This window comes from Carya illinoinensis, chromosome 5, assembly GCF_018687715.1.
Source record: "Carya illinoinensis cultivar Pawnee chromosome 5, C.illinoinensisPawnee_v1, whole genome shotgun sequence".
Lineage (NCBI taxonomy): Eukaryota > Viridiplantae > Streptophyta > Magnoliopsida > Fagales > Juglandaceae > Carya > Carya illinoinensis.
Genome location: NC_056756.1, coordinates 17,744,610 through 17,816,698, shown reverse-complemented (window position 1 = coordinate 17,816,698; position 72,089 = coordinate 17,744,610). Strand labels below are relative to the sequence as shown.

At 36.0% G+C, this 72,089-nt stretch overlaps 3 protein-coding genes and 1 long non-coding RNA gene across 5 annotated transcripts; all 4 read left to right on the top strand.

The window, feature by feature from the left end:
- The first annotated feature begins 10,404 nt into the window (after positions 1-10,404).
- On the top strand, positions 10,405-11,762 carry LOC122310145 (probable aquaporin PIP-type pTOM75). Its single transcript, XM_043124025.1, has 3 exons — positions 10,405-10,414; positions 11,183-11,449; positions 11,614-11,762. The coding sequence occupies exons 1-3, from the start codon at positions 10,405-10,407 to the stop codon at positions 11,745-11,747; spliced, it is 411 nt and encodes a 136-aa protein (XP_042979959.1). The 3' UTR covers positions 11,748-11,762.
- A 25,602-nt stretch (positions 11,763-37,364) lies between these two features.
- LOC122309084 lies at positions 37,365-37,871 on the top strand. Its single transcript, XR_006242330.1, has 3 exons — positions 37,365-37,425; positions 37,522-37,620; positions 37,711-37,871. It is a non-coding gene; the product is annotated as an uncharacterized LOC122309084 (long non-coding RNA).
- Positions 37,872-39,548: 1,677 nt separating this feature from the next.
- LOC122311882 (tetratricopeptide repeat protein 38) lies at positions 39,549-45,193 on the top strand. 2 transcript variants are annotated; one of them, XM_043126648.1, is made up of 14 exons: positions 39,549-39,988; positions 40,100-40,252; positions 40,327-40,425; positions 41,248-41,349; positions 41,563-41,706; positions 42,086-42,162; positions 42,253-42,382; positions 42,479-42,583; positions 43,593-43,699; positions 43,786-43,837; positions 44,341-44,430; positions 44,519-44,603; positions 44,677-44,741; positions 44,861-45,193. In XM_043126648.1, the coding sequence occupies exons 1-14, from the start codon at positions 39,899-39,901 to the stop codon at positions 44,945-44,947; spliced, it is 1,386 nt and encodes a 461-aa protein (XP_042982582.1). In that variant the 5' UTR covers positions 39,549-39,898; the 3' UTR covers positions 44,948-45,193. The 2 variants fall into 2 exon arrangements, with proteins under 2 accessions (XP_042982582.1, XP_042982581.1); XM_043126647.1 differs by having other exon boundaries at positions 39,551-39,988; positions 42,068-42,162.
- A 22,264-nt stretch (positions 45,194-67,457) lies between these two features.
- On the top strand, positions 67,458-68,972 carry LOC122310144. The gene has a single exon (XM_043124024.1). The coding sequence runs from the start codon at positions 67,458-67,460 to the stop codon at positions 68,970-68,972; it is 1,515 nt and encodes a 504-aa protein (XP_042979958.1).
- Positions 68,973-72,089: the final 3,117 nt, after the last annotated feature.

The window sequence follows — 72,089 nt, the reverse complement described above, 5'->3', positions numbered from 1 at the left end:
GACAAACCCTCAGGTGGACGTGGACTCTCGCCGTCAACCACCTCCTCTCGGTGAGCCATTCTCTCTTTCACTCTCTCTTCCTCTCTCTACCGTTTTTGTGATCAAATTGAACCCTATTTCTGATTTTGTGATTGTGCGATTTGAACCCTAGAACCATCTTGTTCATCTTGGTTGATCGAATCTCTGTAGTGTCGTCTCCAGTAGTTCTCTTCACGCTGGTAAGCTTTTTCTCAACCTTCCCACTCTCTGATCTCACCCTCCCTGTTCTGGTTTACTCAAGCGCACACAGACTCTACCCTCTCTGTTTTTACCTTTCCACACACATCTTTTAATCACCTTTTAATCTGTTGTTGGTGTTGAATGCTAAATAATTCTATTTTATTTTCAGCAAGATATGTTCGAGCTTGTAGGGGGTCTTGTTGAAAATTGTTTGGCTGGATTCAATAGTTTTGTATTTGTGTATGGACAGGTATTTTTCAGTTTTAGTTGTTTCTTTTCTGATTTTATTAATATTTTTCAAGTATAATGTTCTCCATGTATCTGAAAATTTGCTTATTTCTACATGTTCTGAATGAACTTGTTCTGCATTGTATCGTGTTTGGATGCATTTTATCTTATGGCCTCCTTCTGATAGCCCCGTGTTATACCCAAAGCCAATAATAGCTAATTATCTTGGTATTTGATTCCATTTTAATGGTATTTACCTATGCTTTATGCCTTTTTTTTTTTTTTTGGCTTGCTTGTGAATGCAAAAATCTGTTCTCAAAGTTAACATCCATTGTGATGGATGTAAGCAGAGAGTCATGAAGAAAATCTTGCAAAAAATTGATGGTACAAAATTCTGAATATAGTGGTACCAAAATTGGCAGGAATTTAATAGAACTTATTGCCTTTTTAGTGATTGATATTTATTTAACAGCCCCAAGACTAATGAATCCGTGTTGATAATAACAGAATGAAAACAAAGTCAGTTTTGAGAGAAACTTAAAAAAAGAAGAAGAAGAAGAAGAAGATAGAATCACACCTTAAATAAATGGAAACCAAGTTCAATATGAAACTCAAGGCTTGAGTAGCTGATGTTAATCTGATGTTATATGATTTAAAGAACAAAAGAGAGTTGTTTGTAAGTTTTGAGCTTCTTGTTGACCTTGAATCTTTGGTTGCTGCTTTATCTTGTTTGTGTGGATTTAAGACATTTTCTCTCATGCACCTTACAACACTAAATTTTTACATGTGCATCACATAATTAATTTATTCTTTTTAAACAAAGATAACATTCATCCATAACTCTGTAAAATCTGCTACGTTAACTCCCACTTCTGCAACTTACTACTTGCAATTGCCCAAATATTGATGACAGCTATACATGTCCATAGTACATGTATTACTATCTCTTCTTCTCAACTAGAGATTGGACAGTAAGGGTTTTTACTAACATTTTTCTTCAAATGTTACTTTAGTTGATAATGATTCATTATTTGCCCTCCATAGGAATGTTTTATGACATTTGGGTTACTTTAATCTACTTATCTTCCCCCACCTCTCTTCATTCTTTCCTTTGATTTTCTAGCATTCTTCCTTTGCTTCCTTTTCCTCTCTTTAGCCAATTAATAAGCACTCCCAATTTAGAACTCCCCAGTCTCACTGCAATTCCAGATTAACTTATCTCCTCCCCCACCTATGCTGATAGGTAAACTACATATCAATGAAGCCTCCTCATTACTGACATGCTCCTTCACTACATCTCCCTTCTTCCATACCCTTAAATCTTCTTCAATAAGCTCACTAACTCTTGCATCTGCTCCTAGTGACGTGACTGGAGATTGCACACTGGATATGAAGTTTACATATCCAGCATCCAGAAATAATAATTTGTTAATGAAATAATTAGACTCAAAAGGGTTTGATTTCTCTGGAGTTTTGGCTGTTTTTGTTTGTACCAGGGATGAATAATTTCTCTTAAAGGACTTGAGCTTGTTCAGAAATTCATTTTTTTGATTTAAAGATTTCTTTTATTTGGCACTTGATATATACTCTTTTTGATCACTTTCTTTCAAGGTTTTGGCACTTTCGTGTCACTTTGTTTCTCTATGTATATGTCATAACAAACCTTCAATCTTTACTTATATATCAACGATGTTTTATAGCTGTATATGTATGACATATGTATATAGCTACTAGAATTTAGTAGTTGAATGGTATTGATCCATGTTTGGAAGCTGTATGGAGAACCCATTTTATGCAGTAGGGTTATCTGGGCAAGATTTGTGAGTCTAGTTTCTATATTAGTTTCTATAATTTTCATTGCTTCTTTGTATTTTGATTCATCTTTCTTTCTACCACCCTAAATATGTTCAACAAAGCTTTACATTATTTTGCTTATTTCTATTGTGTTTATGGTGTTTACAACACCAATCTATCATCTTTAATGGAGTTGATAGTGGGGTATCATTCCAAAGGTTTGAACCTTGCTAGTGTGATAAAGTACAAAAAAATCTAGCCCATCTGGGCAATTGACATGTGATTATTTTTTATATGAATATCCTGCAACTGCTCACAAGGGAAGCACCACAAGTGTTGGTTCCAAATGGCTCCTTTTATCTGAACTCCTGATTTTTCACAAGCTGAAGAAGCACATAAGGCACATCCATTTATATATATTTGCAATTGGACACACACACACACACAGAGTGAAGGAATATTAAAGAAGTAGGGACAAAAGAAGGGGCTACAACAGACAAAAAAGGGGATATACCTCAATAATCTTTGTTTTTTTAATCAATATACTTCAATAATGTTCCTGGGAATAACCCAATGAACCCCAAACAACGTAAATATCTAGAGCATAACAGCCTTGCAATACAGAATAAAAAAAAGAGTATTGAAAGAATACGCTAAGTCGCTTTTGCCAGTGTTGCTATACTACATTTAGCCTCTGTTTTGATTTTTGGCCCCTCATCTTCTTCCTCATCATCCTCATTGAAAGAATACTCTACATCCTTCACAGCTTTGGAACTTGATAGAGTAACAATCTCTGGGACCTCTTCACCAACAATAACTGTATCAACTAGCAACACCTAGAATTTCTGAGTTTTTGGGTTGTTGGTCTCAGCCTGCAAGTTATGGAATAATAGTGACACGTTAACTACTATGCACTGGTTTTTAGTATTCGATCATTCTTAGCATTAAGACTAAGACCCGACTCATGAAACTCGAGGCGAATTCTAGTCACTGCAGTTTTAGTCATGCTTGCAGCCAATTTGAGGGCATCCTTCTCAACTACCGAGAGAGCAGCAAGATATGCACATATAATCACACCAATCTATCATAGTAAAGGTTCTCATGGTTGCTTGAAACACTCAGTTTCAGATTAAAATCTCCTCCGCTTTGAAAAATTGGAGGGTAACAAATATCAACATTCTCTGCATTCAGCTTGACCTTAATTCTTGCTGGTTCCAATATGGCCTTCTCTGTGTCATTCATTAATGAAGCATGTGAAACCTTCTTTTCCTCATCAATAATCTTTGAAGTTTTGGGACTACAAAACTCCTAATCACTGATGAAGTCAAGAATGTAGCTTTCTTTACATTTGATAACTCAACATTGTCTTTCAATTTATTTATTGATCATCATTGCATTTGTCAAAGTTTGCTAAAACTAAAAGTATTCAATGCAGGTGGTGAAAGATATGGAAATTCTACATATCATTATAAATGGTTTAATTATATATAGAGTTAGTGATGAAGGGTCAGGTTATTAGTCAAATCAATGTTGTCGTAACATTGATATGTAGATATTGTTCCTTGAACTACAAATATATGTGGCTTATATAGAGGACGGTTTAAGTTTGTTCAATGTTGTTATAACAGTGATTTGATACAGCCTATCTAAACCCCAAGAGTACTTTTTGATCTAAAGAGATACATATCATCTTAGTACTAGCAGTACTACTTGGATATAGATAATCAATATATGTTCTCCTATCATTTTACAGAGTTATAATAGTTAGTGCCTACACTTCACAATCCCCAAATCGACAATACTGTTGGATTTCAAGTGTCTATATATTACTGATTGCAGTTTTGGTTGTAGATATGCATGCATGTTCTTAAAGATTATCTTTGGGTTTATCATGATCAATATTCAGCAGCCTTACTAGAAATGGGGTAATTTTAGTAGTGACTGTTTTTGTTTTAGCATAGACAAAATGCAAGTGAAACTGTTTAAGTCAAATTGTTTTTTACTAGAGTTGATGATGCTCCCATTGTAACAGGAAGAGGCTACTGTTTAGACACTCTCTTTGCGCTTGTATCCTCAACCTCCTTTGTTAATTAGACGTTCTTTCAGATCGGATGTATTGCCAGGTATTTCTTCTTACCAATATAAAACTATTTGATGAAGAATATTCATTCCTGAGGATTATTAAAACATATTACCGTCTCTATGAACTTTGCATGTGATTTCTACTGTTGTTATATGAACATTGTTCTTTGAAATTGAATTGCTCTGTATAATTCTCGTTGATGTTCATTCATTCATGCATTAACAGTTATATCTGGTTGATAAATTGGACTGTCCTCAAACGATATGTTGCTCTTTTTCCTGCGCAAGTAATTTGACGAAAATTTATATGTAATATTTGATTAAGCTTAAAAATCCTGCCATCAAATTAGGGGTGTTGATCTATTTGATACCAGGAAATCATCAAAATTTGTAATAAAACTCTTTGTGTTCATGTCACGCTTTCTTAATTGATGCTAGAAATAAACTTTCTTCTGAAATAGGGTGGGAGCACAATAACAGATAACTAGATTCCTAAAATTTACTAGTTAGCATACCATTCTCTTCATGGCTCTATACAACTTTTAATACAACCTACATAATGGGGAATATCTTTCAAACTCTACTACCTCACCTTCCAAGCAAAAGAGAGAAAAATATGGGAAGCATTTTATATAAACTCGTTGCAACAAGGAACAAAGTTATTTTGTTGAAAGTAAGGACTGCATGCTGGGGAAGAATACTGGGCTGTATATGTTGTGGGATTCCTGAAAACTAATTTCTGTTAGCACCATAATGTATTTTTTGAAGCCCAAGAATCTGCTTCTTCCAAACATCTTCTTCTTGGAGTTAAGAATATTCATGAAGAAGTATTATCAGGTTATGGCTGTCACACAAACTAACATACATTGAGGGGTGCTCTATACTTTTTTTTTTTTTTTTTTTTAAGTTCTGTTTAGGTATAAAATAAAAATATATTTTTATTTTTAATTGGGCTTGGTTAAGTTTGTCTATGGTTCAGCCCTCTAGTTTATGTAGGAGTGAAGGCCTAAACTAATATTCTGAATGTGTTTTTTTTTTAATATTACCCAATGATAGAAATCTGCCTTAACTGATCCTTCTAGCTTCTCCGGCTCTGCATTTCCAAGAAACATACCCTTGGAGACAACACTTTAGACTTTTTGAGAGGGAGAGAGACAGAGAGAGCAAGTAATATCATTAATTATAGAGGCATTAATGTACACTACAAGAAATAGTGATTATATGTGATTGCCAGCTCTCCTTACAGTTTATCCTCTCTTTCTCACGTTCTTCTTGTGGATCTTTATGATAATTTGCTTAGCCAGTGGATGGGCAGTCTCCTCCGGATTTGGGGGGGCTGAATGTGGGTGATGATTACATGCCTGCTGGTTTGTATATGTTTGTATGCATATGTGTTTATGGCAAATACCTTTTATGCATTTTGTTGTTAATAGTTAAAAATATATATTATAACTGTAATTTCTTTGAGTATTCATTCAGTTGTGTGTATGACAGAAGATTATTTATCAAACTTGACAAATAAGTTAGAACTCTACAGACTCATACCGGATTATTCATATTTTAGAGACAACATTATCCTTCTTACTTAAACTGATAGCAGGCAGATTTAGTAATACGTTTATGGGCCCTTTTTTACATTTCTCTATTTTTTAAGTATATATTTTCTGTTTTAAACTCACACAAGCAAAAGCAATATCTTCAATGTTGAGAAATGGAGAATTTTGTTTTCATTTGTTGTTATGCACTTTTAGATGTAATAAGCTGTTTCTTTTCATATTTTTTATTAAGCTTAAGAGCTAGTTAAAGTTTTTGAGGATAGATATTATGGTGTGTAATATGGACTTAAGATTGCTACCACAACCTAAATTTTTTTTTGGGTGAAGAACCCTGATTATGATTTGGTTAGTATTGCCATATAGCCATCTTAGAACTTTTATACCGTACTTTCTGTGGTTGCTCTATGCTAATTAAATTTCATTAGCATGTTGATCATTTACACAACTGTGCAGGTTGACTGGTTAAACAAAATTATCTCTGACATGTGGCCTTACCTTGATAACATAAACAAAATAATTTACACAACAAATTTACAGTCTATTTATTTACAAGCAGCATTGCTAAAATTGCTATGGGCATTGTGAAGAGTGTTTTGCTTTTCATGACTGTAAGATATGACTGTTTTAATGCATACTTTAGGTTATTTTGGCATTTGGCGATGATGAAGGAACATTAAAGTTAGTTTACAAATTTGAGTATGATTTTCTTCTTTAAATAGAATGTTTGATCTATTAAATTAATTGGTTTACGTAACGGCTCTCTTCATTCATTGACAGATTGGAGTTAGAGAGAGATTGAAAGGCTCACAAATGATTTAGTATGAATCCTCCTCCACATGATTCAGACATGTTGAAGCTGTTCTACCCAAGCCACAATGCCCAGGTGCATATTGTTATAGATGACATGAACTAATTTTACTCCATAGAGGAGCAGGACAGTTGAACAAAATTGAATGAATGTGGACCTTTTTCAATTAATGTTTAGAAGCAAGAAATGGCAGCTATTTATTTAGTAGTTTGTAAGTTGTAGGAAGAAATTGGTCCACCCCAATGTATATAGCCCATAACTACATTAATGTGAATTTCACATTGGATTTAAATGGATGAATGTGTTTGATTTATAATGAAAGTGCCTAGAATTTATATTTATTTTTCCTATTTCTAAATTGAGTGTTGGATAAAATATAAGTGTTTTATAGCAATGAAATAGAATTGGTCATAGGTTTATGTGTGATCGTTTCATGTAGGATTTGAAAACTTGTGGTGATGCCAATGAATGATGAATTAACAACAATTAAATGATTTAAATTAAGTAAAGTTTAAGGTATATATAAAAAGTTAATTGATTATTTCAGGCTAGGTAATAAATTGATTAAATAATTATTTAGTGATTGACATGAACAGGATAAATAAAAACAGCATTTCAGCTCAAGTTCGAAAATGATGGTTATATATATAACCAACGTAACTGGCGAGATCGAAAAAAAAATACAACAAAAAGTCAATTCCAGCGCTTTTTAGAACAATTGCATCGATTGTAAATGCTGCAATTATACTTTAACAACGATTTTCCATGCTATTATGATTACAATTGCAACAGTTTATTAGTATTTGCAGCGCTTTTGGTTTTTTTTTTCAGCATTTATATTACGCTGCAAACGATTATTTGCAACAATTCTACAATAAATCGCTGGTATAGATGCATTAATTACAGCGATTTTCAATGCTGTAATTACACTTTAACAACGATTTCCATACTAGTATGATCACAATTGCAACAGTTTTTTCGTATTTGCAGCGTTTTTTATTCAATTTTCAGCATTTATATTACGCTGTTAATAATCATTTGCAACAATTACAAAATAAATCGTTGCTATTATAACATTAATTGCAGCGCTTTTTGTTATATTTCCAGCGTTAAAATTACGCTGGAAAATATTATTTCCAATAATTTTTTAAATTTTCGCTGGAAATAACGGATATCAATTGCAGCGATTTAGAGAGTATTTGCAAGGATTTTAGATGCTGCAATTGAGATTTCTCAGCGATATGTATTAATGGGCATGAGGGCAGTTGCATCTAAAAAAGACGCGATTATAGCGGCGACTATGCAAGGAATTTAAAAGCGCTGGAAATGAGTATATGCAGGATTTTAGATGGTTTTTTGCAACGATTTTAAACATTACAAATGACCTGATTTCTTGTAGTGGTAGTAGCGCACGTAATACTGACCGCCAACTAGCTTGTACGTACGCGCGAAGACGTTGGTTTCTACCATATTATAATAATTAGCAGAACTGCCGCAGAGAGGTCATTAATCTCCTTTCTTTTTCTTTTTTTTTTTTTCTTTTTCTTTTTTATTCGTTTCTTCCTTTCTTGTATATATATATATATATATATATATCCTACCTACCAATTACCAGAGGCTCCATGCAGCCCGATCTCTCGTACGTACGTACGTGTAAAGCCCCACTTACCTAGCTAGCTACCACTCAGCCTACATATTGATCATGAGATTCAGCTAGCTGATCTCTCTTGCAAATCTAAAATTATTCAATCCTAACCGTTCAATACAACACCATGCAGGGAGAGGTAGTTGGTCCTATATATTAATTGCATTATTTGGTCAAGATCAGGCCAGTCAATATTTTTGCCAGTAGATGACCCGCCGCATTGGCTTCTCTGAAATTGGAAGTCACTAATTTCCGGCAAGCCTTCCGTTCAACATACATCTAACATCTTACATTACCAGAGAAGAAATGATATTTGCAGTCGTAGTTATGTAAGCGGCGTGCAGTCACTTTAAAAAAAATGAATTAATATGGGACACATGAAAAAAAAAATTAACTTTTTAATTATGGATTTTACTCTTTTTTAAAATAATTGTACGGCATTTACAATTTCATGACTGTATATAACATTGCTATATATATATATATAGGCAACATTGTGATGATAAGAGTCGCGTATCTAGATCTGCATGGGTAGTACGTATAAGTAATATTCCAATTCAAACATACATACCCCCAGTGATCAATGCATGCAGTTGTCGACAAAATTAAATACATCGATCCTACCTAATCTCTCCTATCTACCATCTAATCGATCTCTCCTGAAAAATCCTACCTACCACTCTTCATGATCTTTTTCTTGATCTTACGATCAGATCATCTGCATCTTTTGCGATATATAGGATACATTGCGGATCAGGTTGAATTGGCCAGACAAATCCAAACCTACTTCATTTGAAATTAATCAAAAGCGGGATTCTAAAGTTTTAATATAGATATAATAATGATAATTAGAAATCCACACTAGGGGTGTTCATATTGGCCAGATTTCACCCAATCCAGTCCAGAATCCAGATAACCGGATTTTCGGTTATGATTTTCGGCCTGGATTTATCCGGACCGGAATCTGCATTTATAAAAACCAGATGCATCCGGTCCGGATCTGGGTATAAAACCGAGTTCCGTATTATACCCGGTTAACATCTGGATTTGTATAAAAACCCCAAAACACGGTTGTGAGTCCATGATTTTGGTTCTCTCTCTCTCTCTCTCTCTCTCTCTCTCTCTCTCTCTCTCTCTCTCTCTCTCTCTCTCGTTACGAACTTTAGCAAATAGAAACCCTAACCTCCCTCTGTAATCTTGCCGCCGTCGCTCTCTCGTCATCGCCGCTGGCTGGACTTCAATCAGTAACTCTCTCTCTCTCTCTCTCTCTCTCTCTCTCTCTCTCTCTCTCATCTCTCTCTCTCTCTCTCTCTCTCTCTCTCTCTCAGGTAACCATCTATCTCTCACTTTGATAACCCTCTTTCTCACATTTAGATAACTCGGTCTCTCATTTAGATAACTCTGTCTCTCTCGATCTCGATCTATGATCAATGCCTTTGAACAAATCTCTTGTGGGTATCGAGTAACGAGATCTGCTATATTTTGGATTGTGAAAAAATAGTTTTTTGCTAGATCTATTCGCTTTGTTTTTAAACGTGGGGGTTTTTTTTTTTTTTGTCTATTTTGTTCTATGATCAATGCCTTTGAACAAATCTGATGTGGGTATAAGGTATATGTTGTTATTTTTCTAGATCTACTCTTTTTTGTTAAAAATGGTTTTTTATTTTTATTTTTGTTTTAAGTTTTTGAGCGTTTTTGTTTTGATTATTCTGTTTCTAGTATTTTGTTTCTTCTATACTTTCTCTAAAGAAGATAGTATTTGTATGAGATTTTTATTTTTTCTGCTATATGTCAATGCTTTGCATCTTTTTTCATATAGTTTCTCTCTGTCGCTTTGTAAAGTGTAAATGCTATGCATTTAATCAATCATGTCTGTAATACAGCTTTTTGCTTGGTAGATAAAGATTCCTACTTGTTCTTGAGCTCTGCTTCCTTTTGTTCCTTTTCTGAATCGTCTTCTTTACCATTTGACTTATTCAGATTGCTTTGAAATATTTCACTCAGAGGGTGTAGGATATGGATTCTGTTTTCTATTTTTTTTTTCTATTTTATAACATTAGCAATCCACAAGGATGGCACCAGGTAAACCAGTTAAACAAAAGAAATTAAGAAGCTCCAAACGGAGGAGCATAGTTACTAAAAAACATTACAATGAAGTCTTAATAACTCCTAAAAAAGCATAAATTTTGCTGTCCTATAGTTGATGGAGGTTTGGGGATTCGTAATTTGTGTAGTTTTAATAAGGCATTGTTGGGGGAAGTGGGGTTGTGGAGATTTCATATGGAAGAGGGAGTGTTGTGGGGGGTGATTGTATGGAAGTATGGTAGTGATAGGGGGAGTTGGTGCACTAAGGAGAGCAGGGGGTCATATGGTGTAAGTTTATGGAAATTTATTAGAAAAATGATAGGATAATTTTGTAAAACAGGTCAGTTTTGTGGTAGGTGATGGGTCAAGAGTTCGATTCTGGTTTGATGTTTGGTGTGGTGATACTGCACCATTTAAAGCTTTTCCGGCAGTTTTTAGATTGGTTGTTAATAAGCAGGCCTTAATTTCTAAGTTATTGACTTACTATAATGAAGAGATGCATTGGGATGTCAGTTTTTACAGATCTGTTCAGGATTGGGAAATTGAGGAGGTTGCTGACTTTTTCAGGCTGTTGTGTTTAGTTTTATATGCTTTTTTTTTAGTTGGTTTTCAGCTATTGTACTTAATGGTGGGGCAGTACATGAGTTGCTAGTTCTCATAGCTTAAAGGAAGTTGAAAGATATAATTTTTCCATACTCTGGTTTCTAGTTCTCTTATATGTAAACAGTAGCAGGTTTTAAGACTTGACGATCTACTAGTTTTAAGACTTGGGCACAGCTGCTCAGACAGACAAAGACAACAAGGAGCCACCCCCAGCTCCTTTGTTTGAGCCAGGGGAGCTTTCCTCATGGTCCTTCTATAGGGCTGGAATTGCAGAGTTCGTGGCTACCTTCTTGTTCCTCTACATCACTATCTTGACTGTTATGGGTGTGGGCAAGTCTGAAAAGTGTAAAAGTGTGGGTATCCAAGGAATTGCTTGGGCTTTTGGTCGTATGATCTTTGCCCTTGTCTACTGCACGGCCGGTATCTCAGGTTAACTTTCCCAACTCTCCTTTTAATGGGTTTTTCCTGCTATGTGTAATGTGAGTCTGACTTTCTTCAAGCTGCTATGGACTTTTTCTTGGAGAAAGGCCATGGAGCTAAATGTTTTCAAGGAAGATGTTTAGTAACCAAATTTTGTGCTCGTTTTGTAACAGATGGACACATCAATCCTGTTGTGACCTTTGGACTCCTCTTGGCAAGGAAACTCTCTCTCACAAGAGCTCTATTCTACATCATCATGCAGTGTCTTGGAGCCATATGTGGGGAAATTAAATCACTGATTTTGTAATTCATATATTGTAATTTAGTATTTTGTAATGTAATGTATAAATAATATAATATGATTGTATTGTAATGCATGCATACTTGCATAGATGAATATTGAAATTTTTTTTTTGTTTTACATGCATTTTTATTGGAGGCAAATTAAGTGAAATTTTGATACAAGAGTTGATATTTTTCAACCTCTAAAGTGTATACTTAAATTTATTCTTTTGTTTTTTATAAAAAAAATTAGAACTACATGTGAAAATATTAGATATAAATTTAGGCTTTTATATGGGTTAAAAAAAAAAAAAAGACCCGGGTTCAATCCAGAACCCGGGATCCGGGTTTTGAAAATCCGGATCTATCCGGGTTCCGGCCCGTTTATGACCCGGGTTAACCTGGTCCAGGTTCCGGCCTGGATTTGAAATCCGGGTTCCGGTTTAGGTCTACCCGGATTCCCGGGTCGGAACCCGGATGAACAGGCGATTCCACACTATCAAGACATGGATGTTATCTATCTCTCTTGTTTGTTTATTTGTTTTTCGTTTGGTTATAAGCTAGCTGATTGTATGTTCACATGACATGCTTTCTAGTTTCCAGATGTATAGGGCATGCAAGAGCTTCGGTCCGGAGGCAATTAGCTTTCTGGAAGCAAAAAAGAGTTTCTATTTGGCAAGCTCCTTCTACAACTTTTTCCCCATGATGATCAATACAGCCGCATTATTCCCCCACCCTAGCCTGCCGCAGCTTCAAATTTGAACCTCGATAATCGCGCGTGTATACCAAGCATGCAGTACGTACGTACATAAGTACCAGATTGATTGATAATGGTCATTATAACTTACCTCATGATCTGGTGGCTAAAGATGCTGCCCGGAGATCATAGTCTCGATCTCATCCTCGAGAGGAAATAATTAGCTAGCTAGGAGGAGTGGGAGTCGGACCATGTTCCGTACGTCTGTGTGTTCTTTTAGTTCGAGAATAATGGGACTAAAAATGTACTATGTATTATATATATAAGGAAAAATACAGTTGCAAGCATAATTGTGTATTAATCTGTGCACTAATATGATGTGATTGGTCAAAAAGTAGATTTTATTGAAAACAGTATTAATTTAAATTTTAAATATGAATAAATCAGTATTGGTACACAGATTAGTGCGCGACTGTACTTGTATGTAGCAAAACTCTCTATATAATATTTCTTGGAGGACATGTGGTCATTAGGAATATATAAATAAAATCTTTATATATATATTTACTTTATAATAAAATAATTTAAAATTTTAATTAATCATATTAAGTTATATTAGTTGATAAATTTATATTTATGAGATCTTTTTAATATAATTTGCAAATGAAGTTCTTTTGGTTATAAATAAATATTAGGATTGTTCATCCGAGTTTCGGGCCGGGTATTCTAGAAAAACTAAATTTTAAACCCGGGTCAAGTTATGATCCAGGTATTGATGAGAATGCAAAATGTCATATTTTTCTTCCTTAATGTTTAGTTTTTTATACTTATTTGGTGCCTAAATGTACTCATTATTCTTATATTTTGATTTAAGATACAAATGGAGGTGTTAAATGCAAAATGAAGCTAATTGGGCGATTTTGGACAATTTAGACATCCTTCGTAATCTAGGTATAACTCTCTCATCCGAGCTCCTATTGAGATGACTCAATATGCTATGGAACACCAAGCAAAAGCTCTACAACTTTTATATTTTGAGTTTTAAGAGATACTGGCTACATCAAGGTTGAAATCGGGCTTGAAGTTGCTACACCTACATTGTTGACGTTTTAGAACGTTCCTTAGCATGCAATTCTAATACACGGATATGACGTGGTTTATTTGTAGAAGTCTTCAGATCTAGTGCACGAAAGTTTTAACTGAAAATACCACTTTCCTAGTTATATCATGACTTTATTTTAGTTTTAATATTTTCTTTAATTAGTCAAATTTGGATATTGTTATTTTAGGATAATACTTAGAATATTTTTAGGAGATTTTGTAGGCTTTAAAAAACTCAATTGAATGTGTTAAGAGGGGGGAGAAATCAGGAGACCCACACACGCCTCTCCCTCCCTTTTTCTCCAACTTCTCGTTCGAGTTTTCATCATGGCTTTGCGTGGCTAAATTTTTATAATTGGTTGAAGGAAACGGAAGCATTGGAATCAATAAAACTATGAGATCTAATTTGGTTTTATTGTTCAATTTATACTTTCAGTATTGGATGTTCTTCTGTGCCTATTTTCATGATTGTCTCATTTAATTACTAGGTGGCCTACTAGTTAATTATTCGTTGCAATCTACTGTTAGGTTAGATATCAAATCCGTAATTGTTTGATCCCTCTAATTTGTGAAGAAATTAAGATTTAATGATTTATTGCATAAAAAATTATTAGATCTTAGGAAGAACGCTTGACGAAATTAAATGTAATCATCTGTGCTTGTGTTGTTCAGTTTCATTGATCTCTCTAATTCTTAAGGTTGCTACTAGATTAAACCTTTAGCACTTGTCTTGGGTTGTTTAGTAGTTAAGGTTAATTAGATTGCTTGTTTTCTAATTAACTGGGACTAAGGAGAGATAGGAAAATAGTTCCAACAGTGAATATTCAAAATATGAATTGATATATACTTCCATCAATGATCAGTTGAAAAATTTTGATGTGGATGTTGACTTAGACCAAGGTTTGTTCTCTTATTGATTTCGATACTTTAATTTAAATTTTTCTTTAGTTGTTCTTCTTAAAATTGTTTTCGTTATACTCAAACCCCTTATCCTTGTTCACGTAGCATAAAATTAGGCTAAATACTTCCCGTAGGAATGATCCTTACTTGCACTACTATATGTATTTTTAGGAGTATACGTTTTATTTTTGATTGCCTACGACAGCACACCAGGTATATATCTAGGTTATGATCCGAGTCAGAACTTAGATAAATTTAGATAAAAGCCTATATCCTATGACAATTTTTTCAAGAAAAAATTTTGTAAAACATTTTTTTTTTATATAAAACAACTAATTATCTTTTTAACTAAATGCATCTAAAAAAAAAGAATTTCAATATTTATCATGTAAAATGCATGCAACGCATAATGAAACTCACAATATGTTACATTATAAAACACAAAATTACAAGCCATTGTCATGATTGATCATAATCTCATTAATCAGGAAGAGCTTTTGGAATACTTGGTGCTAGATCTCTTTCACTGCCCCATTTGAATCTTTGTAATAAAAGTATCACTTCATGACTTGATAAGCATAAACTAAATTTCAGATTTCTCAACTTAACTAGAAGTTTTCTTGCTAATAATTAAGCAGGTCATGACAAGACATGGCATAAACAAAAAAAATTTAGAAAATAAATAGTTGGTTGGGCACCCTAGTGATATGCCACGACATCCCCTTGCACATTAATATATATAAGGCAAAAGACATGAAAATTAGTTAAATAAATACTACATGTAACCCCACAACATCCCACAAACTCCATTTCAATCCATTCTGAAAAGACTCCCAGAGTAAAAAAAAAAAAAAGCAAAAGGCATAAGGAATATGAAATCTTCTACCTTCATCATGACAACCAACTGGTTTTCAATTAGTAGAAGTGATATTGACTGACTTTGTGAATGAAAAAAAAAAATGAACTTTTCAGTCAAAATCCTCATATTCCTAGATGAGTATGAATGTGTTATGAATGCCAACTTGCTGGAGGGGATCATCTATGTAGGCTGATGAATATGAATGATGCAAATATTTTTTCCTCCAAAGTTTTTTAATGCCCACAACAGGATTGCTCTGCTCTCTTTCACATTTTCTCCCACTGCAACATACAATGTATTTTCCATCTCTCCGATCCATAGTTATAAAATGAATAATGATAGACTCTACAACTCTCTTAAAATATTTTGCTTTAAAGAACTCAAGGTGACAGTCTTTGAGAAGATAATAGGAAAAACAAATTCCCAGGGGAAATGACAGATTTGAAAGCCTAAATTGAGGCAACTTTAGCTAAGAGATTTCTTTATAATTTATATATATACATATCTATAAGAGTGTCTATAAATCTGACACCTTATAATTTATAATTTACACGGGTTGCCTATAATTCATACAAATTTAAAACAAGTCATAGATTTATACAAGTTAAAAGTAAACCTAAAAAAAAACTTAAAGAGTCAAAAATCTATACAAGTTTGGTGGATAAGCAAATTATAGGATAAGTAATAGTCTCTCTCTCATCCTTTCACCACCATGCTTTTCTTAGATTTATGCATGTATTAGGTCATGACAAAAGAACTTTGCTTCTTAAAGAAAAAGAGTATAAATTGGACATATATATATAACTAATGTCTCAATACAAAAGTGCACATATTAATTTTAACTAAAAACAGCAAACCATAAAAGTAACCAACAGGAACAAAACACCATACAACTTATGTATAAAAAAATAAATAAATAATTCTGATCAAGTTATCGAAGTCTTTCGTAGAAACATGTTGTTATTATTGTTGTCATGAAATTGTTCCAGACAGCTTCTTCAAAGAAAAGAAGTGAGTATTGGCTTACATGGCGGTTTGAAGGGGAAGCACAGTTTTAGATTTGATGCAGAGAGTTCCCCTATAATCATGTCGGTACTTCTTCTCATCAGCCATTTCACATAGTATACGATGCCTCTATGTTACATCCACTATGCTTTTTTTTTTTGAAATCACATCCACTATGCTAAGTTTGAGAATTTACTCTCTCATCAGACAAACCCAAATGTTCAGGCATTTATCAAATCCGGTATTCTAGATTCCAAGCCCAGTAAAATCTGTTCTAGATTGACAGTTCTAATAAATATGATACATACAAGCAATGCATGTATTTTACATGTAGAATAGTATTTTTCATTTTGTTTCAATATTGTTTATAGAATTGAAAAGGATTTACATTTGTCAACGGCATGTGCGCTAATGACACAAGATCCACATTTTTAAAATAGAGATCATGGTTGGACACCCTTCTTTCAATATATATCTATACTAATATATAAAGTACGAATCGCTTATCTACAGTATTTTCGTCTAACATTTTTATTTTCAATTTTGCCCTTAGTTTTATTTGACAATTAAGGTGATTTGCATTTTACTTTTATTCTATCGACAGTTATTTTGGTCTTTCTCCATTCCCACCAACTGATTTAGCTTTTCCTATTTTATTTCCAGTTTTGTCCCTTAATTTTATTGTCCAGTTTGTTGTCCTTGGTGTCGTTTTGATTCGCCGACTTGATTTTAATATCTTTTTACAGTTAAAGCTTATCACTTTGTCTGATAAAATGCAATCAGATTGAAATTTAAATGTCAATATTTCTTTCATTCCGTATTTTCTGCTATCTATTCTTCGTATTCTAACCTTTTAAAAAAAATATCCTGGACGAAGTTAATCGTGAATCTCAGCAATTGTAGGTATGTTCTTGTTGTTTCTCTCAGTATTGTAAGGATGAATTGTATTGTATGAATGTTGTTATAGTATGTAATTAGATGATTTGTATATGAATATGTCGTGATTTCTTCGTATGTTCTTAGAACATTAAAAAAAAAAAAAACACAGTTAGAGTGAAAAAAGAAAACCCAGTTGTTCCGAAATTTTTGAAAAAAAAAACTATCGGATTGAAAAAAATTATTCTGTAGATGTGAAAAATAGAAATCTAATATACATCAATAGCAAAACAACAAGGAAAAATACAAACAAAAAATAAACGCAAACGAAATACACCCAAAAAAAATACACACAAACAAAATACAGCCAAACAGAGTGCCTCAATACACCAAAATAATACACAAAGGAAAAAAATCTCACCTTGAGATGCCATCAAGAAAAAAAATGAGGGAGAGGGCATGTGAGGTAGAGGGAGCTCGGCGTGGGCTAGGGAGGTGGGTACGGCCGAAGCGTGAATCTCACCTTGAGAGCCAATAAACAACAGATCCAGCCGAGAAACTGAAAAATAACCATAAGAAAAAAAAAAGTGCCTCCACCAAACAACAGATTCAATCGAGAAACCCAATAATATCCCATCAGAGAAAGAAAAAAAAAAACACCCAAACATAGTTCCTTAATACACACGAGATGGTGAAATAAACCCACCCAAACAACAGATGCAACCGAGAAAGCCAAAAAAAAAAAAAAAATCCTTTTCAACAAAAAAAAAAAAAAAAAAAAAAAAAAAAAAAAACTCCTTCAAAAATAAAGTTTCAAAAATAACCCTACACCCATCGATATAAAAGCATCCTTATGCATTCAGCACTCTTTTCAGCCACCCTCCTCTCTCTCTCTCTCTCTCTCTCTCTCTCTCTCTCTCTCTCTCTCTCTCTCTCTCTCTCTCTCTCTCTCTCTCTCTCTCTCTCTCTCTCTCTCTCTCTCTCTCTCTCTCACACCTTTCTTCTCCTCGTTCTTCCGTCTTCTTTCTTCTGTCATCTACACCATTTGTCTTCTCTCATCTACGCCATCTTTATTTCCTCCTCTATTTTTTTTAAACCTCCCAAATTTTAATTTCTATGTCTCAGATATGCGAATCTCTCCCTCTTTGTTTTCTGGTCTCTCCCACCACCGAGTGCTTCCTCCTCCCCAACTTCGAGGCCTGTAGCCCCTTTCTCTTCCCTCGTACGGATGGTCTCTCTCTTTACATCTCTTTCCTCTCATTTTCCCTCAGATCTGCCATCGACAGCAGCTCACAGTCATGCACGTGCACACCGGACCTGCTTTCATTGGACTTGCGAGATGTATGGGATGTCTCTGTCTTGCTAGAAATCTCATAGATATTATTATTATCATCATCTCACTCACTATGTTACTATTTTAGATAAAATATTATATAATATATATTATCATCATCTCACCCACTCCGGCGACTCTCACCTACTAACCCAACCACCCCACTGGGCCCTACACAACCTAACATGGTTGGTGAAACCCCATCTCTCTCTCTCTCTCTCTCTCCAAAACCACACCCAATCTTCTTCTTTTAAAGTCATCACCAAATCTCTCACTTATGTCTATAATAAATAAATAAATAGATAGATAGTGAATCCACCAACTCCGGCGACTCTCACCCACTAACCCAATGAAATCATTAGCAAATATATTAACATCATACTATTAATTGTAAGCAAATCTCTCTAATCATGTGGCCCGCATAGAACAAAATAACGTGATTTACGATAAATTATGCACATGATTTCGGGGTGAGAGTCGAGACAAAAGAGATGGTGACATTGGAGAGTGTGGAGACTTTTAGTGGGAGAGTAGTTAGATTTGGTGACAAAATGGGTGAGGCTATCGGGAAAGAATTCAAAACTGATTGTCGTGCTGTCTAACCACGATGCACCCAACCACACGGTGATGCCGTGTGACCTTGACATGGTGGCGGCAAGGGGGCCACAAGGTCATGACCCAACAAAAGAAACAGAACCTAGAGGCAAGCAACAGAGAAAACAAACACATACCCAACAAACAACAGAAACCCCAACTGCGATGCATCCCAATTAGACGCTTACATTGTTTAGCGTCGGCGTTCTCGTTGCATGTGGGGGTCAATACCCCTAGGTGGCCCAATCACAATGCAACCCAAGCACATGGCAACACCGTTTGGCCTCGACGTGCTTGCAGCATGGCAGATCCCAACGATCAGTTGCTGTAACAACTACAAAAAAAATTTAGAAATCCACTTGAATCCCATTGAGAGAAAGAGAGGGAGAGGGATGATTGTCCGCTAGAACCCACGGTGTGGCCGTGGGTTGGGGGAGAACCCATGGTGACTAAACCGACGGTGATTCTGTTGTGGGTGTGGCCGTGGTGAGAAAGAACCCACGGTGACTAAAAGAGAAGAGGGGAGGAAGAAAAATGGAGAAGGGTTGTGGCAGGTGCTATGGGCGACAATGGGAAGAGAGAGATGAGAGTCTGAGTTGAGAAAGCGAAGAAAGTTTGCTTTGCTTTGTTTTGCTTTGCTTCTCGTGCTAAAACAATCATCCAACTTTTCAAAAAGGAGTACTCATATATATCGTTCTCGAAAGTCCTTTTGTTGAAGTAAATTAAAATATATATTAGACACGCATAATGGTTGATTAATATAGAACAAAGAAGACGACTTGACGTGTGTCACAAACTATATATAATTGTAGTGTTATTTTGCGTGCATTAACGTCACAACACCAATGAAAACCAATTCCACAAGGTAGTCATGATCAAACCCACCTGAGTTGTATTGGAAGCGAGTCATCTCCATGTACCAATTGTTAAAAAGTTATCCATCCATGACTACTTTTCCAAACGAAACTAAGAAATTGAGAAATGCTGTTTTTTTTTTAAAAGCAATTTTCATCTCGAATCATATCAACTAATAATTGATCATGTATTGTATTCTAAGGGATATATAAATATTATAAGTTAATTACTTAACAATTGACAGGCTTCTAAAAATATATACAGCATATATATAAATCGGTATGTTTAAAGATGACATATATATATAATGGAAGATGGAACTTAATAAATAATTGGGCTTATATATATGTTTAATTATATGCCATTAATTATATTAGATTACCAAATTAGTTCTTTTCATTATTTATTAGTTCTTAATTATAATTCGTGATTGGGAGCAATCTATGGTAGGCACTTTGAGAAGGAACTATGATTTATATATTGATTTATTACTAGCTGATATTCTTGCTGTACTACATACTGTTAAATTCAATAAGGATTTGGGTTTAAAGTAGGTCATATTGGAAGATCAATTATGTTGCAAAAAATATGGCAATATGCGTTGGGGTTTGATATTTTATTTAATTATTGGTACCAAATTAATATGATGGTGCCCTGGTTCACGGATCTAGAATTTTCGATCTGTACACTGAGATCGATTAAGTATGATATATTAAAAAAATTAATGTTACAATACAGTTATAAAGTATATAAGTATTAGTCGTTTTAAAAAAATGAGATTTATTATTAAAGAAATTAATTTTTTATATAAAGCTTGTATTTTTTTTTAAGAAGTAGCAAGTTATTTATACATTCACGACTATAAATATTATTTTTTTAAAATAAATAAAATGGAAACTTTTTATAAATTATCTGTAAACGAAAAATGATAAACATTTTTTTAAATCAAGTAACAAAATAATGATCCAGACGGATTAACAAGAGATTTATATCAACAAACAACAATTATAAGAATGTTGATGATTTCTTATAATTAACTGTTTGTTAGGAATTAATAGTAAAACATCATTTTACTTACTAATCACTTCAAAGTTATGGTTATTGAGTTTTTATACATAAATATAGTATTTAGTCTTGTTATTTTCAAAATTTGTTTGAAAACTTTTAAAAATTTGATAAACATTAACTTATTAACACAAACATTATAATAAAAAAATAAAACAAAATAGCATTTCCATTTATTTGTGATTTTTTTATAGCCTTTTATTTGTTTTTATTTTGTTTTGTTTTATATATTTTATTAAAAATATGTTTGATAATAAATTCCATTCAATACATTAATTCTTTGCTTGTAAGTTTTTTTTTTTTAGTAAATAGTGAAATTATTTATATCATCTTTTTTGTTTATCATTAGAATAATTTTTTTTATGTATTTTTTTTTTTGTCATATTTGTTGCTTTTGCTTTTGCTTGGCTCTTCATCAATCTGGTTGGTATCAATTTGTTGTGTCCACTTTGTTTATCTGTTTATGCTCCACTTCCTGGTACGTTCTTTTCTATCTTATTTGAAAAAATATTATTCAATTTTTTTATGTTTATATAAGTGCGCTTATAATTAGGATAAATTGATCATATTATATCATTGTTATGTGAATATTTACTTTTTTCATTTTTTTATATTCAATTTTTTTTTAGATTACGCTCCAAAATCGACACAAAATTTACAATTTTTCATAACTTTATGCTGATTAGTAAGACAATATTATTAAATGTAAAAATATACTTAAACATTGTTAACACCATTTTATTTTATTTTATCTAACTTCTTTTATGAATAAATTCAGAAGAGAGTGAAAATAATCTACTAAGAAAAAATTGGTATAGTACCCAATCAAACCAAAAAAAAAAAAAAGATCCGTCGAAAAAAAAGAGAGAGATATACTAAGTTGAAAAATCTTCAACATAATGAAATGCGAAGGCAAAGACAGTCTCAGAATGTCCTATCTCTTTCTTCAAACAACAATGAAGGGATTTGTATAAGAGAAATTGGATCGTCTTCGAATATCAACTTTTCTGGAATTAACATCCATAATAATACCTCAACTTCAGTATTGACCAATCAGGTTTATTCATAACCATTTCTTACTAAAAGAAATATTTTCTTCAATTCTTTTCTCATTCTATTCAATAAATATAAAAAAAAATGCTTTTATAGGTTAATTATCTAAGTGAAGATGAATTCAATTTTGAAAGAACGTCAAATTTCAATTTAGGTAATGTACAAGCTAACACATTTTTTCGTTAATTTTTACATTAATATTTAATATCTTATCTTTAATAATTTTATTTTTTATTTTTTTAATATAGGAAAGTGACAAAGAAGATCTCCTTGTTTTAGACAAATACTACACACTATAATTCTTGAACCAAATTATTTACCATTAGTACCGCCATGTAAATATTGTGGAGCAAAAAAAATTTATCATGAACTAAATAGTTTTTGTTGTGTAGATGGAACAATATCGTTAGCTTTTAGTCAAATTCCTAATGAACTTTATCAGTTATTTATTTCTAATTCAAACGAATCTAAAAATTTTAATACATATGTGCGTACATATAATAATAAATTTGTCTTTACATCATTTGGAGTTAAATTTGATACAAATTTATGTAGAAGAAACAAAGGAATTTACACATTTAGAGTTCAAGGACAAATCTATCATTACATTAATGATTTAATTCTCAAAGATGGATATCCTTCGTACTTGCAACTATACTTCTATGATACTGAACATAAATTAGAAAATCGTGTTAATGATGCAGGAAGATTAGATGTTTCCATTATTAGTCAATTGATGGATATACTCAGAGTTAATCCATATAGTCATTTTCTTTCGAAACTTGAGTAACATTCCAAATCTCGAAAATCATGTAATTCACATAAGATCAAACGTTGGATTAGATCAACGATAATACCCCATCAGTATCGCAAGTTGCAGCTATTTGGACTCAATCTGACAATTATGCAGAAGAAATAAATCGAAATATTATCGTTTTTAGTCATACAGGTCAAAATTATATTGTTCAATATTATTTTGGTTATTACGATCCACTTCAATATCCATTATTATTTCTTCTTGGTGATTCTGGTCGGCATGAAGGAATCAAAAAAATAAAAAAATGAACAATATTGCTAAACAATCAAACATCAACACTAAATGATTTACACAAATCAAGTAATGCAGAGGAACTATTTTGAACTGAAGAAAAAGGTAATAATAATTGTAAGGGTTAGATAGACTTTATCCCCTCCAACTATTACTTAATTTACAATGTACCTCTAAAATTATTGATTGCATCAAAATATCCCCTCTTACTTTCAAAACGTCCCAATCGCCCTCTTCCATTTACAACAAGCATTAAATCAAACGAAAATGTCATTCATGTGCTTTTCACATGTATCTCCTTTAATGCAAAGACAAAATTACCCTTCACTTTATCAACAACATTGTCGTTTGCATTTCCCTCGAAAACAAAAGGGGTTGGTTGATCTGCTTTCCTACTTTTTTTATCCCCACGAAAATTGCTCTTTTCACATTGTCTTCAATTTTTTCTCATACATTTCGCAAGTTCAATGAAAGCAAGTCAGGTGTGCACGTGCATGACTGCGAGCTGCCGTCGATGGCAAATCTAAGGGACAATTAAGAGAAAAGAGATGTAAAGAGAGAGACCATTCGTGCAAGGGAAGAGAAAGGAACTACAGGCGTCGGGCTTGGGGAGGAGGAAGCACTTGGTGGTGGGAGAGATTAGAAAAGAAAGAGGGAGAGATCGGCATGAAGGAGAATTGCTCACGATGAAATTTCTCGAGTGCGAGGGGTGTGCAGGACAGTAAGGAGATCGTGGCCGCAACAAGGCTGTGACTGCCAAATTACGGTGGGCTTGTTGGCGACGGCAGATCAAGGAAGATGGAGAGAGAGAGAGGCTGAGATTAAATGTGGAAAAAGACCAAAAGGAACACTATAAGGATGGTTTTATATCCATGTCATCACCATCAGGAAACTTCAAGTCACAGTCCATGAAATGTCATGCACGATAACTTAATCAGTCCCACCTTCAGGACGCATCCTCACCGTTGTACATGATTTTCGGATATTAACGAAAGCAATGAATTAAGCAATATTTTTGTCTTTACATTGAAGGAAATGCATGTGAAAAGTACGTGGATGACATTTCCGTTCAATTTAATGCTTATTATAGACAAAATGCAAGGGAGATTGGGCTGTTTTGAAAATAAGAGAAGGCACTTTAATGCAATCAATAGTTTTGAAGACATATTGTGAATTAAATGATAGTCGGAGGAGGCAAATTATATTTAACTCTAATTTTAATTCTTCTAATTTCTTTATCTTAAACTTTTATATATTTATATTTCTAAATTTTTTTCCATAATTTTTGTAGTTTTGAAGAAGAAGAAGAAGAAACAACCAACAATTTCATGCCGTGAATATTATTGTTTCAAATTACAAATAAGACAACATAACAAATCAATTTTATTATTATCTGGTCGTTTATTACAACAATTTTTTGTTGACATGAAACATCAAGATTAAATTATTTTCGTTCAAAATAACAAGAAATTAGATCAGATATATATCAATGTATTGTTGATAATATTTCAATTAGAGAACTAATGCCTCCAAAATTGGAAGACGAATTATCTTACCTTCATCTTTTATTGGAGGTCCAAGAGATATGCGCATGAGATATATAGAAGAAATGGCATTAGTTCAACGTTTTGGCAAACCTGATATTTTCTTAACTATGATATGTAATCCAAGTTGGAAAGAAATTTTAGATGAATTAAAACCACATGAAGAAGTTCAAAATCATCCTGATTTAATTGCACGAATATTTAAAGCAAAATTAGAAGATTTAAAGAATGAATTATTTAAACGAGAAATTTTTGGTAAAATTGCAGCATATGGTTACACAATTGAACATAAAAAAAAAAAGGCTTACCACATGTTCATTTTTTAATAATACTACAAAAAGATTGGCGAATTTATGCACCTGAATCTTTCGATGAAATTGTTTCAGCAGAAATACCTAATAAAATAAAAAATGTACACTTATATAAAATTGTCGTTAAACATATGATACATGGTCCTTGCGGAATATTGAATCCAACTAATATATGTATGAAAAAAAATAGAATTTGCAAAAATCAATATCCCAAAAAATTTACATCTAAAACAACTGTTGGAATTGATTGTTTTCCATTATACAAACGTTCTAATGACGGAAGAAAGTTAGATGACAAAATTTAGATAATCGTTGGATTGTACCATATAATCCATATCTTCTTTCAAAATTTAGTTGTCATATAAATGTTGAAATTTGTTCTACAATTAAAGCTGTTAAATATTTGTATAAATATATTTACAAAGAACATGATCGTAGCGCTTTCAATTTAATCAACGATGAAAATAATTAACAAATTGATGAAATTGAACAATTTCAATCAGGTAGATGGATTACACCACCCGAAACTACATGGAGAATATATGGTTTTGAACTTAACGAAATGTATCCATCAGTTTATAGTTTACATCTGCACCTTGAAAATCAATATTTAGTAGCTTCTCATGCACATGAAAATTTAAACAATATTTTAAATTCAGATTTGTCAACAAAATCAATGTTAACTGAATTTTTTTTAACAAATCCAATTGATCAAAATGCACACAATTTATTGTACAGAGAATTTCCTGAAAAATTCGTTTGGAATCAACAATATAAAATTTGGACTCCAAGAAAGAAAGGAAATGTTATAGGGCGAATTGTTAGTACAAATCCAATTGAAGGTGAAAGATATTACTTGCAAATTTTATTGAACCACATTAGAGGGCTAAAATCATTTGAAGATTTAAAAATAATTAATAGTATTGTTGTGCCCACATTTCATGAAGCAGCTAATTTACATGGTCTATTGAACAAAGATAGTAGTTTAGAAGAATGTTTAGAAGAAACTTATTTATACCAAATGTCAAATAGTTTAAGACGTCTTTTTACAATAATTTTAGTATATTGTAATCCTATAAATCCAAAAGAACTGTGGGAACGATTTAAAAAAGAAAAATCTGCAGATTTTTATTCAACAAATACAACAGCAGAAAATATTAAAAAAATGGTACTACAAAACATCTCTTTTACGCTTGAATCAATGAGAAAGAATATAAATATGTATCATCTTGCTCCAATTGATATATTCTCTGACGATGAAGAATTTAGACATCAAGAAATTGATGATGAATTAACTGTTACAATTCCACAAGAAGATCTGCTTGCATCAAATCATTTAAATTCTGAACAAAAACACGCATATGAATTAATTCTCGAAACTTTACTTCTCAACAAACCTGCTGCATTTTTCATTGATGGTTCTGTTGGCACTGGAAAAACATTTCTATACAAAACACTTCTTGCTGAAATTAGATCAAAACATATGATAGTACTCGCAACTGCATCATCTGGTGTTGCTGCATCAATTTTACCCGGAGGTCGAACAGCACATTCACGCTTTAAAATTTTATTAAATATAGAAAAAAAATAGTACATGCAATGTTAGCAAACAAGGAAATCTTGCTAAATTATTGCGTCTTGCAAAATTAATTATATGGGACGAAGCACCTATGTCTGAAAAATATTCTATAGAGGCAGTGGATAAGATGTTACAAGATATAAATGATACAAACCTTCATTTCGGTGGAAAATTTATTATTTTTGGTGGAAATTTTCGTCAAGTATTATCTGTAATTCGAAAAAGTACAAAAGAATAACAAATTGATGCAAGCTTAGCCCGCTCTCATTTATGGTCTTCTTTAAACCAAATTAAATTAATAGAAAATATGAGATCTAGTTTGGATCCTGATTTTTGTCGTTATTTAATTGAAGTTGGTAATGGTAATAAACCAATTATTGTTAAAGATATGATCAAAATTCCAACAGAAATGCTTATTCAATATAACAATGATGCTGAATCTTTAAATTGTTTATTAGAAGCTATTTTTGAAGATATATCAAATTATTTAAACAATTTAATTGAAATGAAAAATCGAGCTATATTAACACCAAAAAATCACTCAGTTGATAAAATAAATGTCATAATCATTGAAAAGTTTCCTGGTGATATGGTGCGATATTATAGTTTCGATGAAACAATTGATACATCTGAACAAGGTGTAATCGAAGATTTTTTAAACACTTTAACACTAAATGGATTGCCACCACATGAATTATTGCTTAAAAAGAATTGTCCCATTATGTTACTTAAAAATATAAATCTTTCAGAAGGTTTATGCAATTGCATACGATTGATTTGTTGTAATTTTAATCATAATGTTATTGATGCAAAAATTTCAATTGGTTATCATAAAGGGAAAAGAGTTTTTATACCCAGAATTCCATTCTTACTAAATATAAATGAAAATAATGGTTTTCCATTTAAACGCACACAATTTTCCATCAAATTAAGTTTTGTAATGACAATAAATAAATCACAAGGACAAACATTAAATTCTGTCAGAATATATTTACCCGAATCAGTATTTTCTCATGGACAATTATATGTAGCATTATCAAGAGCCAAAACTGCCAATTCAGTAAAAATTCTTATAAGACTAACTACAATTGATAACTATGAAAGACATTATACAAACAATATTGTGTATAAATATGTTTTGAAAATAACAAACTCATTATAATGCTATATAAATAGTCATATTTAATATATTCTTTAGTCTGCTCAGTTAATATTTTTCAAATATTGTTATCATTTATACATTCTATTGTTTTTTTAATTATATTATATAGTTTATAATATATATAGTAATACTTCTCTATCTTCTAATTTGTAAAAATAGTAAATATGCGAACCGTTTATGCATCAATCAAAGACATTATTCCAGCTACCAAAAACTAGAAAATAAAAATACTCGTTGTAGAAAAATCTCCAGAAAGGATTGCACGAAACTCAATAACAAAATATCAGAACCTCACATTGATAGATCCTCAGGTATGAATCATTTTGTATTTATTATATTTTATACATTTCAATCTATAAACATATTTTCTTATTGTATTTATTATATTGTATTTAATATTGATATATAAATATTTATTTCTTTAAATCCAATTGATTAATTCTTTAATTTTTTTTATAAGGAAATCGTTTACAAGCAGTAATATTTGGTAAAGATATCGATCTGCACGATGTTACATTGCAGGTTTTTCAATCTTATTATATAGACAATGCATATGTCAAAGCAATAGATCCAAGACACAAAATCGAATCGCATGAATATCAATAGATCATCAATTCGAGGACAATTATTGAAAATGTTGAAGATGATGAACCAATGCTAAAGGCTCCAGAGTACAATATCATCTTTTTTAATGAGATTGATGCTTATAAGGATACAGATTCTAAAATAGGTAATAACTATATAAATAATTATTATATATATTTATATACTTTCGTTTAATTATGAACTAACAAAAAATATTTTGGTGAAATAGAGATTCTAGCTATTGCAATCCAAATGATGCCAACCAGAAAAGTCAATACTGTTAATGGAAAAACAACAGTTCAAGATATACAACTTATTGATGAGAGGTTTAAATACATCTCTAATTACATTTATAGCATTTTTTATTTAACACATTATAATATTTTTATTATTACAAACTTAATTCTATTTCTAATTTTTATAGCCTGAAGCCTTTAAATTTAACAATGTGGGCTCGATTTGTTCATGACGAATGTCAACAAATTTCAAACATCATTGCAACAAAACCAATAATTCTTGGAATGCGAATTAAAATTGGTTCTTATAATGGTACTTTTCATTCAAAATAATACTTTTGTTAATTATTTATCATGTATTTATATATTTGCTAACACATATTTATAATATAAGTCTATCTTTATCATCACAACTGACAAGTGTGTTTACCATCGATCATCTTTTAGCAGCTGCGGTTTCGTTACGTACATGGTAAATTATCTTTTTAAAAAAATTATTTCAATAATTAATTTTATAAAATCTAAATTATTTATTGTTTCATTCATTATAAAATAATATCGTATAATTTTAACATATATTATTTTTTTTATTACAACCATCGTTTTAATTATTAATGTACCTTTTTTTTACTACATACATTATTTTAATTATTAATATAATATTTTAGGGCAACCCAAAATGATGCATTACTAGAAGAAATCATTGCCAATGGTTTCAATACATCAACAGGATCGAGTTCAAGCAATGCCATGCAAATAATAACAAAAATTTCTGAAATTGCTGAAATTTTAGATTTTATAGAGGCAATGACGGTATAACTTTCTTTTTTAAAACTAAATTATTTCTTTCTATTTAAATTCACTTTATTGCTACATTCATATTAGAAATTTATTTTTTCATTTTTAATGCATAAATCGACATTCACAGTTAAAGCAAAATTTTTATTACTCGACTTACATCAGCCGTTCTACTATATGTCCTGTGTCAACTGCAATAAAGCGACTGGATATGATTATAATGAAAAGTTCTTGTGTTACAATTGTAAAAATATGAGTATCGGATAACCACGGTAAAAAATTTATTTCAACACTTTAAATTATCATTTTTTACATAATAAATATAAAATAATAATTATAAAAATTATGCAATAATGATATTCTCATTAATTATAGTTCTTAAGCATATTTGGAAATAGAAGATGACACAGGATGTATAGCAGTTATTGCCTTTGGATTGGTGGCAGAAGAAATTATGAATTTTACAGCAGTTCATCTATTAGAGCACACAGTCGAGCTAATAAATCTCTTTATAAATTTATTAAAAAAACATATTACATTATGTTTTATATTTTTTCATTATTACAGGAACACCTACCATATTTAGCAAACATTGCAAATGCAATTTTAGAAAAAGAATGGATTATACACTTGCGCGCAGAGATGAATCAATATGGACAATTACGACAGAACAAACTCAATGTTCTCTCTGTCGAATCTATAAATTAAGCTACGCTATAAATACTCTAAATATCTTTTTGTTAAACTTATCACTTTTATTATTATACCGTTAAATAGAACAGTGACATTTTTGTGTATAGTTCATATATGTATAATTATATACTTAAATGAGACACTATCTTGTATATAAACTTTAAGTTTGCTTCTTTACTTTTGAACTCTGTTATAATTATATACATAAATAGGATACTAACTTGTATGTAAAGGAATTTGTGGAATTGGACGTGTAATGACCCATGAATTTGTTGGCTTTTATTGTTAGGTTATTAATTTCAATATGGTAGTTACGTCTGGTTTTGGTATTATATTATTCTGGAGGTATTATATTGTTCTAGATATTTAGAAGTTTAGAATTGTTTACTCACAATGTGCTTTGTGTGGTTATTTTCTAACCTGTATTTTACTTTTCTAATGGTCTAACTTTGTTTTTACAAATATTTAAAATTTATTTTGAGATTTCTTTCTAATATGTCACATTTCTTTCTTTCTCATTTTGAGATTTATTTTAACTTTTCAAATGGTGATTTGTTGTGTTGTCTTTTGCCTTGTTTAAATCTTTTTTGGGAGATTGTTCATTGGTTTGGATGTTCACCTGGATTCAAAAATTGTGGATATGACTCTTAAAATGAGAGTCTCTATCTGACACGATCGTCTTAGACACTCCATGCAATCTGACAATCTCTGCTATATAAATTCTCGTCAATCTTTCTAGAGAATCTGTATTATTGATGGGTATGAAGTGAGCACTTCTCATCAGACAATCAACTATTACTCAGATAGTATTATTTCCAGCTGAGGTCCTTGGAAAGCCCACTATAAAATCCATCGAAATCGAAGTAAGTAAGATATAGCAAGTTAAGGAAGAGATGTTACTTACCAACCTGCTGTCTATCCCGTATATATTTACCTTTGAGATTATGTCATTCATTAACTTTCTTACTTTAATCAACAATTATATTATAATTCTTTCTGCAAGATTGACCAAGTTGTATCGACATACTTTCCAAACCTAAAACTTCAAGTAAATAATCTTCTGAAACTCTTCCTTAGAAAAACATAAGCGATATACTTTAAGTATTCTTGTAAATAACGTAGTTAGTAGAGAATTCATCAAAATTAAGTCGTTAACCTCTTTCTCTTTCTTTTTTTTTTAACAAAAACGGTGGCCCTCTATTTTAGACCAGACAACTCTGATCTGTAAGATTTTTACAGGTCTTCTGTAGCTGTCAGGCGCCGCAGCTATGATACTACATCACTCTTCTGTAACTGTCAGGCACCGCAGAGCTATGATGCTCTTGTAGAGAGATGCTTCACGAGAGATGCTGTGAAGCAATAGAGAAATGCTTTGTCATAATTTTTTCTATAAAAGAATTATTCAGCTCATTTTCCTTTGCATCTCATCTTCTTTAGTTTTCTGAATTTAGTCTGCATTCTTACTCTGTAATCTCTTTCTGCATTCTCACTCTGCAATGGCTCAGCAATCTTCTCATAACCAATATATGAGATATTTTGCACCTCGTTCACCAGTTGTTTTTTATTCTACCGTAGGTGCTACAATGCAATACAATAATAATCTGACTAATGAGTCAGATGATAAAATAATCTGACCATTGTCGCATTTTTTCAGTGACTACAATCCAAGATTTGTGGGGTTGACAAACTCAACGAGAATATTTTTATCCTTCAGCGGCTTCTTCTGGAGTCCAACATGAAGATAGAAGCAGTAAAGCAAAAGAACAGAAATTTAAAATCCTTGCTTAATTCTTCTTTTCGATTGCATACTCCTTTAAATAGGAAGGTCATGTAAATTTTTGAAGAGCAAGAGCGTTTAAAGAATAAGGCAAAGAGTTTCAAATTTTTGTAATTTTGCTTTGAGATAATAAAATAGTATTTCACAAATATTCATATTTTTGTTTATATCTTCTGGTAGATGTTCAATGTACTCCATTTTATTTCTCATTTAATAATATACACTTTTTACAAAACCGTAATATAAATCTGTAATACTAATTGTATTTAAGAGATGGTATTTTAGATCTAATAATTTCATTCATCTCCCCCTTGAAGCCGCAAGAGTTTCAGATTTATATTTCAGATATGTGCAATTTTCATGAGCTCTTCTGGAGCCTCAATGTATATCATGATCTAATAATCCATATAAATATGCAGTTAATCATGCATATCCAATCAATCTTAACTAAGCTTAACAGTATAGTGGTCTTAGAAATATACCAGGAATGACATTTGCTCTATATGTTCTTGGGGCATCAGTATTTGTCTTTCCAGCAGTAACTGCATACACTCGAGCTGACACTGGAGGTCGTGGCTTTGGTTTGAGATCTCTGTTGGTCAATACAAACAGGTAGGGTTATAATAAAGCATAAGGTTTTGAATTAGTGTTGTTGGGCGTTGTAATTTGAATAATGGGAAATAATTTTGAGATAGATCTGTGTGTATTTTATGTATAGTAATTTAGAGTTGTATATTTATGGTGTCAACATGCGTCGAACAAACTAAACTTTTTTTTTTTAAACTCATCAATAAAAAAGTTTGTTTTTACTATCTTAACATGTTTTTGTGGAATTTTTTTAGTGTAACTGGGTTTGAAGGACCTGGTTTATCATTGAAAGCCATATATAAAAGGTAGCTTCTATTTAATTGTTCTCAAATTATAGATATCCATTTGCCTTTTTTTTTTTTAACACGTAAAAGAAATTTTAAAAAACTCAACACTGGAAATATATATGTGATGCAATGGGTCACAGTTCAAACAGATCAATATTTACTCAATTAATTTGTAAATATATTTACTCAATTCAAACAGAACAATTATATACTAATATTATAGTAGTACTTGTTATACTCTACAAAAACGATATAACAGGTTGTCTAACCAAAATATTTTAAACTTCTATTGCATAGATCCATAGCATTTAACACTTATGGTTTTTTGGTCTAACAAAAATTCTTGGATTTCTTTTTATTAATATTTATTTTATGAACATTAGGGGTGTTCAAAATTCCGAGACTTCCGATTCCGACCGATTTCCGCTCCGATTCCGACACTAGCGGAGTCGGAATATTCGGAACTCGGAATCGGAATCGGAATATTCCGATTCCGAGTCGGTAGTCGGAATCGGAATCGGTGCCCAAGTTGGTTCCGATTCCGAATACCGAATTCTGGATTTTTTTTAAAAAAATTATGCAGTTGCAAAACGACGTTTTGCAGCTACATAATTTTTTAAAAAAACTGGAACGGCGTCGTTCCATTTAAAAGGGAACGACGCTGTTTTTCGTAACTCTCACGCCGAGTGCTCTCAAGTCTCACGGACAGGACCGGTCTCGACTCTCTCTGTCACAGACTCACATGACTCACATTTCTTGCCTCTCACTCTCTCAGACTTGAAGACTTCAGACTTCAGAGTTCAGTGCTGCCGCTCACGCCTCATGGTCTCGACTCAGACCGATTTAGTTTAGATCCCTCCACAGACCTCTCACGCCGCAGGCCCCCACCGATTAGCCGTCACCGCACTGCCGCAGTGCCGAATCCGAGCAGTTTTTTTAGTAAGGTAAATATAGGAATTATCATAAGATAAATTGTGTATTCCGAATTTTATTTAAACGGATTATTTAATGTATGGAATTTTTTTGTGAATGGTGAATGACGTTGTTATTCTGTGAAATGATTATGTATTGAGGAACCGTTTTGCATTTTCAGTATTTTTTTTGTTTGTGATTTTGGACATTGAAGGCAACCTGTTTGTATAAATGTCACAAAGAAAATGTTTGAATATTTTCAGCCGTGGTTTCACTGGTTTGGTGGATGTTGGGGTCCACTTTATATATCTACATTATCATATATATGTCCTAATTTTTATATATATATATATATATAATATCCGAATGGTTCAAGCAAAGCAAATAACAAATATATATGTTATTTGTGAAGTTACAAATATATATGCAAATAACATATATATATATATAACAAATATATATGGGAGTAGAAAGTTTGAAGTATCAATAACAAATATATATGTAAAGAAGACCATGTGAGGTCTACTCTTTGTGAGATATACATTACTGCTTAAGCCTTAAGGTCAATACCTCTTTGTGAGGTATACATTACTGCGCTGGGACCTACAGGCTATATAGCATGGACATGTTTGTGAGGAGTTAATAGCAGGTTGTGTGTAAGACATCAAGAGGCTTAGTAGCTAAGCCAACTGGCTGAAAATTATCATGAGATAAAGATATTGAAAACTATATATATATATATATATATAACTTGGCTGAAAATTATCATGAGATAAAGATATTGAAAACTAATGATATATATATATATTATAACTTGGCTGAAAACTATCATGAGATAAAGATATATATTATATATATATATATATATATATATATATATAACTTGGCTGAAAATTATCATATAAAGAATATTTTGTATTATTTGAGATACCCTACTCCAACACTTTTTGTACGTGAGTGTGGTGTCACTGGTGTGGAGGATAATGATATGGACCCAACAACTAACTCTTGCACCAAACATGCATTAAGTTCAAAATTAGTACAATTTACCTAAAGGGTACTGTTCTCTCTTCATATTTTAATTGGGAACATCCACGTAATATTGCAACTGCTCCATATTTTATGATCTTGAAAAGGTGTGCAGGTAATGCATGAATATTTATATTGATAATGTATTAAGCATAGATCTCAACTACATCTCTCATTATTTTAGTATTCAAAAAGAGGATATACCATCAACCATATCCTCCTCCTCCACTCTTTGCCAAAGTCTCTGTCTTGTGTCGTGAAATTACGTTTCCTTTTTGTTAACTTTAAAAAATAAACTTCATTGCAAAGGGAACAAAATCTTAAGGAATAAGTTTATCCAAATCTTGTATAGCTAGCGGTGTGTGGTGGGATCAATCTCATGGTATGATTGACACTGCTTGACCTGACATATCAACTTGTGAGCTGAGTTCCATTTTCTTCCTGTTCTGGGTTTCATTTATATTGGAGCCATGCAATGTTAATTTTCTTCCTAGATAGATGTTGATGCATTTTAAGTGACTATCACTCAAATAGTTTACGTCAATAAATGCAATAAAAAATATTAATTCAGTCCTTTTTTATATGTGTCAGATTTGAAGCTATGGAGGAAGAACCATATGGGACCCCAGAACAGGATCAAGATGCCACAATGCCGTCCCCAGCACCGAGATCGAGACCCTCTTCCAGAACACAAACTTCATGTGCAAGTAGTCGATTCCCACTCCCGGTAAATATAGAAGATGAAGATACATTTAATGAGGAGGCTGAGATGGGTATTGGGGATGAGCCGGATGTACCACCTCCATCCGCGAGTGCCAAGCCACCACGTCCACGATCAAATAAAAAAAGATCGTGGACGTGGGAACATTTCACCAAGGTTGACGGTGATCCCTCGGAACCGCACGTAGCTTGCAACCATTGTGGCCAAGAAGTTGGATGTCATTCAAAGAAACAAGGCACTACTAGATTGATATCACATCTAAATGGTTGCCAGAGGTATAAGATAGCGAAGGGATTGGCGGCCAAAGATCAGACAACGCTGAGTTATGAAACTTCTACTACGACTGATGATACGCAAGTTAAGAAAATGGTTATCCCTCAATACAGTGAGAAGTTGTTGAGAGATGGGCTTGCCGAGATGATCCTTGAAGATGAGATGCCTTTTATGACAGTTGAAAAAAGAGGGTTCTGCAAGTTTGTCAAGCTCATTGAGCCACGATTCCCAATGCCGTCACGGTATACAGTGATGCGGGATTGTATGAAAATGCATTTAAAAGAGAAGGCTGAGATGAGACAAATGTTTGTGAGGACTGGCCAGAGAGTCTCATTTACGACTGACACATGGACGTCTATACAGAATGTTTCCTACATGTGTATTACAGCACACTACATTGACAGTTCATGGATTTTAAAAAAACAGATTATTGGATTCAAAGAAATCAGTGATCACAAGGGTGCATCAATTGGGGCGGCAATGGATGATTGCTTGAAAGATTGGGGAATTCAGAAAGTTTTGTGCATTACAGTTGACAATGCTAGTGCCAATGATACTGCAATCGAATGGTTCAAGCGGAATACAAGAGTGAGAGATGATGTCATCCGGGACCATGAGTTTATCCATATTCGTTGTTGTGCTCACATAATCAACCTGATTGTGACTGAGGGCTTAAAAGAGGTTGATGATTCTATTACCAAAGTCCGCAACATTGTGTGGTATGTGAGGGCTTCTCCCCAACGGCTGAAAAAATTCAGGGCAATAGAAGAACAACTTGGGATAAAACATTCACGGACGCTGTGCTTGGACGTTCCCACTCGATGGAACTCTACATATATGATGTTGGATGTGGCACAGAGGTACCAGAAAGTATTTGAGCGGATGGAGGTGGAAGATGGGGGCCTTAAGTATGCTTTGCTGGAGCCTGCCGGAAAGGGGCTCGGTCCGCCGGACACACATGATTGGACGAGTGTAGGATTTTTTGTCACATTTTTGCAGATTTTTTATGATATTACAATGAAAATATCTGGATCCGCATACACGACTGCAAACTTGTGGTTCAGTCAGATCTCGACACTACACCACCACTTGGAAGATGGTTGTGATGACCCTAGCAGACTTCTATCTGGTATGGCTCAGAGGATGCTGTCCAAATATAATAAATATTGGGGGCAAGTTGAGAAGATAAATAGATTACTCTTTGTGGCTGTGATCCTTGACCCCCGAATCAAGTTGGCCGTGATAGAATATTGGGCAAATTCCGTCCTTGGGGCAATGAAGGCTGCATCGTTTATTACATGGCTGAAAACTGATCTCGATGACTTGTACTTCCATTACAAAAATAGTGGACAGCCTTCATCTTCAGCGGGTACCTCACACGTGACTCCGACACCTCCCTCTGATGACTTTAGCCCAGTAGGTGCATTGCCTCGACGCCGTAGGAATTACGACATCATGAATGAGTATCATCAGCTCGTTGCGTCGAGGAATATTATGGGGTGTACTTCAGAGGTTGAACGATATTTTATGGAAGAGGTCGAGGCACCTAGTCCTGCATTTGAGATATGCATTTGGTAGAAGGCTAATTCCGTAAAGTATCCAATCCTTTCTCGTATTGCCCTAGATGTGCTAGCCATTCCTATTACGACGGTTGCATCTGAGTCGGCGTTTAGCACTGGAGGTCGAGTGTTGGATGCTTTCCGGAGTTCTTTGTCACCGTCAACTGTGGAGGCCCTCGTTTGCACACAGAACTGGATCAGTGATACACCCCTTGGACTAGATAGCATTGGCATTGACGATGAGAGCTATAGGCTTGAAGATGGTAACCTTATTTTACTTGTATATTTATTATTTATTATTTTAATTGTTTTTATGATTATACTAATTTATTAATTTATATTTTTTTATCATTTCACAGATGTAATTGTGAACCCCAGTATAGTTGCTGATGACTGATGGAGTATGGATAAAGATAAGTTGATATCAGAATTAACTTATTCCGTCCTTGGTATTAATGGTAATTAAATTTTACTTTTACTTGGTTACATTTTCTGAATCAATATTTGGTTACATTTATTGATTGAATTTTTTTTAATCTTAATTTCAGGTACTTCAAATGACCAACTGGCAACTACGATGCTGCAAATGATGTTTCTTTTTTGGTTGAATCAAAATGTTTGTTCTTATGGACTGTTTAATCATACTTTGAACTCGGCTGTTATTTCTATTATTCATTGTTTATGATCTTCTGAATTATGTATAATTAGCTCCTAGCTAGCTATAAAGGAAATATATAGTCAGACTTTTAATGAAAATTATATCAATCTAAATTTTGAATATGAAGATTTTCAATATTAATACGTAGATCGGTATGCAAAATTTACTTTTTGATTAATCACATTAAACTAATACATATATTAGTATATAATTAAATTTAAAATAAGATAAAATCCTTCATACTAAATAAGTCGGAATTCGGAATTCGGAATTCCGACTGGAATCGGAATTCCGACCCATGTTCGGATTTCGGAATTCGGAATTTCGATCGGGAGTCGGAATTCCGACTTCTGAACAGAGTCGGACTCCGATTCCTTTCGGAATCGGAATCGGAGCTCGATTTCGATTCCGACAATAGTCGAAATCAGAAGTCGGAGTTCCGATTCCGACTTCGTCGGAATCGGAGCACACCCCTAATGAACATAATATCAAAGGTTATATAATTTTTTATTTTCATTATTATTTTTGATTAACAATCAAATTTATGCTCCCACTAGGTAAACATCCGAAGGACGTTACGTTTCCTAATATATATATATATATAAACAAAAGGCTTTACATTTAATGGCCATAACGCCCCCAACGTAAGTAGCCCAGAATATTTTAGCACATGATTCTAGCCCATAATTCTTTGATGTTTGCTCCTTCTTTGATTACGGAATGCAGGAGGCCTTTCCAAATGGACGGTTGCTTTGTTGACCAGTTGGATCTAACCCTAGAGTACAATCCTTCTTGGAAGGTCTCCTTCGGTCTGGATAGCAAGCATTTCATCTCATTTTAATATTTATAATAAATATAAATATTTTTAAATTTTTAATTTTAATTTTTTTAATTTAATTATTACAATTTTTTCAAACTTCTAAATAAAATAAAAAATAATTTAACTTTTTTAAATCTAAAAAAATAATATTATTACAATATTTTAACTTCAATTTATTCTCTCTCATTTTTTAAAAAATTATAAAACATTTTAACTCAAACTATTTCACTATTATTTACAAATTATCTCATTTTATCTTACTATCCAAATGAAAACTAAGAGACGCCTCACTTTATTAAAAGCGGAGCAGTTGATCACCTTTGCTCCAAATAAGTTGCTTCTTCCACAATTCAAACTCGAAGCATGATCCTACTTTGTTACCGATGCTCGAACGAAAAGCCCTATAACTATTTGATACTAATTTTATTAAATTTTTAAGATCATAACACAATTATTTTAAGGTAACAATCCCAGTTTGACATTTTAAGTACTTAAGATTTGAAAATTATTAATCATCACTCATCAGATCCTAACCAAATGGACAAGGTTAAAAAATAATTAACAATTTACCAATGTCAATATAATTTATACTTAATTCTATTTACAATAATTGGCATGAAAAAATGCGTCCTCTATATCCCAAAACAGCTCCAATCGTAATCGGCTATCGCATCAACAATTTAGGAATAGACACCTTTGGTTGGCCACTTTTAGTTGTTATCGTAAAGGTCGGTTTTAGCCCCAATGTATCATCAAGAAGCATTTCGGACGTATGGCATGATTATTTTAAGGAAAATTCTATATGCTATAATATTATTTCATTTATATTTTATTAAATAATAATAAATATATCACATTTTATATATAATAAGATATAGTGTAGAGAATATCATTTCTGTTTAATTTACAAAATTGATTCCGGCTCGTCAGGATCATAGGAGACTGTTTAGATTGTGAGTGTATTACTCGAAAAGGAGTCGCGACAGGGGAGTATCGATGCCTGTACCTTTTGACACGCTACGCCAAGGCAGAATATGACTTATTCATAGCAAGCTGCAGGCCAGGGTGCGGTGTGTTGGGGTGCTTTCTACGACTCAAATCCAAGCAGACGGCGACAAGTAACACCTCGCCATCTACCTGACTTGGGTTTCTCTTTTTTGTTTTTCCCAGCAAAACTGAATACTTCCCTTTGGTGTCCACGAAACACTTGAAACACGTTCTGTTTTACACAACCTAGGCCACTAATTTAGAGAGAGAGATGGATGGAGTGAAACTGGATAGGTGGGGGTACGAGGTCAGGACCTCTTCGGATTCTTGTATCTCTGCCATCAACGCCTTCTATCAACAGGTCTGTCTCTCGCTCTCTCTCTTTTGCTTCGGACTCAGTTATATATGTTGTAAATCTGAAATTCTGAAATGGGTTTTGGGTTTCTGGACGTTTATATGAAATTATACGAAGGTGCTTATTTATGGGAGAGGAAGGTCGGTGATTCTGGAAGCGCCGTTCCATGACAAGGACTGCGTATTGGCCAACATTTTGGCCGCTCACTTCCTCTGCTCCTCCGATCCTTCCCGAGCTCCTTCCCATCTCCAAGCCGCTAAGTCCTGTCTTGTAAGTCTCTTCGTTTTGTTCAGAAATGTACCTTTGTTCTTTGCTTCTAACCGAAATTTTATTATTATGCACAGGCGCAAGCCACCGCGTACGAGAAAGCAGTTTTCGATGCCGTCAGTTATTTGATGTCTGAAGATAGAGACGACGATGTCGCTGTCGAGTTACACTCTAAGGTATGTGAGCCTCTTTACTAATTATTGAGACAAAAAAGTTAATTTATTCACTTTCCTTGATTCTTTTTTTCTTTTTCATTAATGAATTGCGTCTTGTATCCAAATCTGTTCTTCTTCTCCTTTGGTCCTCATCTTTTAGAACCAATTTCTTTTCTAAGTAAATGATCTAATGGTTTCTTGATGATAAATGGACAGATTTAAAGTGCATTAACAGAAATACTTGTTGGTCTTAATATCCATTTTGTGACAAGAGAAGCAATCAAATTCCTGATAGCATTTTAAAGACCTCCAAGTGTATTCAATGGTCGCACTTTGGTCATTTATTAGAATCGCTAGTTCTTGTTAATGAAATCCGAAGTTCATGTAGGGAACACTTGATTATGCCAAAAGAGTGTGGCCAAACATTCTACTACATACTTATCATTGCCAAAATGATAAGTAACTCAAGAGGGATCGAGTGCAACTGTCACAACATTAATAAACTGAGTTACGCATTTGAAACAATCTAAAACCAAATCTAGGCCCCTTATAGTGAGGTTATATATGAAACTTATGAATTATGGGTTCATAAACTTAATCTTTCCAACAATTGGTTTAATGATTTGACATTCTGTCTTTGTTCACGATTATGCTTTTCAGACATTGCATGGTTTATGCACAAGGTTTTTATATTTAAGAAATTTGCAATGCTGTTGACGTGTTGGGATTATACTCTGTGGTAAACTAATTGATAGGAGCCCCAACCTCCAATTGTGATTTGCTTTAGGTTCACTCTTTAGTGTATGCACAAGCTTTATCAGTGTAATTTCTCACTTTTTGCAGATAATAAAAGATTTTCCAAGAGATCTCATTTCACTGAAGAGGGCCCAAGTGCTATCCTTTTACATGGGTCGACCTGATCTGTCCTTGAATCTTGTTCAACAGGTGCCTTTTTTTGTTATTTCCTGAAAAATCTTTTTTGAAAAATCTTAAAAGAGCCTTTTCCATTTTATTATTTTTGCACATGTATGGAGAGGAAGGTTGACAAAGTATTTATGGGACTTGACATTTGATGTGGCTGAACACATGTTAACTTGAGGTTGTGAACATTAGTTATCTCATGTCAATTTGGTCCTGTACAATTTGTCAATTGAACAGGTTCTACCCAAAAATCAAGAAGAAAATTTCATATATGGCATGCTTGCTTTTCCTTTGCTGGAGCTTAACCAAATGACAGATGCTGAAAAAGCTGCAAAAAAGGGATTTGAGATCAATGGGCAAGATTACTGGGCACAACATGCCGTGAGTTAAATTACTTAAGTGCATTTAAAGGATTTTTATCCTCCAGTTCTCAAACTTTTTACTTCAATTTTAAAATCGGAGTTTTGATATATAATATTAGAATATTGAGTATTTTAGATGGATTGTGGTTTGATACTCACTTCAATGCTCTCTATATTGCGAAATAAAAGCTATGATGAGTTAGAAGGACATTGATAATGTATGTAAGCGTGGTTCCAAGATTTGATTATGAACCTTACGAAAGTATGATTCAGAATAATTAGATTGGTAGTTTGTATTACTGCCATTAAGTTCTTGCAGTAAGAAGGATTTACTATTTACCAGCACCAAGATTATTGATATTGATATGAATTTTATGCAGCTGTGCCATGTTTTACAGTATGAGTGCCGGTTTGAAGAAGCAGTACAGTTCATGGAAGGATGCTCATCTTCTTGGAGTTCTTGTTCTTCATTTATGTATGCATATTAATTTTTCTGAATAATACTTTACATGAATTTAATCTCTTCCTCACTTTCTTGGAGGTCCTAATAATCTTTCATCTCCAGGCTGACACATAATTGGTGGCATGTAGCTCTTTGTTACTTGGAAGGTGGTTCTCCAATTCAAAGAGTCTTAGAAATATATGATAATTGTATTTGGAAGGAATTGGAAAAAAGTGATGCTGTGGGTCCCGAGGTGTGCTATTTTGTGTAATTTTAATAAAATCCACTCTTTTTTGTCCTTTTTTTTCTTAATGTTATGGTTCTAAGTCCTAACTTCTTCAGCATCTAGGTGTACTTAAATGCAGCCGGTTTATTGTTGCGAGTGTACGTACGGGGTGAAATTGATGCCTTTGAGGACCGTCTCAAGATCTTAGCAAGTTGCCTTACAGGTCAAGTGAGTCACAATGAATCACCCTTGCAATAGAAATTCTATGGTAGTTTTTTTTTTTTGCCCCTACAGTAGTTAATAAGGGAGTCATTTCATTAGTATTGAAGTTATTGGTGTTATATAGCATTAGAGGACAGGTTAGGCAATTGATCTTTTCATGCATGTTAGCTTTTATTCACGCATATTTATTATATGCTGTTAGAAAAGATGCAATCAGGCTTTTTAATGCATCACATGCTTTTTTGTTTATGGAACATGGTGTTAACTATTTAGAATGTGGCGTTTTGTCCAGAAAACTCCTTAACAGAAACTACAACATAGATAATTAATCTGGATTTAATAGGCAGGCCAAATTAATTGGTTCCAAAACAGCCCCTGAACATAAACTGAACAAATCAAGCAAGCATTAATGTTGTGTGGTAATTTTCAAAGTACACATTGTTCTTCTCTGTCCAATGACAATTGTGGAGGAGCAGTTTGTAATGTGCAACAACATGCAACTACGTCAAAATGCTTTGGAACTCTAAAACACAAAAACCACGGTAGATTTTAAAAGTAGGAGTAATTTCTCAACATCTATGTGACTTTTGTTGATTATGTTGCTTACATTCTTCATTCTATGTTTGGCTGTTTAGACTTAGGTGATTGATAAGTTTCTTTCGTGTTGCTTGAGCCCCCATATCTGCATTGTAGTTCATCTTCTTATAAAGTTACCCTTGCCATGGACCAAAAATATGAAAGTTGAAGTACCATCTGTTGACATAGATAAGAAAGAGATTCGTGAATCGTGAAAGACAAATAGATTACTTCAGAAGTTAAAAGAGCCATAATTTATGCTAGTTTCATATGACCGTGAAAAGGAGCAAATTCTTATCACATGTAATTGGTAGGATGGTGTGTTTTATCTACTCTTGATTGTATAATCACAATTAGCACTTGCATGTCATGGTAGATATCATGATGAGCATAATTTAATTGTTCTGCAATTTCTGGATGTGGGTACCAAAAAGCTCAGGCAAACTGGTATATAGAGTGGCACCTTGATTCCTTGATCTTATGGGCTCTAGCTAATACTGGAGAGCTGTCTAAAGCTGAGGATTTACTGAAGGGCTTGAAATCCAGGTTAGAAGGATCTTGCATCCTTTTTTATCCACACCTTCTCAAATATAATTCAGTGATTAGTTTATCAAAATTCCATTATCTTGTAGATTCTCTAGGATGAGCAAGAAGAAGCAGCAATTAATGCAGAGAGCAATGCTGGTTTGTTCTGATTTCTGCTATCTTTGCCATATAATGATGATTTTATCTTGTTTCTATTATTTGTGCACTTTTCTATTGGTCACATCACATGGCTCGACCAAACTCTATTCATGGTGGGTCAGGGCAACTTTTCTAGGAGCTGATTGAATTTGCCTTATAATGTATATGGTGAACACCCCGTGTACTTGGGCTATGCCTATTATTATTTTCAATAAAATTTTGTTTGCTGATCAAACAACGTAGATGGTGAACACGCTTGCCAAATAAAATTGGGAAAAAATATTTCCTGGGAACTGCAACTGTATTTCTATCTTCAAAGAAAGAGATCAGGACATCATGATTATTATTTACGAATGTGTATATTTCATCATTGTATATAGCTTAAACCTTATTATATTGTCAACTTTGGATTTGTTTTTCAATTTACCCGAGACAAGTTAAAACAAAGTAATGAGGGGTTCTCTTTTGAGATTTTAATGCCTTTTCATATCTATTGTTCTCAGCTTGCAGAATCCCTGTACGAGTACGGGAGTGGAAATGACAAAAAGGCATTGGAATTGCTTGGTCCAGATTTTGATGCCAATAACTGCAAGGTATGATCATACAGGACAGATCTTGAGCTCCAAACTCCTGATTTCCTTTAAGCAGTGGATAAATGTGAACTTTACTTTTTTATGGTAGATGCTTGGAGCTTCTGAGGAACAACTTGATGTATTCAATGAAGTCTGGTACAGTATGTTGCTGAATACTGGACAAGCTGTGAATGGTAAGGCATCTATTGTTTGTGACCATCAGACGTTCACCGTGGTTTTATTTTGACTGTTATCTTTTAATTCTAGCAATTGACGTAATTGAAAAGCGGATCAAGAAGCGAGAAGGAGTCCCTTTTATGTGGCGCCTCCTGGTATAACTCTTACCGTGTGTATGAGCTTCTTGCTTGGTAGTTGTATGCAATAGCTTTAAGAATTTCTTTGACGTGTACAGTCTCAAAAAAATTAGTATAAATTGTTCCTTTTGCTTCAGGAGAGAGGCTATAACCTTACAGGAAGAAAGGAAGCTGCACTTGCAGGGGAGAAGGCTCAGGCATTGGAGACTGCATATTTCAAATAGCCGGTATGCTTCACGATCTTTTCTGGTCTCAGCACCTGCAAACTATTTTAAAGTTGTACCCACACCGAGCTTCGTCCCCCCATGTATGATGAATTAGTTGTATGTAAAAATGCCGTGAATGGAAAGGTACTGAACTTTTTGACGTAACACATGCTCCATGTTTTTTTATGGAAGATGTAGAAAATATGTAATTCGGATATGAATGAGGAACTGTTTAAGGTATAATCCTTGTAAACAGATTTTAAACATGGTGTTCATTTCCCTCCATCCCTTTTTCTAGCTGCGGGTCTACATGTAATGGAAAGTCAAGATTCCCTCCCCTCCTAGGGAGATTGCATTTTTATCTTTTGACCTTAAAGCTATTCCAGCTTAAAAAGCCCAATCAATTGCTATTGTTTTGGTCGGTCTTCTTTTGACCTTAAGCCATTGAAGTTAACCAGTAGAAGGTATTGCTTTTGTTTTTTCCCTCTCTTTCTCAAAAGCATTGCGCATTATAGGGCACTAGTGGGGAGGGATTTTCTTTTTCCCTTGCATCCTAGTTTTCTAAAGCTGCCGGTGCAGTTGGTGATTCCAGTACGACTAGCACCAGTAACTCAGCTTAGCTTAGCACGGGGTAACTTGGAATCTGCATTCTTTTTTAATTCGAATTGTCCACACAACAACTTCCAGCTACCAACCTTCAAGACGAATCTAGACTTGTCGCTATTAGAAGATCAAGACGCAAGGTTCGTGCGTTTTCATGAAACTGCAACTCCAAATAATCACACGCATGGCATCGACAACTTTCTTAACTTGAGGTATTAAAAGTTCAGCCCTCTGCACTCCTTCCTTCCTTCATAAATTGTCTTTTTATCTTAGTACTTTCCATGAATGAGGAACTGAAGGGAGTGAAAGTGAAAAACAACCGCCCTTTTATCAGTTATGGCCTCCAATCACAACCACCCGGTCTCCCAGTTACATTAAAGAACAGATTCCTAGTCAATTGTCCACTTCGATCATAACTCCACTTTTGTATTTTCTCTTCTAGCCTTGTTTTCATTGTTTACTTCTATATTTATTTGATGGCATGAATTGTTCATTTAAAAACAGTTTGAAATATTACAAATTTCGTTTACTTTTTTTCTAAACAATGGGGAGATTTATTCCTATTTTCTTAAAAAAATAATAATAGCACACTGAGACAGTCAAACGTGGCTGTTGGTTCTCACGTCAAACGTCATAATCCAATTAAAACTCTTACCTCTTGGCATGTAATTACTCGCAATCGAGCATGATGTTGAGATGGCTCCGAATCCTGTGAGCTAGGGCATGGAGTAGTCATGGTTATTCTTGTCAACCGTGAGATTCATATTTTTTTGTCTTGAAAATAGCAGTAAAATATTATATTTATAGCAGAAACAAAGTTCACGAAAGAAGTTTCAAATGGAAATTTATATATAAAATATTAGAATTGTAATAATCAATTATATATATACATATCAATTGTGTTATACAAGGTGGCTTATATATAAGAGGCCAAAGGCTATACAAGAGTCTTACTTAACCAACATGAGATTCATATAATACGTATAGACTAACACTAACAGTGAGATCCTTTCAAAGTGGGTCAAAGAGATTAATCTAATTCCAAATTTGATAAAGATGATCAAAGAAGTCATTGATGTATTGGCTAGACTCCTATCTAAGTTGATACAACTCGACCATAAGTTGGTACTCTCTGGACCCATGAGGAGTAGCATAACGCTTGGCTAACATGGTCTAAGCAAATAGTGCATCATCATAGCTACCATGTAGGTTGGATATAGTTGGAATGGAGGTGATGCGCATCCAAGTAAGGATCTAGTGATTATGGCTATCTCATTTGAGAAAGCTTTGTTGAAACTGTTTTGCTTGTTCATCTCCATATGGCATTGGCTTTGTCCAATCACCCGTGCAATAGAACCAAAGTTCACAGCCTTTAAGAAAGCTGTGAAAAGACTGAGACCACGCCAAATAGTTTCTACCATCTAATATCACGTGAATAGGATGAAAAATCTCACTATTTTGAGCCATTATGAGATTATATATACAAAAACAGACTACAAAAATGAGATCAGTGTGTGAAAATATGCAAAACACACTTAGATAAAAAAAAATCAACGTAGTGGTGATCGGTCAATGGCCAATAATGTTGACATGGAAGGCTGCTGACATGGCACCTGGTTGCTAATCTGGCAGGATGACGTGGCTACTAACAAGACTAGGGTTGTCAGTGATGAGACACGTGCATGTGGCATATGGATGTGTAGCTTTAGGGAGCATGGGCGGCGTGGCAAAAAATTTAGATGGCAAGCTCTGATCTTACTAATTTTGACGGCGTTGAGTCGGTCTCAATGAGATCTTCCCAATGGTATGCCGCGTGATCAAAATGGAGCTCCAAACACAATGATTTTGAAATTTGTAGTAGTCCTTACAGTGATTGCAACTATTTGATGGCAATCAGTAACACTTGAATGACTCAGCCATAGAAAACAGAGGCAATGGAAAAATGATAAGAAGGATAAAAACTACTAGTAGTTATGTGACGCCCCCAAAATCCCCACGCCCGAACACGGGAAAATTGAGACGTCCGGATGGTGACAACCCGGGTCACCATCCCATCGACGGGTGCCGAGTGTGTGCAAGGCAACAGATGTGTACAGAGAAACACGCAGCGGATAACGAAAGTCATAACTAAGTACCAGAATTTTTCTTAACATAATACAAGCTGTTTAAAACGTACATAGATAAAATATTACAAAACACAAATACAGTTTTGAACAAATAAAAAGGATAACATCAGCAACCCGGCGGAGCCGCATCCTCGGGCTCAGCCTCCTCCTCTTCGTCCTCTAACTCTGCACCAAAAGCTACGGAACCACGAATGGTACCGCAGGTAAGTAAAACCCAAACACTACCAGATAAAAGCACATAAAACTCAAACAAGATGCATGAACCATGCCCAATGCACAAAGCCCAAAAACACCAGTTTTCCACACACGCCAAAAACCCTTTTGGCCCAATAACACATCCTTTCCGAAAAACACGCCAAAAGTCACATTTGGCCGCCAAAAGTCCATTTGGCCCAATATCTCGCCAGAAGTCCATCCGGCCCAATATCTCGCCAGAAGTCCATCTGGCCCACGCCAAAAGTCCCATTTGGCCTCACAAACCATTATCCAATTTTAACCGTATGCACCATGACCTCCCCTAGGGGTCATCCGCACACCCTGACTCCAGTGTCACACCGTAGAGTACCACCACGCATGTGACACCCAACGAGCGATGCCCAGTTCCGCGCCCCGCGCGTGCGTAGCCAAGCATCCTCTAGCCCTCGCCAGCGAAGGGCCACGGAGTCGGTGAGTAGGGCGATGCCCGGTTCCGCGCCCGGCGCGTTCGTAGCCAAGCATCCCCTAGCCCCGCTCCCGTCATCTCTCTCGACAACTTAGGGGACATCACTCAGTTTATTCCGCTCCCGAGTGATCAGAGGAGCTTCACCGAGATAATAACCCATCCCGGCTTGGGCTCGTGATACACACGCACCCGCAAAACCACTCACGCCAAAACACAGGCTTTTCACATAAATCCACAAACACACGTGCATGCACCATGTAATGCCACAACAATGCATAATAAAATAAACCAACAATCATGAATCAAATAAACAGGCAACTCCGTCCTCCATCCATCCGACCCCCGAAACTCCTCGGACTCAGTCCGGAATCAACAACCAACAACAGTAAATAATTGAATGAGCAATATGTATTAAAATCTGAAAATAGGGTTTGGAAAATACTTACATTGCTATACGGTAATTTTAGAAAACAAGCGGCATTGCAAACGGCGGAAAAACAGCAACGTCACAGTGAAAATTCACTGTGGCCGTGGGTTTGAAAAATTCACTTTTGAACGGGGACAAACTAGGACACGAGATTGATAGGGAATGGTCTAGGGATGGTTGTGAAGCTATTGGAAGTGGCGAACGGCCGTGGGTGGCGGCGGAATGGCCGGATTACCCAAAACGGAAACTAAGCTCGTAGGAGCTGTTCCGGTGGTCGTTGGAGGCCGGAAATGGGTGGGTTAGGACGGCAAGGAGTCGGTGATGAAGTGGTGAAGAAATGGTGGCTGGAGGTGGAGCGACGGCGGCGGATCGGAGCAAAATCCATGCGCCCTTCTTGGAGCTTTTCCGGCCAAACGGCCGGCCGGTTGGGGGTGGGTTTTGGAGGGTTGGTGCACCGGAGGGAGAGGAAGAGAATGGGACCGGTGGGAGGCCGAACGGTGGTCGGACGGCGGCGGTAGGGTAGAGAGAAGGTGACGCCGACGTGAGGGAGAGGGAGGAGAGAGAGAGAGCACGGGGGGGGGTTCGGTCGAGCGGGAGAGGAAAAGAAAGAAAAAAAAGAAAAGAAGAAAAAAAAGAAAAAGAAAGGAAAAAGAAAAGAAGGGAAAAAGAAAAAGAAAAAAGAGAAAAAGGAAAAAGATGTGAAAAGAGATGAGATCCAATCCTCACTCCGGGAAAACGAAACAAACCGCCGAAAAAAATTAAAACCACAAAACAACTTAAAGAAATAAAACTCAACATCAAATAAATTAAATTAAATTAAAACCCAATTTTTAAAACGCAAATAAATTAAAATAAAATAACTGATATATTAATTAAAATAAAAACAATTATTTCAGCGAAAATACACTCAAAAGCGGGTCATCACATCCTCCCCTCCTTAAAAACAATTTCGTCCTCGAAATTGCAAATCAACCACCAACTTAAAGCAAGCCACATAAACGCTCATAATCCAACTGAGATCAAGATTAAAATACATACCTTCATCATTCGAACAAATACGGGTACTGCTCCCTCATGTCCGCTGCTCGCTCCCAAGAGAAGTCTTGAGCTAACGGATCTTCCCAAGCCACTTTAACTAAAGGTATCGTCTTGGACCTCAACCGTTGCTCCTTCCAATCCAAAATCTGCGACGGAACAACTTCGTAAGTGAGATCCGGTTGCAACTGAATACCTGCTGGGTCGACGAAACGTGGCTCTTGCTGTCCAAAGCTCTTCTTCAGGGATGATACGTGGAAGACATCATGAACATCCCCAAAATAATCTGGCAAAGCAACCCTATAGGCGACGGACCCTACTCTCTCCAGAATCTGAAAAGGGCCGATGTACCTCGGATCTAGTTTCCTTTTCTTACAAAAACGCTTAACACCTCTCATGGGAGAGACTTTAAGATAAACCCAATCACCAACTTCAAATGACAATTCTCTCCTCCTAGTATCAGCGTAGCTTTTCTGGCGACTCTGAGCTGCCGCCATTTTATCTCTAATGATCCGGACTTGGCTTTGCATTTCTTGAATTATTTCGGGTCCAATTACCCTACTCTCCCCAACTTCATCCCAACACAAGGGCGACCTACACTTTCTCCCATAAAGAGCTTCATAGGGAGCCATCTGAATGGTCGCATGGTAGCTGTTATTGTAGGCAAACTCAATGAGCGGCAAGTGATTTTCCCAACTTCCTTGGAATTCCAGGGCACATGCTCGCAGCATGTCTTCCAGGGTCTGTATGGTGCGCTCTGACTGGCCGTCTGTCTGCGGGTGATAAGCAGTGCTGAACTTCAACTTAGTACCCAAAGCTGCCTGCAAACTCTTCCAGAACTGTGACGTAAACCTCGGGTCTCGATCCGACACTATACTCTTTGGTATGCCATGTAGCCGCACTATCTCTTTGACATACAAATGGGTCAACTTACCCAAAGAGTCGGTGTTGTTAACAGGTAGAAAATGAGCACTCTTCGTCAACCGGTCCACGATCACCCAAACAGAATTCTTCCCACTAGGCGTTCTCGGCAAACCCACTACGAAGTCCATCGTGATGTCATCCCATTTCCACTCAGGAATTGGGAGGGGTTGGAGCATACCGGCAGGTCTCTGATGCTCGGCCTTTACCTGACGGCACGTGTGGCATTTCTCCACATATAAGGCAACGTCCTTCTTCATTCCATCCCACCAGTAAGTTTTCTTCAAGTCCCGATACATCTTTGTACTGCTGGGATGAACTGAATAGGGGGCCGCATGAGCTTCCGCCATGATCCGTTCTTTGAAGTCTGAGTCCTTCAGGACCACTCTACGATCTCGAAACCGAAGTATCCCATCACTATCCATGCTATAGTGCAACGGCCCTCGAGATTTTCGGACTCTTTTCCTGATGTTCAGCAGCTTCGGATCCTTTCTTTGGAGAGCTTTCAATTCTTCAAAATCAGTTACCCAAATATCAAGAACTGAAGACAAAATCTCCACTTGCTGCGAACTCTCTATAAGGAGCCTTCTCATCCCACAAAGCAACGATTCCAATTCTGACGGTTCGGCTTCATCCTCCAAATGTGACTTCCGGCTCAAAGCATCAGCAACTATATTAGCCTTCCCCGGGTGGTACTTGATCTCACACTGATAGTCACTGATTAGCTCCAGCCAACGCCTCTGCCTCATATTCAGATTTTTTTGGGAAAACAAATGCTTCAAACTCTTATGATCAGTAAATACCTCGCAAGCTTCCCCATACAAGAAATGCCGCCAGATCTTGAGTGCAAAAACAATCGCAGCCAATTCTAGATCATGCGTCGGATAATTCTTCTCATGGTCCTTAAGCTGACGAGATGCATAGGCTATAACCCGTCCTTCCTGCATAAGGACACAACCCAAACCGAACTTAGACGCATCACTGAAGACTACGAATGGCTTATGCGGTTCTGGGAGTGCTAACACTGGTGCCGTTGTCAACCTGTTCTTCAATTCCTGGAAGCTTCTCTCACACTTCTCTGACCAAACAAATTCTGTATTCTTCCGAGTCAAAGCTGTGAGAGGTCCGGATAGGCGAGCAAAACCCTCTACAAATCTTCGGTAGTAACCAGCGAGCCCCAAGAAACTCCTGATCTCGCGCACTGTAGTTGGGCGTGGCCATGACAAAATGGCTTCTACCTTACTAGGATCAACTGCCACTCCGCCCCGGGAAATTACATGCCCAAGAAATTTAACTTCTTCCAACCAGAACTCACACTTGCTAAGCTTGGCGTATAGCTGGTGTTCTCTCAATCTCTCTAGTACCAGGCTAAGATGATACACATGCTCTTCAACATATCGGGAATAAATCAGTATATCATCAATAAATACTACCACAAAGGAATCCAGGTAAGGTTGAAACACCATATTCATCAAATCCATGAACGCTGCAGGGGCATTAGCTAACCCAAATGGCATCACCTTAAATTCATAATGCCCATACCTCGACCTGAAAGCAGTTTTAGGCACATCCTGGTCTCTGATTCTCAGCTGGTAGTATCCCGACCTCAGATCAATCTTAGAGAACACGACTGCTCCTTGAAGCTGGTCAAACAAATCATCAATCCGCGGGAGAGGGTATTTATTTTTGATGGTCACCTTGTTCAATTCCCGATAGTCAATGCACATACGGAGGGTTCCATCTTTCTTTTTAACAAATAAAACTGGTGCACCCCACGGCGACGTACTAGGCTGAATAAATCCCTTCTCTACCAGTTCTTGCAACTGAGTCTTCAACTTTTTCAATTCAGCCGGTGCCATGCGATAAGGAGCTTTATGCACAGGAGCCGCTCCAGGTTCCAAGTCTATAACAAACTCCATCTCCCGAACAGGAGGTAGTCCGGACAAGTCATCCACAAACACATCGGGGAATTCTTCCACAACTGGAATGTCTGCCAAAGACTTCTTCTCAGACGGCGTGGACACCATCTGCACCAAGAATGCATCCGCTCCCCATGCAATCTCTCGTCTTGCCTGAATCGCCGATATAATTATCGGTTTCTCCTTTAATCTACTCCCCACAAATTCCAGACAATCACCATCTGGAAGCTGAAAGCTAATTATCCGACTTCTGCAATTAATACTCGCAGAATATCAGTATAGCCAATCCATCCCGAGGATGATATCAAAACCCAACAGCTTGAACACCACCAAATCCGCATCCAAGAATCTTCCCTTAAAATTTAACGGGCATCCCAAAGCAACCTCGGAACACCACACCATCTCGCCATCGGGTAGGGCTACTACCATAGCTTTCGGCAACGGTTCCGTGACCAAGTTACACACCCGAGCAAACGTGGAAGACACAAACGATCGTGAAGCACCGGAATCAAACAAAGTACAAGCATAAAACTCATACAAACGGACTTTTCCTGAACCAAACACACAACCCATGAAATCCAAAAAAAACAACGAAGAAACCAAATGCACCAAAATTAAATCCAACTTAAAAAAAATTAAATTAATCCATACCTGTGATTACTCCAGCATCATGGGTCGCTGGTGCCTCATCATCCACCTCTCCGGGTGTGACAGCATAAACCCGGGCTTGCACTGCTTGTCTCGGGTTGGTTCTTCCACCGTGTCTACCTCCACGGCTTCCTTGAGCTCTAACGGGGCAATCCCGAGCAATATGCCCCACTTGGCCGCACCGATAACACTGGGGTCCGCTACTCGTCCGACACTCGCCCTCATGAGCTCTATTACAAACTCCACAAACAGGCATACGTCCTCCCATGCGAACACTCGAGGATGCTTGAGGTCGAGTTCCGGTCCGCTGAACAAACTTCTGAGGCGAACCCGAGCTGCTTCCTTCACCAGAAAAACTCCGCCTCTTTTGCCCTGAAGGGGAGCCCATACTCAGATTATTTTCCCGCTCTATAAGGGTGGCCACATCCACTAACTCCTGAAAAGTGGATATCCGATGGCTGACCACCATACGGCGTATGTCCTGACGCAGCCCCTCCTGGAAACGATCTGCTCGCATCTCCTCAGTGGCGACAAGATGAGGAGCAAACCGCTCAAGTTCTATGAATCTCCGGGCGTACAGCTCCACTGTCGCGCCCCTTGGACCAGATTGGAGAACTCTCTTGCCTTTTGCTTCCTTACCGATGCGGGAAAGAAGCGGTCATTGAACTCCTTCTTGAAACGCTGCCAGGTCACTGTAGCGAAAGATCCCAGTTCAGATTCCAACAGCACTCTCTTGGTATCCCACCAATCAGAAGCAGTGCCTTGCAAGAGGTAGCTGGCGTAAAGTACTTGCTGTGCCTCAGTGCACCCACACACCTCAAAAGTCTTCTCCAAATCCTTGATCCATTTTCCAGCCTGAATTGGATCCTCATTTCCAGTGAAGTGTGGGGTCCGATGCGCCAAGAAGCGCTCATAGGTGCATCCGGCTTGCACCATGCTACTGGACCCTCCTAGATACATCCAAGGCCCTCCCTGATATGGCCAGGGACCTCCTGGTTGTGGCCAATACCCTCCTTGTTGCGGACAAGGTTCTCCTGACGGTGGATAAGGTCCTCCTGATGGTGGACAAGGCCCTCCTGATGGTGGCCAAGGACCCCCTTGTGGTGGCCAAGGTCCTTGTGGTGGCCAAGGCCCTGCCTGTTGGGACCTCGCACTCTATTGCATAAACTCTGTCATCTGCCGAATTGCTTTGGCTATGGAGTCATCTCTGGAGGTATTTTCTTGCGGTTCCTGAGTATTTTTCCTTGGTCTCCCTGGTCTCCCCATACTCCTGTCACAACACTACTCTTGACCCTCCTTTAAGAAAACAAATAAAACCATCATAAAACCAAAAACACAAAACCACATGGCAAGAAACGAAAGAAACCAGCATACCAAAACATAACTAAATAAAATAAAAACAAGCAAACAAGCTCACACAAATAAAACAAATAAAACAACTATACTTAACATAATTTTCAAAACACAACTTTAAAAACATTCTGGTACTACCTACGGGACATGTGGTTTTACCCAGAGCCAAACCGCTCTGATACCACCTGTGACGCCCCCAAAATCCCCACGCCCGAACACGGGAAAATTGAGACGTCCGGATGGTGACAACCCGGGTCACCATCCCATAGACGGGTGCCGAGTGTGTGCAAGGCAACAGATGTGTACAGAGAAACACGCAGCGGATAACGAAAGTCATAACTAAGTACCAGAATTTTTCTTAACGTAATACAAGCTGTTTAAAACGTACATAGATAAAATATTACAAAACACAAATACAGTTTTGAACAAATAAAAAGGATAACATCAGCAACCCGGCGGAGCCGCATCCTCGGGCTCAGCCTCCTCCTCTTCGTTCTCTAACTCTGCACCAAAAGCTACGGAACCACGAATGGTACCGCAGGTAAGTAAAACCCAAACACTACCAGATAAAAACACATAAAACTCAAACAAGATGCATGAACCATGCCCAATGCACAAAGCCCAAAAACACCAGTTTTCCACGCACGCCAAAAACCCTTTTGGCCCAATAACACATCCTTTCCGAAAAACACGCCAAAAGTCACATTTGGCCGCCAAAAGTCCATTTGGCCCAATATCTCGCCAGAAGTCCATCCGGCCCAATATCTCGCCAGAAGTCCATCTGGCCCACGCCAAAAGTCCCATTTGGCCTCACAAACCATTATCCAATTTTAACCGTATGCACCATGACCTCCCCTAGGGGTCATCCGCACACCCTGGCTCCAGTGTCACACCGTAGAGTACCACCCGCAAAACCACTCACGCCAAAACACAGGCTTTTCACATAAATCCACAAACACACGTGCATGCACCATGTAATGCCACAACAATGCATAATAAAATAAACCAACAATCATGAATCAAATAAACAGGCAACTCCGTCCTCCATCCATCCGACCCCCGAAACTCCTCGGACTCAGTCCGGAATCAACAACCAACAACAGTAAATAATTGAATGAGCAATATGTATTAAAATCTGAAAATAGGGTTTGGAAAATACTTACAGCGCTATACAGTAATTTTAGAAAACAAGCGGCGTTGCAAACGGCGGAAAAACAGCAACGTCACAGTGAAAATTCACTGTGGCCGTGGGTTTGAAAAACTCACTTTTGAACGGGGACAAACTAGGACACGAGATTGATAGGGAATGGTCTAGGGATGGTTGTGAAGCTATTGGAAGTGGCGAACGGCCGTGGGTGGCGGCGGAATGGCCGGAAATGGCCGGATTATCCAAAACGGAAACTAAGCTCGTAGGAGCTGTTCCGGTGGTCGTTGGAGGCCGGAAATGGGTGGGTTAGGACGGCAAGGAGTCGGTGATGAAGTGATGAAAAAATGGTGGCCGGAGGTGGAGCGACGGCGGCGGATCGGAGCAAAATCCGTGCGCCCTTCTTGGAGCTTTTCCGGCCAAACGGCCGGCCGGTTGGGGGTGGGTTTTGGAGGGGTGGTGCACCGGAGGGAGAGGAAGAGAATGGGACCGGTGGGAGGCCGAACGGTGGCCGGACGGCGGCGGTAGGGTAGAGAGAAGGTGACGCCGGCGTGAGGGAGAGGGAGGAGAGAGAGAGAGCACGGGAGGGGGTTCGGTCGAGCGGGAGAGGAAAAGAAAGAAAAAAAAGAAAAGAAGAAAAAAAAGAAAAAGAAAGGAAAAAGAAAAGAAGGGAAAAAGAAAAAGAAAAAAGAGAAAAAGGAAAAAGATGTGAAAAGAGATGAGGTCCAATCCTCACTCCGGGAAAACGAAACAAACCGCCGAAAAAGATTAAAACCACAAAACAACTTAAAGAAATAAAACTCAACATCAAATAAATTAAATTAAATTAAATTAAATTAAAACTCAATTTTTAAAACGCAAATAAATTAAAATAAAATAACTGATATATTAATTAAAATAAAAACAATTATTTCAGCGAAAATACACTCAAAAGCGGGTCATCACAAGTTAAAGGATCATAATAGTGGCTCTGATGCCAAGTTAGAATTAATTAGGGCTGAGAATCAGCCGGTCCGGACCGAACCGAACTGGACCGAATTGGGTCTGGTCCAGTCCAATTTTTAAAGGATTGAATGAGTTCGGTCCGGTATCAGTCCTGGGGTTTTTCACCCCGGACCGAACCGAATGGAAATTAAAAAAAAATATTTATATAATAGTTGTATATAATTAATTATATAATTATATATGGTATAAAAAAGTACTAATAGTCTAATATAGATTGTAGTTATACTTATACTAATATAATTATACTAAATCACTATAACTAATATTTCAACAATAGCTATAGTGACCTATATTAATAGTCTACTATTAATACTAATATTCTATTATATAATTTATATAGTTATACTAGTCACTATAATTAATACTATGTATAGCTATATAGTATATTTATCACTATAATTAATATAATTTAATTATCACTATATTTATGTTTAATTAATATAATTATCACCATACTATAATTTATATAGTTAATACTTATATAGTAATACTAAAGCACTGATTCACCATAACTAATATTATTAATATATAGCTATATTAATGGTCTAATACTATTATAATTTATATAGTTATACTAATCATAATAAGTTAATAATTAAATCACTAGAAATATAACTATATATATTTAGTATGAATGTATTATTATATTCTTTAATGTATAACTATAATATATAGTACTAGTATATATTAATATATTATAAGAGTTCTAGTATAAATATAATATAGAAATTATAATATACTAAATCACTATAACAGTATAACTAATACTAATATATAGCTATACTAATAGTTTACTATTAATACTATTATATAGTTATAATAATCACTAGGACTGTTCATCCGGGTTTCGGACCAGATATTCGGGTGTACCCGGCCCGGAACCCGGATTTCAAATCCGGACCGAAATCCGGTCCATGTACACCCGGTTATGACCCGGTCCGGAACCCGGATGGATTCGGATTTGTTGAAACACGGAAATCCGGATTCCGGGTATATCCCTTTTTTTTTTATATTTTTTTTTAAACTACAAAAATCTATATTGTTAAATTTCTTTTAAGAAGGATTTTGTTTTCATTCTATTACAAATTTTTCAAAAAAAATGTTAAAAAGAATATTCTTTCATATACAAAAATAATTAGTTTTTTTAACTAAATGCATCTTAAAATAAAATTAAAAAAAAAAACTGCAATCACTACATATTATATTATTTGGTGCATATTCTTTTATATACAAAACTAATTATTATTTTTAACTAAATGCATCTAAAAAAAAAATACAATCATTACATAATATATTATTTGGTATTTATACATTACATTACAAAACATAATTACAAAATATGAAATTACATATAAAAAATGGATTATATAGAGCCACCAATACATATTACATAATATGTCTGCTTTATGCAATCAATGCATTTCGCAACAGCCATTGTTGGTCCAAGCTTATCTACGACTCCTCATATACGGTTTGAGTTGAGTATTTCTCACCAATAGTCTCCTAGCACCCCTGTAATTAATAAGTAGCATAAATTTTAGTCAAGTTGAAGAATAATCAACTTATTTGAGTTGAATCAATAAACAACATTCCTAGATAATCCCTACAGAAGTTGTTTCACTTCTCAATTCTGGAATTCCAAGTTCTAGACAATAAGGTAAAGACAGAAGAGGAAAGAAAACATACATCAGAATATCCTTCTATATGGGAGATACCTCAATAATAAAGCTGTTTTACTTTTATACAGTGTTATGTTCTATGGATTTAGTCATATTAAGTTGGCTAAATGAGTTCTATTGGGTAATTGATTGAAAAGCTAGTTTGAGAACCAATCAAACCTAAAAAAGTCCGAAGTTTCATATGAGGAAATGAGAAGTTGAACAGCTAGCTAAACCAATATTGGTCATCATCTGACTTTGAGCGCGTTTAAAATCATGAACGCAGTAGCTCAGCTTATACAGATCGACCAACATGATAAATATATATTGACAATTCATTTACGCGTGGTCGACCTAGCTCTTACTTAGAATGGTATCGTGTCATTTTCAGTTTTCCCAGCTAGCTTAATTATTTCTACATCATGTGTCTTTTTCTTCTGAATAGTATACATCTTGTGGAATACATTGCATGGTTTGAAACCTCAAAACATGATAGCTATGAAGAAAATGGCCGGGATTTTTTTCCCTACCACCAAAAAGAAACGACAGGATATGGGTTGCTCACAGGATGCACAAAAAAGGAATCCTACATTGATTTACGTTTTCTCCCTCACCATCACTACAGAAGCTGTTTCACTTCTCAATTCTGGAATTCCATGTTTCCTCACACATACACAAGTGCCCATGCCCGTGCCCTAACAAATAGAACAACCTTCTCATCAGATTAATAATAGTTTATTTATAGAACAAGGCACTCTTGTACATGGATGGGCTATGCCTATTGCTATCAATAAAATTTCTTGCTTACCTATCAAAAAAAGGTTATAGAACATGGCAGCATTCAAATAATATTTCATAATACTTTCTTCCATCCTGATAGCAATGAAGCTTAGTTCTCCTATTGCAAAATGGTTAAGACACTAAGGAAATACTAACCTAAGAGACACGATAAAAACATAATAATAACGAAACAGAACCTATTTTCTTAGTCTTCTCTGCTTTACCATTCTCTTTTCCCTAATGTAACGAGATTTTTAGGATCAAAACAAAAAATGTAGGAACCCTAGATCTGGGCATAAAACACAAAGAAATGAACACAAAACATAACTAAATCAACAGATTAATAACAGAAAAAAACCCTAAAATATTGTTGCAGATATGAACTTGAACAGATTCTAGCATAGATCTGACTATAAAAAACCCATTAAAAAAAACGGATACATGTAGATCTGAACTACCTTTCACGAAATGAACATCTCGAGTAAGAGAAATGGCAAGACCAGAGTATACGTGCAGCCAAGGCTAAAACCCACAATATATATATATATATATATATATATATAGACATTAAGATCTGAACTACCTTTCACGAAATGGCAATCTGGAGCGTGTCACGTGGGTTGTTTCCAAACTGGTTTCGTGTGAAAGAGAGAGGTCTGAGCAGAGAGAGGTTTGAGAAGAGAGAGGCTTGCGGTCTGGGCTTGGGGAGAGAGAGAGAGAGAGAGAGGGTTTGAGATTCGGGCGAGAGAGGGATTGAGAGCTCGACGATTGAAAAGGGAAAGGAAGGTTTTCATATATACAGTCCGGGTACCGGGTTTTAAACCCGAAACCCGAATTGTATAACCGGATCCGGACCGGAATTATCCGGACTGGAATGATCCGGATTTTATAATGTGGGTTTCGGCCCGGATTAAATCCGGGCCAAAATCCGGAACTGGAATCAGGTTATCCAGGTTCCGGACCGGGCCGGAAAAAAATCCGGCCCGAATGAACAGCCCTAATAATCACTATAATTAATACTAATATATAGCTATACAATATACTTATACAGTTGTACTAATACTATTAGTCTATTATATAGTCTAAGACTTAATTCTAATATAGACTATATAACTATAACTAATACTAATATTTATATTAATACTAATAATGTAGAATATAGTTATACTTACTAACTGATTCAACATAACTAATATTACTAATATAATATAGCTATACTGAATTATTAGTAGTCTAATACTAATACAATTATATAATTATACTAATCATAAATTTATAATAGTTAAATCATTATAAGTCTATAACTATATATATTTAGTATCATTATATTATTATATTCTTTAATGTATAACTATTAACTATAATATATAGTACTAATATATATTATTTATATATTAACATATTATAAAAGTTATAGTATAAATTATAATATATCATATATCTATAAATTTATAATAGTATTAGTATAGTTAACTTAATATGTAATATGTTAGTATTAAATCACTATAACTACATAGAATATTAGTAATAAGAGTATTACTATTATTACTATTATTATTAATATTATTTAATATAGTATTACATATAGTATTACGTATAATATTACTATTATTACATATAGTTATTAGTTATAGTAATAAGAGTATTGCTATTATTTCTATTATTTAATATAGTATTACATATAGTATTACATATAACATTACTATTATTTCATATAGTTATTAGTTATAGTGTTAATACTAGTGTATTATTAGTTATAGTTATTATAGTAAATAAGTTAATAACTATTACTAATTTACTATATTATAATAGACTAATAGTGTTAGCATATTACTAATATATATAATAGTATACTATATGTATATATATCATAATATAATTACATAAGTATTAAATAAAATGTCTTTGGATAACAAAAAAAAATCATAAAGTGGACCGAATGGACCGACCAGACCGAACCGATCCTTAGGGAGCTCGGTCCGGTCCAGGGTGGAACCGAATAGGTACAGTTCGGTCCGTATTGTGCCTAAACTTTGACTCAAACTAGTGAACTAGAAATTTAGTGCAGTTTTACTTGCAAGTATACAAATGTTGTAGTACCTAACATGGTCGAATCCACAGAGATTGACTAATGTGATAACGAAAATAAACTCAAACAATAAAAAGAAATTACTAAAAGAAACGCGCAATCGAATAGAAGAGAAAATTACTAAGATGACGATTTTAAAATAATAGAATAAAATTAAAATGATAAAATAAATTAATATGGAGAATGACTAAGGTTTCGATAATTCGTCTAATAATTTAGAATATTATTTTCGATCGATTTACCTCAATTAAACTATAATAAGGATTCCGTTCAATTGGAAGATTTAACATTTAAAGTCGAGAAAAATAGTGACTAATGATTAAGTATGAACAATTGATGATTACAACCTTCACAAACTCATTTGAATATCATAGGAAATTTTTAAGCATTCACTATATTCAAAAATCACAATGAATCAAGATAAATATATAGATGATTAAAATATCCAATAATAAAACCATTCAATCGATCAAATTCACAAAATAAATTACAATGTTGATCTGAAAACAATGTCTAAACCATTAGACTTCACCTCTAACCTTAGTACGAAAATTTAGCCAACCATGTTCATCACAAGTGTTATAGAAATTAAATAAATATTCTTCATGATAATACTAAAATAAAATATAAGAAAACAGTAGAAAAATAACCGAAAAATAGAACGAAAGTAAATAGAAGATGAGAGCTCCAAACAAAAAATACTCCCCGTCCGTTCAGTCTAGCATTCCATGGAAGACAAGAAATAGAAACTTCCTTGTAGCCTTTTGGTTCAGTGCTCTGTTCCAAAAAAAAAACAGAGAGAGAGAGAGAGAAAAAAAACTCTCTCCCGTCTCCTGTTCCTTAACTCTTTTTTTTTCTTCTCTCGCCAAGCTCAAAACCAGCAAGTCCAAGAGACCACTTGCTGTCCAGCTGCTTTCACAAAAGCTCCAGACCTCTCACAAGTCCAAGCCCCAGCAGATGAAAGCTTCTCTTCTATGCTGAATGAAGTCCAGCGTTCCTTCCATCCTACCCACAGTGTCTAGCGTCCAGCATCCAGCCAAGAAAAATGAAACATTCAGTACTCTCCCACACGAAACTCCCTACTCTTTCCGAAGTCTTTCCGTCACCCCCGTTCAAGTCTCACACTGTCCGTCCGTAAAGCTGCTGCTTGACTTCACTTTCTTTCATCCAACCAAGCCCGAAGCTCTTTGTTTTCTCTTTCTAAGTGTATTGCTCTATAAACGTCAGCCTATTTTATTTTTCTTTTTCCGTAAACCAGCTCCTCTCTTCTACGTAAGTCCCTGTTTTCACTCTAAAAAATAGAGTATCTTTAGTCTCGTTCTCACCTACCGGGACTCAGACCCCTCTTCCGTTCGTCGCTCGCCCAGACCAAAAAAATCTCCACTGGTTCTCTCACTTCTCTAGCCTTTCAGCTCTATTATTTTTTATTCTTTTTTTTTTCCGTAAGCTTCCTCTCCAAGTTAGTCCGTAAATCTTGCTCTCTCCATCCATAAAAACACTCCTATGTTTTCGAGCGGCTGAAACAGAGGAAAAGTGTTGGGGTCGCTTGTCTGGGCCATAAGTTACTATCATGTGGTAGATGAGTTCATGGTGGCTCGTCGGTTGTTTCCTAGACGTGGAGGGGAATGACGTGCTGTTGAGTGGTTTTCTCCTTGTAGGTGGTCTGCTCCGTAAAGAAAATGAAGGGATCCCAAATGTGACGACCCGCTTTTACGTGTATTTTCACTGAATGGTTGTTTTTAATTTAATTAATATAGTGGTTTATTTATTTTAAATTATTGTTTTTTAAATTGGTTTTTATTTATTTGATATTGTGTTTTATTTATTTAGTCATTTTACGGTTTTTAAAATCGTTTTCGGCGGATCTGTTTTGGTTTCCAGAGTGAGGACTGGACCTCATTTCTTTTCCATCATCTTTTCTTTTTCTCTTTTCTTTTTCTCTACTTTCTCTTTTTCTTCTTTTTCTTTTTTTTTTCTTTCTTTTCTCTCCTCCCCGGTTCTCTCTCCCGCGCGCACACTCTCTCTCCTCTCCCTCACGCCGTTTCGTCCAGCCAACCAGGGCTGTCGCTCGTCGGCGCCGTGAGCCACACCACCCCCACCATTTTCTTCTCATCCCTCCGATGAACCACCCCACCAAGTTTCATCCCCAACCGTGCCGCCGTTTAGCTCGAAAGGCCCAGCAAGCCACACGGTTTTTGCTCCGATCTACTGCCGTTGCTCCACCTCCGGCCACCACCTCTTCACCGCTTCATCACTGACTCCTTTCCGTCCTAACCCACCCATTTCCGGCCTCTAACAGTCGCCAGAACAGCTCCCACGAGCTAGTTTCCTATTTGGGTATTTCAGCCCTTCAACCACCATTTTCGCCACCACCCACGGCCAAACTCCACTTCCCTTAGTTTCATAAATATCCTTAAACCATTCTCTATCAATTCCGAGCCTTGGTTTGTCCCCGTTCAAAAGTGGGTATTTTACAACCCACGGCCACAGTGAAATTTCACTGTTACGTTGCTTTTCTTCCGCTGTTTGCAACGCCGCGAGCTTTCTAAAAATACCATATAGCGCAATAAGTATTTTCCAAACTCTACTTTTAGATTTAAATATATTTTGCTCATTCAATAAATATTTATCTGTTGGTTGGCTAATTCCGGACTAAGTCCGAGGAGTTCGGGGGTCGGATGGTTTGAGGACGGAGTGCTTGGTTATGTTTGTTTTTGATTTGGTTGGTTATTCGTGCCATGAGGCTTGCGTTACATATTGCATACTTGTGCATTTTATTTTAATCGAGAAAATCCCGTTTTACTGGCGTAAATGGTTTTTGGGTGCGTGTGTCTCACGAGCTCAAGCCGGGATGGGTTATTATCTCGGTAGAGCTCCTCTGGTCACTCAGGAGTGGATAATACTGAGTGACATCCCCTGGGTTGTTGCAGGGCGACGACAGGATCGCATGATACGGTAACGCTGTCGTGTCGACTCTATGGTCCCTAGAGTGGCGGAGACTAGAGGATGGCTTGGCCAGGGACGCGCTGGGCGCGAGTCTGGGCATCGCTCATTTAGGTGTCACACACGTAGTCGTTACCTGCGGTGTGGCACAGAGCTAGGGTGTGTGGATGATCCCTAAGGAAGATCATGGTGCATGCATAATTGGATTGTTTTTATGGTTTTCAGATACGGGCCATTTTCTGGGAAAATGGCGAGGTTTGATTTCGAGGCTTTTGATCCATTTTTTGGGAAAATGGTGGTTTGGGCCATTATCTGGGATAATGGCGAGGAGGTGTTGAGGCTTTTGATCCATTTTCTGGGAAAATGGTGGTAGCGGTTTTGGGCAATTATCTGGGATAATGGTGAGGAATGATTTTAATGGTTATGTTTTTGGGCCAAATGGGTTTTTGGCGTGCGTGGAAAAATTATAATTTTATGGTGTTGAACCCAAGATTTCAAGTTTCATGTGATTATAAATCTATACATGGATTTTGATGATAACAAATGAATTCAAAGAATAAAGGAGTTTCAAGCTCATGTTGTCCACACAATGGAGTCAAGCACATCAAAGAACCAAGTATGAGTAAGAAGGAAACAAGTTCACATTAAAATCATAGAGTAATGTTGTAAATCTCTTAAAATTCGAAATTAGGATTAATGCTCAAAATTAATATTTTATCATAAAGCATTAAAATATATTTTTCACATGTGCATGAATGTTTTTGAAAATTAAATTTGAAAATTTTGAAAGATGATTGATTGTCATCTTTTACATATGCATGCCTTGATTAAAGGGTTGAACTTTGAAAATATTAAAGATGATTGATTGTCATCTTTTACATGTGCATGCCTTGATTAAAGGGTTGAACTTTGAAAATATTAAAGATGATTGATTGTCATCTTTCACATGTGCATATTTTATTTGAATATTTTCAAAAGTGATTGATGTCTTTTTAGACTTATACAAAAGGTAGATAATTTTGTTTGAAAAATTTGAAAAGTAAAGTGTGCTCCTTTTGTCATATACAAAAAGTAAAACATTAGGTTTGAATTTTTTGAAAAGAAAAGTGTGCTCCTTTTGTCATATGCAAAAAATAAAAGATTAGGTTTGAATTTTTTGAAAATGAAAGTGTGCTCCTTTTGTCATATGCTAAAAGTAAAAGATTAGGTTTGATTTTTTGAAAAAGTGAATGATGTTATCTTTGACATGTGAATCTTTTTAAATTTGAATATGAAGTCTCATATGCCTATAAATAGATCATTTGAGAGCTTCACATTTACAACATCCAGAGCATACAACATTCATTCAAAGCTTTCATTCTCTCTTCTCTAAGCATTGAGCCTTAATTCTTGTTCATTTTTAGAGATATAGTTTGCGCTGTATTGTTCTTATTTCACTCACTGAGGAGTGTTTTCTGATAACTTACCCACTATCAGCTTTTGCACCAGAAAAATGGTGTATATAACCCTTGTGCGTGTAGAAAATATTCTACACGGGTAATAGTTGAATCATCAAGTGTGAGGTGATTGCAAGCGTAGAGGGTGTTCTACACGGATCCTTTGTAGCGGTGTTGTTCAAAGGTGTAATATGTTTCTATCTCCACCTGAAGGAGGTTGAATAGTTTTCCAAGAAAGATTCAGGTAAAAATGACACTTTAATTTGTTATAAATGCAATAAGCCTGGTCATATCAAGCCAGATTGTTCTCTGCTAAAGAAATATCGAAATAAGGGCAAGAAAGCAATGAAAGCTACATGGGATGATGATTCAAGTAGCTCAGATAGTGAAGCAAGCAATGAAGAATCAGCAAATCTTTGTCTTATGGCTAAAGATGACATTGAGATAACAAATCTTGATAATATTGAAGATCCTTCATATAAAGAATTGCAAAATGTTTTAGAAGAGGTTTATGAGGAATTTGAAAAATTGGGTATCAAATATACTGCTTTGAAAAAGAAAAATTCTTCTTTAACAAATGAAATTGATATTTTAAGAAAAGAAAGTATCTGTCATGAGATCGGCGGCTGGTAGTACAAAATAAGGGATGAGAAGAGGCGTCGGTGGAAGAAACAGAAAAAGCAAGTAAAGAAGAGAAGAAACTAAAGTAATTTGAAGTGCCTTAAGTGTTCTGAAGTGAAGATGCGAAGTCAGACTTAAGTGGAAGCTGAACGACGCCGTGTGTGTGCGTGAGTGAAGGTGGTGTGTTAAGTAAACGCAGCGTTTGGGATATGCCCAAACGGTGCGTTTTGGTCTTATATAGCTGAGCATGTCGTTTTTTCCGTTAGTTACAACCTGTTTACTTTCCACGTGCTGTTTTTCCATTAGTTCTGTTAGTAATGGTTTTACATCCATATGTAAGCCCGAAAATGGAGGAGAAGGGCATCAGAATATTTTACAAATAAAAAGTAGCTTTTTAGAGTCTTGTAAGGAGGTTGATTCTCCCTCGAAGAGGATCATATCGATGCAACTTGTGGCTGAAACCTTTCATCAAACAGGTTATCAGCTTTCCCTTCATTCTTGTATTTCCATTGCTTGCTCCCTCCTTCCCATAACCACCTGCGCACAATAACCAGAACCATTGATCAGAAAGGTAGCTAACATTGGTATCAGTAGTCATCCGATCCTACCATCAACATAAAATACAACCCAAACAGCCTCCCATCCACCTAAACAGCATCCCAGCCAACCCAAAAAGCCTCCCAGAACAACCAAACAGCATCCCATACAACCCAAACAGCATCCCAGCCAACCCAAACAGCATCCTAGCCAACCCAAACAACCTCACAGAACAACCAAACAACCTCCCATACAACCCAAAACCATGGCTGAAAATACAAGATCCAAAACTCAACTCATAGAGGCCTTACAAGTTCAAGTAGAACAACACCAACATGAATTTATTCCAATCAAAGCTGAAATCAGGGAGCTCAAAACTGATGTTCAAGAAATTAAAGATATGCTACGTACCTTGATGAACCGACAGAACCAGCCACCACCCCCTCCACTTTTTAACCATGAAGCGAACTTTGAAGTGGAAAATCATGACCCAAGAAGAATGAATTCCAGAGGGGTCAAGCTGGATTTTCCCCATTTCCAAGGACTCAATCCAGCCGCCTAGCTTTTTAAAGCCAACCACTATTTTGACTTCCACCAAACACTAATGCCTCAACGACTGTTGATGGCCTCTTACCATATGGAAGGAGACACTCTCGTATGGTTCGAAAATGTTGTCGATGGGGGGTTATGCCGTGATTGGGACACTTTTTCCAGAGCATTGCTGTTGCGTTTTGGACCCACGGCCTACGACGATCCAATGGAGGCATTGATGTGGCTGAAACAGACAACTACGGTTGAGTCTTACATGAGCCAATTTGAAAGGTTGACCAACCGCTTACGAGCTCTCTCGGATAATCATATGTTGAGCCGTTTTCTTTGTGGCTTGAAAGATGAAATTCGAATCCCGGTACGTATGTTATGCCCTGTGAATTTAAATGCAGCATATGGATTAGCAAAAATGCAAGAAGAGTACATTCCAAGCATCAGAAAAATTGCTAAATCAATGGGGGAAAGAACCACAGCCATGGGTGGGGGAAATTATTCCACTAGCTCTTATTCGAGCGACTATTCTAACAAATGGAGAAAACCTATGGGGGGCGCTAAACCAATTTCTTCTGAACAAATGAATGAAAAGCGACGCAAGGGCCTATGTTTTAATTGTGATGAGAAGTGGAATCCACAACATACTTGTAAAACTCCTCAGATTTACCTCTTGGATGTAAATGAGCAAGTATGTGAGGAGTTGTGTGAGGAAGAGGAAGTGCTACCGATGGTCGGAATGGACGACAAAACAGTGCTGGAAAACCAAACTACACCAAGCAGCAGCAAGGAAGAGCTGGAAATTTCCTTGGCTGCCATAGCGGGAACCCCCACGGTGAGTACAATGCGTTTACTTGGGAGTCTTTGTGGTGAACAAGTGGTGATCCTTATAGATTCAGGCAGCTCACACAATTTTCTAGATTCAGCATTAACAACAAAGTTGCAGCTGCCTATGGATTATTCAGTGAACTTGAAAGTTAGAGTGGCAAATGGCCAATGTCTTAACAGTGAAGGCATATGCCGGACAGCCCAGTTAAAGGTGCAAGGTAATCTGTTAAAACCCCCCCTTCATTTATTAGAGTTGGCTGGTTGTGACATTGTGCTTGGAGTCCAATGGCTAGAGACCTTGGGTCCCATAACTTGGGATTTTTCAAAACTATTAATGACCTTTATGTGCGAAGGCAAAACCATTGAATTCAAGGGGATGAAGTTGAACTCCTCGGTTGTCGAGGATGGTCCAAAGTTATTGAAAGCAACTTTGGCTAAAGGGAAGGGCATTCTTTTACAGATTATAGGTGAAAGGGAAGTGAAGGAACATTCTGCAGTGGTGGAGGGGCAATTTTCTGAACTGTTAGAAGACTTTAAAACCGTATTTGATGAACCCCAAGGGTTACCCCCACCCCGTTCTCATGACCATCAAATAATCCTTAAAGAGGGCACTCAACCCATCACAAATAGACCCTACCGATACCCTTATTACCAGAAAACAGAAATTGAAAAGATTGTGGCAGAGTTATTGGAATCGGGAGTGATTAGACCCAGCTTTAGTCCTTTCTCCTCCCCTGTTTTGCTGGTCTGTAAAGCCGATGGAAGTTGAAGGCTTTGTGTGGACTATCGAGCACTTAATAAGGAAACGGTGAAGGCAAAATTTCCTATCCCAGTTATTGATGAGTTGCTGGATGAACTTTTTGGCTCAGTGATTTTTTCCAAGCTCGATTTAAGATCGGGCTATCATCAAGTGAGGGTGGTGCCAAGTGACATTCCTAAAATAGCTTTCCGTACCCATGATGGACATTACGAATTTTTAGTAATGCCTTTTGGCTTCACCAACGCTCCAGCCACATTTCAAGGGTTAATGAACAATGTTTTCAAACCTTTTTTGCGGAAATTTGTGCTTGTTTTTTTTATGACATTTTGGTGTATAGTAAGTCCAGGGAGGAACATGCAGGTCACCTAAGAGAAGTTTTAAACATGCTGAAACAGCACTGCTTGTATGCGAAGAAATCTAAGTGTCGGTTTGCGGTTGATGAAGTTGACTATTTGGGCCACATTATTAACAGTAAGGGGGTAATGGCTGATCCTTCTAAGATTACTTCAATGATAGAATGGCCTGAGCCTAAGAATGTGAAGGCCTTACGAGGTTTCCTAGGGCTCACGGGGTACTACCGGAAATTCATCAGGAATTATGGTCTCATCGCAGGTCCTCTCACCTCATTACTCAAGAAAAACTCTTTTTCTTGGAACATGCAGGCCAGCAAGGCGTTTACAGCCTTAAAGCAAGCTGTTTCACACCCACCAGTCCTAAAACTTCCGGATTTTAGTAAGCCATTTGTGATTGAGTGTGATGCCAGCGGGAAGGACATCGGGGCAGTGTTAATGCAGGCTGGACAGCCTATTTACTACCTCAGCCAGGCACTTAAGGGCCGGGCGCTCTCACTATCCACCTACGAGAAGGAGTTATTTGCCTTAGTAACAGCGGTGCAAAAATGGAGGCCATACCTTCTTGGGCAACCATTTATCATTAAAACGGACCAGCAAGCACTTAAATTCCTGCTAGAACAGCGGGTAGGAACTGAGGCACAACAAAGGTGGATTACTAAGTTGATGGGGTACGATTTTATTATTGAATACAAAAGGGGAAAAGAAAATAAGGTGGCAGATGCTTTGTCAAGAAAGGAAGGTGAGAATCAAGAGGCAACTTACTCGGCTATGATATCCGTTCCCACCCCACTTTGGATTGAAGAATTGAAGAGGAGTTACCAAGACTCTACGGAGTTAACTGAATTAATTCAAAAGTTGCATGATAATAAGGAAGTTCCTAAGGGGTTATCCTTGCAACAAGGGTTGTTGGTTAAAAAGGGGAGACTAGTGGTGGCTCCCAATTCAGATTTTAAACAAAAGGTTTTGCAGTACATTCACAACAGTCCCCAAGCGGGTCACTCGGGGTACTTAAAAACATATCACAGGGCGAAGCGTGATTTTTATTGGAAGGGCATGAAGCGAGACATCAAACAGCTGGTACGAGAATGTGAGACTTGCCAAGCTGTGAAGTATGAAACGACATACCCTGATGGGTTGTTACAACCCTTGTCCATTCCTAACCAGCCCTGGACTGACATCTCCCTTGATTTCATCGATGGCTTGCCAAGTTCTAAGGGATTCAGTGTGATATTTGTAGTGGTGGACAGATTTTCAAAGTATGGTCACTTTATAGCCTTGGCCCATCCTTACACAGCCCAAGGGGTAGCTGAGGAGTTTATGAGGAATATTTTCAAGCTGCATGGATTTCCTAAGTCTATAGTATGAGATAGGGATCCCATTTTTCTAAGCTCGTTCTGGCAAGCCTTATTCCAATCTCAAGGAACTTCTCTAGACTTCAGCTCGGCCTATCATCCCCAAACTGATGGTCAAACCGAGGCCCTCAATAAAGGTTTGGAATGTTACTTGCGCTGTTACGCAGGGGCAAAACCTAAGGCATGGTCACTATGGTTACCTATGGCAGAGTGGTGGTATAATACCACCTATCACACAACCACAAAAATGACCCCATTTGAAGTAGTTTATGGCCATCCTCCCCCAACCCTACTGTCCTATATCTCCGGAACAAGCAAAAATGCCATAGCGGATCAAATGCTCAAAGACAGGGATAGTGTGATACAATTGCTAAAAAGTAATCTCAGCGAAGCTCAAAACCGTATGAAACACTATGCAGACAGGAAAAGAACAGAAAGGCAGTTTGATGTAGGTGATTGGGTATATTTGAAATTACAACCGTACCGACAAAAGTCCCTAGCACTACGACACAATCTCAAATTAGCCCCTAGATTTTATGGGCCTTTTCAAATTGAAGCTAAGGTGGGAACAGTAGCTTACCAATTGAAGCTCCCGGAGTCCTCCAAGATCCATCCGACATTTCACGTGTCTTGTCTCAAAAGGAAGATCGGCTCTCAAGTTCCCATTTTTCCATCCCTACCACCAACAGACCACACGGATGAAGTAAGACCCGAACCAGAAAAAATATTAGAGAGGCGTATGAAGAAGATGGGAGAGAGAGCAGTTACCGAAGTGCTTGTCAAATGGGTGGGCTTAACTGTGGAAGATAGCACCTGGGAGGTGTTGTTGCGTCTCCAAGGACTTTACCTGCACCTTGTGGGCAAGGTGCTGTAAAGGAGGGAGTTTTGTCATGAGACCAGCGGCTGGTAGTACAAAATAAGGGATGAGAAGAGGCGTCGGTGGAAGAAACAGAAAAAGCAAGTAAAGAAGAGAAGAAACTAAAGTAATCTGAAGTGCCTTAAGTGTTCTGAAGTGAAGATGCGAAGTCAGACTTAAGTGGAAGCTGAACGACGCCGTGTGTGTGCGTGAGTGAAGTGTGCATGAGTGAAGGTGGTGTGTTAAGTAAACGCAGCGTTTGGGATATGCCCAAACGGTGCATTTTGGTCTTATATAGCTGGGCATGTCCTTTTTTCCGTTAGTTACAACCTGTTTACTTTCCACGTGCTGTTTTTCCATTAGTTCTATTAGTAATGGTTTTACATCCATATGTAAGCCCGAAAATGGAGGAGAAGGGCATCAGAATATTTTACAAATAAAAAGTAGCTTTTTAGAGTCTTGTAAGGAGGTTGATTCTCCCTCGAAGAGGATCGTATCAATGCAACTTGTGGCTGAAACCTTTCATCAAACAGGTTATCAGCTTTCCCTTCATTCTTGTATTTCC

What these genes read in the sequence shown, in the direction of transcription:
- LOC122310145 (XM_043124025.1), top strand. An exon ending in CTGCACGGCCGGTATCTCAG is followed by an intron (nt 11,450 to 11,613) that starts GTTAACTTTCCC and finishes GTTTTGTAACAG; the next exon opens with ATGGACACATCAATCCTGTT.
- LOC122310144 (XM_043124024.1), top strand. Translation starts at nt 67,458, where the DNA reads ATGGCCTCTTACCATATGGAAGGAGACACTCTCGTATGGTTCGAAAAT.
- LOC122311882 (XM_043126647.1), top strand. Translation starts at nt 39,899, where the DNA reads ATGGATGGAGTGAAACTGGATAGGTGGGGGTACGAGGTCAGGACCTCT. An exon ending in CTGTCGAGTTACACTCTAAG is followed by an intron (nt 40,426 to 41,247) that starts GTATGTGAGCCT and finishes CACTTTTTGCAG; the next exon opens with ATAATAAAAGATTTTCCAAG. An exon ending in GTGATGCTGTGGGTCCCGAG is followed by an intron (nt 42,383 to 42,478) that starts GTGTGCTATTTT and finishes TTCAGCATCTAG; the next exon opens with GTGTACTTAAATGCAGCCGG.